The 72,089-nt window shown below is 34.6% G+C and overlaps 1 protein-coding gene across 1 annotated transcript; it reads left to right on the plus strand.

Annotated features, from left to right (window-relative positions):
• Positions 1–19,859: 19,859 nt before the first annotated feature.
• LOC134689850 (putative nuclease HARBI1) lies at positions 19,860–23,413 on the plus strand. Its single transcript, XM_063549819.1, has 3 exons — positions 19,860–20,133; positions 21,907–22,121; positions 23,282–23,413. Exons 1-3 carry the CDS (start codon positions 19,860–19,862, stop codon positions 23,411–23,413), a joined length of 621 nt encoding a protein of 206 aa, XP_063405889.1.
• The last annotated feature ends 48,676 nt before the right edge of the window (positions 23,414–72,089 follow it).

Consider the following 72,089-nt stretch of genomic DNA (forward strand, 5'->3'; position numbering starts at 1 on the left):
TATCATATTAGCTGAACATCTTGAAAGAACATAACCTGTTAGTTTTAGTGTAACATAGTACTGTCCTGTTACATAATAAAACGATGCGTATAACAACCAACCAGACACAGCATCTGTTTTGATACCATCTTGTAAATGTCCGTGATAAAGTTTGTGTATGTTGTACATCTCAGTTGTTATTGCTGGTTTGGGTTGTAATTGTGCTGCATATTGACTTAGTTCAGCATAATAGTGTTTACACCAATGATAAATGTAGAATGTTCGGACTGTATTAAAGATTCAATTAACATTAGTGCCTTTAAGCATTGTGATATGTCCGCCGATATAGTATTTAAATTACATATTCTGTAAAAGAGAAAGTCTAACTTAATGAACGAAGATTTACTATCTTTTATAAGTAAATGACAATCTTCATTGTCGTTCGGAAATAAACATTTTGTTAATTCATCAATTCCATCGCATGTTATGCCATCCAATACATTTAGCAGTATTGTATTATTATCTGAATTTACTTTGCCTAAGAACATGTTGTGCTCAGGTATAAAATAGTTCGGACAGTAACACTTCTTAACCCACAATTTCAATTTATTTAGACAATGAGAAAAACAAACAAATAAATTCGATAATTCAAACGTGTCAATATCTACCTCCTCTGAGACCCAGAATAAAGCCGTCTTCAGAAAGTAAGAACATAATAAACCTTCTGCATGTTTGTTTGTGTTAACTAAATGCTTGAGTGCTAATTTCAGGAGACAGTAACATAACAGTTGAGTGAAATTAAACGAACGCACAAGTAGTTTCTCTGCCACAGAGAAAGATAATCTCCATAATACATTGCAATATGGGATGGTTCTTGGTCCAATAGGTACTAGCAAACATCCGCATTGCTTAATCTTGTCAATTGTAGAATTAAGTGGCCATTGCTGTCGATAACGCGATGCCCAAGGTATTCTATTGTAAGGTAGATATCTACTTCGAAGGCAGAAAGCATTATCCACGTTTTGACCTTGATCTAATAAGCACGGGCCGTGTGTTGATAGATGCTGCTGTTGAAGAATTTCTTTTATATTACTAACAAATTTGTTTACTGATAAACATAAACCTTTGCTAGTACTTTCAAAGTATTCATATGTTAAAATGTCATTTTCCCCATCTCCTCCTGCTATCAATCGGAGTCTGGTAAATCCAGGATGATCTGTATCTGTTTCCATTAATAATTTTGTACGTTGTACTGGGTGTTTTATATTCCTTACATCCTGTATTACGTCTACGCCAGAGATGACACTCATGATATCAATGTCACTACCTGGTAAATCGAGTCCTTCTGCTAAACTGCCACTTGATATCTGTGCGTATGGTTTTCGAGCTAGTGCATTAAATATCATATCGTGTATGATAAAAAGTTTTTGTCTATTACGAATGTCTATTTCAGTACCAACTGTTTTCACTAAGTTCTCATATAAATATCTTACCTTCAAATCAATAGCTGTCCAGGACAAGTAATCTATAAAATATAATTTAATTTTTTATTTTTTTTTATTTATTTTTTTGTTTTGTTGTGGAATTAAGGAGCAAACCCTTGTTAAAAATATTCGGAGTGTGTGAACATTAACAAGAGTAACGTAATATCTGAGGTAAGTAAATAGTAGAAACGCCTTAAGGTTTGATAGTTATACTTAATATCACTGAGACAGTTTCTTATTGACTGTAGCAACGATGTCCGCGTTGAGGCAGTTGTAAATTAACTGTTACAACTTTAAAAGGGTTGCGGCAGTCCTATTTTAGCTGTGACAACCTTTTCGGCGTTTAAACAGTCCCTTTATGACTGACGCAATGTGTTAAGAGTTGGGACAGTTAAAAAATAACTGTTACAACCTTAAAATAGTTGTATCAGTTATTTTTTAACTGTATCAACCTTTTGAAGCGTTGTAACAGTCGATCTATGTTTGAGACAAACACTTTAAGAGAAAATAACTGACACAGTAGAATTTATCGACTGTTACAACTTTAACAGACATAAACAGTCGTACAACAACTGTTACTGGTATGGACAGTTGTTTTTTTGGTCAGTAGTGTATGCTACTGATTAGAAATGGGAACTTGCCACCTACATATGTTGAATGTCGTATGTCCATCCTGTCTGTGTTGATATCTAGGAAAGATCAAGATATGAAAAAGGATTTCTACATTGTTGGTTCGTCGTTTCGTTTGGATAACTGGGATTTAAGATGTTCACTGATTTTTTTATTCGAGTGATAGTGTATCAATGGGAAGCTTAAGTCATCTTTTTTGTCAAAAAAACGAACAAGCGAAGATAAACATATTAGATGGGTCGGCTCAAAAGACCTGTTTTGAATTTCTATTATTATATAAATGCATGATTTAAAGTGAAATTAAGCATAATAAAGTAATTATTTCATTACTTTAGCCAATCAAATTGTGCCCTCTTTCAACCAAACCAACGCAAGGTTTAACACTCTGATTTATCAAACATTTAAGTCTGCAAATAGCATGTTCGACATTAAATCATCACTATTGTATAACGGTAAGCATATATCTTATCCTCTATGATGTAAAAGGTAAGTCCGTGTCATTGAGTTGATTTGTTGTGCATCATTTTGATGGCACAGGAAACCGCTGTGTACAAGTTTTATGTGTTTTTTTAGTTATCAGTCGAAACTTGTTTTATATCGATCTGATGATTTAAGCCACTTTCAACTGATCTTTACAGTGTGTTTTAATGTTTTGTTGTAAAACCACTGTTATGACAGGGTTGTATGCTCACAAACACGTACAACCCCGCAACATTTTGTATGTGGCTGTCCCAATTCGGTAGCCTGTAGTTCAGTACGTAGGTGTCGATGTTTCATGTCTGTCATATTTGTTTTGTGTTTTTTGTTTATAGTTTAGTTATAAACTAGGCCGTTAGTTTTCTTACTTGAATTGTTTCATATTTTTCATGTCAAGCATTATAGACGAATATACGGTATAGGTACATTTATTTCTCATTGTTGCGTATTATGTTTAAATTAAGTTTATTTTGTAAAATTAGGTAGATAGTTGTCTCATTTACAATTAAACCTCATGTCGTTTTTTTACTGGGTGTGAATATAGTGCATATGTCTGTGTATGGAATAAAACTGTTCCATGTGACTCACTTTGCGGGCGAAATTTTGCATGAGATGACCCTTATGCTACGGTGATTTCAATGACGAAAATACTGGTACTATACCATCAATTGTATGTGGCATAGTGAATGAAAAAAACATCTCACAACAAAGACAAAATCAAATAACACCAATTGAATAAATTTCATAGCCACAAAATTACCCTCAAAGACAATTACTTTTAGATATCCTAGTAAATGATTCAAATATTTTTGTTAAAATATCGCGATTTCATAATAACAAAATGAATGATTAGAAGTTCCTATTCATAATAAGTAGTGAAACGTTGTTCTCTGAACTGCAAAACAAGTGGACTCATCAGTGACGCTCGAATCCAAAAAAGTTAAAAAGGCCAAATAAATTACGAAGTTGAAGAGCATTGAGGACCAAAATTCCCAAAAGTTTTGCCAAATACAGATAAGGTAATCTATGCCTGAGGTAGAAAAGCCTTAGTATTTCAAAAAATTAAAAAATTGTAAACAGTTAATTTAAAAATATAACCATATCAATGACAATTCGTGTCAGCACAAAAAGTGCTGACTACTTGGCTTGTGATACCCTCGGGGAAATAAATCTTCACCAGCAGTGGCGTCGACCGTTGTATATGTTTTATAACTTGATATTTAAATCATAAAACCTACCCAGGCGTGAAGTTGAATTGTAAAACAAATAAGGTTAACGATAACAATATAAGGCCGTGTTCACATTGACCTAAATTAGGTGTTGTGTTAGTGTAACTCACACGTAAACTAAACACAATTGCGTTCCCATTGATAAAACTCAATGTTTACATGTAGTTTAAATCATGTTTTATCTACACACAGTCGATAGTCAATGTAGGCCTTGTTTAGGTTAAGTGTACACAAAACTAGGCATTAAGGACATTAGTTGTATCGTGTATATATTTAAGGAGGAAACTATTTTTGAGTAAAATTGATATTTTTGATAATTATTAGTATAGTTCTTTACAGAAATTAAATTGTTGTCTTAATTTTACAGATATTTTTTTTGTTAAATTTTTTTAACGTACTTTATTAACCCCTGATCAAGACTCTAAGCAGCATCATTGCCGACCCTATAATTGACTTTCGGGGGGGGGGGGGCTATTATAGTAGAAAACAAAACATAAAGGCAGGGGAGTTGGGTGGTGGTGGGCCGTGGATTTGTTTTAAAAAAAAATGTTTCCAGTTTTTGGCCATGATTTTTTTTTGTTTCTTTCACCCTCAGTTGCCACTTTATACAATGCTAAATTTGATTTCGACTTGTCATCAAATTTTTTCGTGAAAAGATCTATAGCCCACGCCCCCTACCCCTCGCCCCCCCCCCCCCCCCCCCCGCTCCCCCTCCAAAAAAATGAAATAAATAGTTGCTGCCTAATTCATTTGAAAAGGTCTTCCCGAATCGACTTGACGTACACAGAAATATTCGCGACTGGTCTTTTCTCAAACAACGATTCACGCATAAATGCATGACTAAAAAAAGTGTGAGGTAAATGATATGTTTGTCTAGTATCTCAGATCCATAAAATAACACTTGAAATAAAATAAAAACGTTACCCTATTCCTTAACCAAATACTCCTTGGAGAAGAAATACCATTTGAAACAAACAGAAAAGATAAAAATGTAGTGATCCCTAATATCTTTTTTTCGGCTGTAGCGGCACGCTGCTGCAGCTAACGTTTTTTGATGCGTAATCGAGACATCACTAGTTTATTCAAACTACTACAAATTATAAAAATGGCTTTCATAAAGTAGCAACATCTTAAATCAAAAAAGGGGGACAGTTATTTTTTTTATCTGAGTCAGATTTTTTTCCCGCGCGTACGTTTTTATTCCGGTTTTTGTTCGATGCTGGTGAACAAATACTTTTTTCAGTATTAACCACTATAATGTATGGGGAAACTCTTGATTCAGAATATTTTTTTTATCATCTGTATGACCAGATTTTTTTTTATCAAATTGGGGATCGGAATATTTCCATCCCCCCTTTTGAAGTCAAATGATCGTTCTCTAACCGCTAGTAAAAATGTCCGAAAACTTTGAATTCAGTTCTCCTTATTTAACATTTAAATGACATATAGTTTACAAGTGTGAACAAATCTTGTGTACAGGTAGCTAAACAAGGTGTATAGATGTGAACAAATGTAAAACCAGTGTATATTACGGTAAACTAATTGTAAACATGTTTACTGTACACGGCGTTTGGTGTGAACACGGCCTTATACAGTCACATACTTTAAATTTGCTAATAAAAGATATTTGAATCATCCACAACATATGAGTCGAATTCATTACTGATACCGATAATAATAAGTTTAGAAATTAGCAGGCAATCCTTTTTTCTAATGTGAAGCAAGTTCACGTTCTTGGGTGCGCTCGACCTTAGTGAATTGATACGAGTTTTGTTTTGAACAGTTGTTAGTGACTTTTTGTAAACGATAAACGTTAGGCTAGCACATCAAAGTGAGTAAACTATTTTTTTTAATAAAAATCTCTTTATCATCAACTCTGTAGATTAGAACTATATTTACCACAAAGTCCCGATTTTCTGAACGAAGTTTCCCCTGTAAATATATGCAATATATGGCAAATCTCTATTATATCTGTGCTGTTTCGATTTTACTGCACTTCGAAAATTCCGTAATGAACATGGCTACAGAAGGACTCATAAATCTTAAATTCACAACTGACGGAAGTGCTGATGGTTTAAATGTCGAGTGTTTAGATATGAACGAGTATTCATAAATTAAAAACTACCATGCAAAATTAAACAATAACACATAAATATCTGTAGATACGACAATGTATCAGAAACGGATACGATACGTCTTCAACTGTCCCACTTCTGATAGTAACACAATGTACTAGTAACATATTAAGATATATTGGGTTAAAGCCAAACTCGAACCTCATATGGAATTTACTGACCCCATACATATCGTATAAGGTCATTAGCACACTGTGTGACGAATTTATCTTCACATATGGCATTTTAACTTTTGTCTTGTTTCTTAATTTATATAAAATAAAACTCATTTAAACAACTACCGTTGTAAATAAAGTCACACTTATAACAATATTATTACCTTGGCAATATTTACTGATCTCTAAGTATTCCATATATTCGTCGGATGTTTTGTCAGGATACCTTAGGTTCAGTATATATTGTTCTTGTGATTTCCTTCTGTCTTAACACGCTTTATACATTCGTTCAAACTGTCTGATTGTCAGCCCGAAAACGTCATTTGAGATAAATATCCCTCCGTCTTCAGATCGCTCAACTGATGGTGTGTATCTGCGTCTCCCACGATAAGGAAAATGTTTGACCCAGTATTTTTCCAAGTAAGTAATTTTTCTCAATCCACGTACATTTTGAGCGTCATCCTTTTTGTCGTGTCTCGAGTTTCTGTTCATGATTGGGTGTAAATTATAAATTTAGTCTATATTACATATCTTCAAAAAGGAGTATACAACAGTATAAATAAGATAAGAAAAGTGTTTTGAAAGTTCAATATACAAATGTACACGTTTAAAATGTTAGTTATGTTCATTCCTGTCGAAACAGGTACTAATACAAAAACCTGTATCCAATTTGTGTTTGAATATTATTTTAAAAACAAATGACAATTAGATCAAATCAAACAGAAGTTTCCTTGTAAAGCACACGTTTTTAATATTTACAGTTTTTAAATGTCGCTGTAATACAAATCTCCTATTATTATCGCTACAGTTCACTTCTATATGGAAATATTCAATCTAAACAGCGAAGTTGCCAATGCATGTAAACCGTTTAAATAAAGACATGAATGAATACTATTGAAATATTTTCCAATTGTAAAACATATTTTGATTAAAAAAACTCTGTGATAGAAAAACAAACAGACTTTACTCTCGTCATAATGTTGTTCATACGGTGTACGTTTATATAATTGAATAGATACAAATAGAGAGGAGAGGTTGATATTAAACGCATAGAGACGACGAACAACAGTTACTGAATAATTAACAACGGACAACAGCTATCAAAAGAGAATTACCATTTCATATATGATAAAAAAAAAATAACATTACTGTATCAGATTACTGTAAAGAACGCATATTTATTATTTCATCGCCTTGTTTTTAGTTGTAGTTATTTGTTTTTTGTATGTTTTTTTTTTTGTTTTTGGGGGGAGAAAGGGGGGCAGATTTAGCACTATTATTAATTGTATGTTATCTTTTTTCCTAATGAATTATTAATTTAAAAACGTTATTCTCTTGAATGTTTCGAAAATCTTTTTTTTTTAAATAGACCTGTTGCTGTCTTCCGTCTAAAGTCTCACAATTTATTTTGCCATATATACTTTCCCAATGTATTGCTTCGATCAAATTGAATTGAATCATGAAAGTCCACACGTTCTGTTTCAGACTTTACATGAATGCTTCAGAAAAGATCAATCCCATCTAGATAATTTACAACGAAAATTGACCTTCCAACTTAAATGAATAAATAAATGGAAAATGTGTCCATGGGACACAAATGATCCCCACCACTTGCATATAATGTTAAACAAGGACATAAATAAAGAACAGTTTAAGTGACTTTATCCAAATGTGCACCTGATTTTAGATTTGTGGTAATCATCATAGTGTTTATCTTTTAGGAAATTTGATTGAAACAAAGTTATTGCCATTGTGTATTCCATTTCCAAAGGGCATAACTCGAGAATAGTAAAAGGGACGCCACCAAAATTCGAAATCTGTGATTTTTGGTACTTATCATTGTGCTTAAGAACAACATACATTTGGTAAAAGTAAACTAATCAGACAGGAATTCCCACTTTCGATATAAAAGTAACCACAGTCACTATTTGACTGTTTAAAGGTCGCTGTAATTTAAATCTCCCATTCTTATCGCTACAGTTCACTTCTATATGGAAATATTCAATCTAAACAGTGAAGTTGCCAATGCATGTAAACCGTTTAAATAAAGAATACTACTGAAATATTTTCCAATTGTTAAAGTATTTAGATTGAATAAACTTAGCGATATTAAAACATACATAGTATACTCTCGTCATAATGTTGTTCACACGGTGTACGCTTTATATAAATGAATAGGTAAAAATAATGGGAAAGAGAAATACCATTTCATTTTTGATGAAGATAAACCCAATTTCTGTATTCCATTACTGTTCATAATAAATATTTGTTATTCCATCTCTTTCCCGTTTGGGTGGTTATGTTTGTTGTTTTTGTTGGAGGGAGGGGGATAAATTTAGCACCATTATCAATTTTATCGTCTTTTCTGATACTCAATCTGAAAACGTAATGCTTGTTCATGTTTCATGAGTTTTTCAAATGTATGACTAAATAAGTCAATACCCAAATACAAAACTGATGCTGTCAAGATATGACAATATGTTTCCGTCTACACTGTTACGTTTGATTTTGATCTCGTATAATATCCCGTTTTTTATTACCTGAGGGCTTGATATTTTTGTAATACCTTTTTAAAAATATCATTTCAGTAATACATGTATAAGGTATGAAAGTAAAATATAGTTGTTTGCAATATAAACTATGTTCATTTTGTGGAAAATATTTAACGGTAAATTTGTTTTGCTAGTATTTTAAAAAAATGGACGTTTCGATTGAATCTAACATAAATTCGACTTTTCGTTTTCCAAATTGACCAAATCGGTCCATAAGGTATTTAAATGTTCGTTGTAATATACAAAAAATCATATCATTTTCGCTATGTTATACGCATATTGTTAGATAATGAATCATACAAATGAATTAAGATATATAAATAAAAACGCAATCAGATTTGAATCGTCTTGAATCTCATTCGTACTGTTTACTCTTTGCAAAAACGTATTCGTAAATATTAAAATTACCACGATAATGGACAACTGACATCAACATGTAAAAAAAGAATGAAGGACGAAAAAAGCAGTCCATATAAAATATCATTGTAGTATTTTGAAGAATCTGTTTTAGCGGACCACGGAAGTTGGGGACGTGCATGACCGATATCCTCAAATAACATTGCTACGTAGAAGCAGCCATTTTTGTTTACATGTTTACTGCTTTGAAAGACGACGATGTAAATGATTTTCAAAGATTGATTTTAATTAGTCAAACTGAACAATTAAAAATAAAGCTAATGCACTTCACAATTTAAGCTTGAAAATCCTCTAGACTAGACTTTAATGTGTTTGTTTTTTAAAGTTGCGGTTCACTAACGGTGATAGTTCTGTCGTTATCAAGGCTTGTGTTTGTTTTACTAGATTATACATTTTTTAACTAGGTTAATTAATGCTATGAAAGGGTCGTCAGAGCCAATTATATATTTTATTCGTTCACAATATTGACTAAAATAAGTGTCATAAAGGGATTTTACTGTGCCTTATTTTGGAAGTGATTTTTTAAAAGCTCGCCAGGTACTTTCAATCGTTTTTGTATGTGCACCTGTTTCCGGGTCTACAAAATTTAGAGAATGGTTGACTTTTAAATGTTCAAATCCTAGATAATCATATGCTTTCCAAAAGTCGCTGATAATTGTCGTATCTGGTTTTATTTTGTCTTTAATTAATAAAGCAATGTTTTGTTCGTCTGATTTTCTACTGTGGCAAAAACATTTCTTTGCTTGCTATTTCGATACATCTAAACACCCACTGACCTTCTACTCGACACCCTTTATGGAATTTGATTCTTCCAAATTTTACTTTCTAGTTCCAAAAATACTATGCAAACTTCACGGCAATAATTGTTCCAATCTACGATTGTTTGTTAACAAATAGAAAGTTCATGTTTAACAAATGTTTGGTCTATTTTGTAAATTCAGAGGTAAGTGATGAATGTATTTTTCCAAACTTAAATTATGTCCTTGCAACCAGGATCCGTTTCTGATGGGAATATTTTTATTGATTTTTTGTTGCTGCACTTCAGATAAACGAACTGTATTTTGTTAATCCGAAATGTCCATGGCTCCAGTTTTTTCATACCTCTTCAAATAAAACAATTAATCATATAGAAAAACACAACTGAATGATTTTTTCAACACTTTCACAAATACTTTAACAATTTCTTTAACTTGATCGGCATTTCCGTATTCATTTTAATGTTTGTAAACACAGCTGATGTTACGTGATGGTTGACTTTGACGTTTCTTATTACATGCATATCCGTGACTTAGAGGTCACAAATAATGGTATTTTTATCACTTGATATACCTACCTGAGTAACGGAAGCGTGGATATTGTATGCACTTACAAAGACGTATTTGTGCTAGATTTTGTAATTTTCATTTACAAAAAAGTTTAAAACAAAACTTTACCTAGGGACTTTGATTTTGACCTTAACTTTTGGGTTGGTTTTTTTTCAATTTTCGTTTGAACTTTTTGACCCGACCAATACTTATATACTGGTATTTATTATAGTTTCAAGTACTTTATATGGGGTCCGCTAATGTAGAAGAACTAAAGTATTCAAGAATATTGCCAAATGTATGTTTACCCTTGTTACAGGAGCCTTAACGTAGTCAAGCTTCAAATTGTAAATATTTTCAAATATAAGTGATTCTGTTTGTAAGAATTTTACATTAATTATCCTGATCGTGTTGATCAATCATCTAAAACAGAAGAAATATCAGCGTATGTATCTCTATATAATATTTTTATAAAACATCAATGTGAGGCTTGTAAAGTTAGGCAATATAATTAAACTATGATAATCCTTAATTCGCTATTAATCAGAACCATTATACTGTCCCTGATCAAAAGTTAAAGTGAAGGTTTAAAAAATGAACAGCGTGCTAATATTTTCAATGAATTTCAGCAATGATCGACTCAGAAGAATAACCGACATAATTAGGTAATACCATTTATAATGCCATTACTAACACAATTCTATATTAACATTAAAATATTGTGATTGTTTGAAAATACATCTAATAACACTATTATAAACTTAATCACGATTTTTTTTATGAATATACATGTGAGGTCATTTCAGTGTTGCGTTGATACATTTGGGCACATAGTTAATAATTTTATTATGCTGTATATGTGAACTGTCGGAAATTAATTTTAGGTGTTTGTTATTTTTCTGTTGTTAAAACATGTCAACATGTACTATTAAACTATTTATTTTAATATTTCTGTCCTGATTACTCTTGTATTTATGTTGCTGTCTTCATGCCTCGTTATGTTTATGTTTATGTTAAAGAAAGTTGTGTAAAATCTCCTTTTTTTATCAAGACTTATAAATTCTGTTATTTTACGATATCATTTAAAATTACATTTTCATAGTGATATCTCAATGAATACTCACTGTATTATCAAGGATTCCAATGATGTATTTATCAAGTGATATTTCTGTGGATACTTCTAGTAATATATTTATCGTATGATCACTACTGGACGAAAAAACAACTGTCCATACCAGTAACAGTCGTTTCACGACTGTCTTAATCTGTAAAAGACCAGCAATGACTGTCAAATCTGTCATATTTCGTTGCAAAAGTTCATTTATGTTTGTCCAAACTTTTCTACGGGTTGTGAAAGTCAAAAAATGCTACCATCAGTCATTTCAGAACTGTTGCAGTGGTTTAAGGTGTTGTCACAGTCAAAATCTATTTATTACAGTCTTTCTAATAGTTGTGGCAGTTGCATAATGTCCGTCCCAACCTTTTAATAGTTGGGACAGTTAAAATGTGTTTGTGTCAACTTTTCAGACGTTGATGCAGTCAAAAAATGTTTGTCTCAACGTTTTTAGAGTTGGGGCAGTCGTTAAATGTTTGTTACAACTTTCTAAAGGTTGGCACAGTCATTAAATGTTTATAACAACATATGCAAGGTTGACACAGTCGTTAAATGTTTCAAACAAACACTTCATAGGTTGAGACAGTCGGTAAATGTTTTAATACAAATATCTTAGCGTAACTGTAGTCGCCCATCAGTGTAAAAAAAATCACGTCTCACCAGGTTCTCAAGATTTAATTTTGTTGTGAAATAGTCCATTACTTATACTATTATCGTCTATTGTGCGATTGTAAACTTGTGTTGCTGTTTATTCATTTATTTTGCGATCGTTGTTTGTCTTTTTTCGGTTTCTATTTATTGCCGTAGCATTGTCCGTTCATTTTAGACTGTCATGTGCGTCTGACAGTAAACGATTTACCCTCTTTAATTTTCTGTCGGCAAAAAAACGTTAAGCGGAAGAAGGGATCCCGTAGACCGCCCTACGTCACGGTTAATGAATTATGCATATTCTATTTATGGGCTACTTTTAAACGATTCGGAAAATACTAATTTCTTAACATGTAAAACTATCTAAAAAGAACCGATGGGTCATGTAAAATCATTAAGTTTCATGGAGAGTGGTAAAGGGTTCTTTTCGTGGAACGTGATCGCGTTTTTTTATTTCACGTTCAACGTGTTTTTACTTTTTTATTTTACGTTCAGTCGTGCAAAACAGCTTGCTGTTCAACATGTTCTGCTTATGTAATTTGTATACGTGCTTCGTGATTCAAATATCGGAGAGAAGATGTGGTATGATTGCCAATGAGACAACTATCCACAAAAGACCAAAATGACACAAAAATTAACAACTATAGGTCACCGCAAGGCCTTCAAGAATGAGCAAAGCTCATACCGCATAGTCAGCTATAAAAGGCCCTGATAAGACAATGTAAAACAATTCAAACGAGAAAACTAACGGCCTTAATTGTGAAAAAAATGAACGAAAAACAAATATGTAACACATGAGCAAACGACAACCACTGAATTACAGGCTCCTGACTTAAGACAGGAACATACATAAATAATGTGGCGGGTTTAAACATGTTATCGGTATCCCAACCCTCCCCCTAACCTGGGACAGTGATAAGACAGTTCAACATAAGAACGAACTATAAAAATCAGTTGAAAATTTTAAAGGCTTTAAATGCTTATTTTGCGTGCTCAGTATTTAAAAAAAAAAAGAACACTAGACAGGGATCGTCAACATGGTCAAGAACGAAATTGATTTAATTTTGTTTCCGTGATAAGAAATGACAAGGCGGTAACGCCAATGATGTTGTTCCTTTATTTGCATTTTAAAAGTTAAGAATATCTTTATATACTTTTTTAAAAGCTGTAAATTATTTATATCATAAATGTGTACACACTAAATAGGGAATAAAAAGTAAAACAGAGAGTTCATATATACAAGAGGACAGTGACTCAGTCACAAAAGGTACACCTTGAAGTCTTTATTTTTCGTGCAACGTTAATGACAGAAAATATTTCACGTTCAACGTGAATTGGTGTCTTAAATAGAAAAATGTTCCGCATTACAGTAGCATATATCATTGTGCCCTCATTAAGAAAATACATATTCCTTTTTAAGATATATATGATAAAGAAACATTGATGTAGGCAAATTGAAAAAAAACATGTGGCTTACACGTTCTTAGACACCATAAATTCCCTTTACGGGGTGTGAGGGGGTGGTGGTAGTGGGGACGGGGGTGGGGTGGCGGTGCTGATCTTCGTTTCCCCTGTTAATTGTTTATAATGAAGCTACATGTTCTATAAGGGCGTTCTACAGGATCTTCTTGGCGGTCTATATGATCCCCTGTTGTCTGAACCATATATTTCCACTATGGAACGTTCTACAGGATCAACTGGGCAGTCTATAGAGTCCTCTTTTGTCTGAACATTATATATACATTTTAGAAAGTTCTAGTGGATACCCTATTGTTTGTTTTTGATGTATCTACTAGAGGACTTTCTACAGGATCCCTTGGTCGGTCTGTGTGATCCCCTGCTTTCTCAACATTATGTATCTACTACAAGACGTTCTACAGTTTCCCCTGTTAGTTGTTTTTCAAGTATATACTATAGGGCGTTCTACAGGATTCCTTGGTCAGTCTACGAGATCCCCTGTTTTCACAACATAATATATCTACTATAAGACGTTCTATAGGATCCGCTATTGTTTGTTAATCAAGTACTAGTATATACTAAAGGGCGTTCTACAGGATCCCCTGGGCGGTCTTCAGAATCCCTTGTTGTCTGAACATTATATATCTTCTTAAGGACGTTCTATAAGACCCCTTGTTGATTGTTTTTCATGTTTATACTATAGGACGTTATACATGATCCCCTGTTGTCTTTACATTATGTATCTACTATAGGAAATTATATAGGATCCCCTATATTGTTGGTTTATTATTTATATACTAAAGGGCGTTCTACCGGATCCCCTGGACAATCTACAGGATGCCCTGTTGATTGTTTTATGTTTATACTATAAAGCGTTCTACAGGATCCACTGGGCGGTCTACAAGATCCCCGTTGGTTTAAAAATATATATCTATTATAAGACGTTTTAAAGTATCCCCTGTTGTTTGTTTTTTATTTATAAACTAAAGGGCGTTCTACAGGATCCCCTGTTGTCGTTTCATTATATATCTACTATAGGACGTTCTCTTGGATCCCCTATACTGTTTGTTTATTATTTATATACTTAAGGGCGTTCTACCGGATCCCCTGGGCGGTCTTCAGAATCCCTTGTTGTCTGAACATTATATATCTACTAAAGGACGTTATATAAGACTGTTTTTTATGTTTATTCTATAGGGCGTTCTACAGGATCCCCTAGGCGGTCTATAGGATGCCCTGTTGTCTCAACATTATATATCTACTATAGGACGTTCTCTAGGATCCCCTATACTGTTTGTTTATTATTTATATACTAAAGAGCGTTCTACCGTATCCCCTGGGCGGTCTTCAGGATCCCTTGTTGTCTGAACATTATATATCTACTAAAGGACGTTATATAAGACCCCCTGTTGATTGTTTTTTTATGTTTATACTATAGGGCGTTCTACATGATCCACTGGGCGGTCTACAGGATCCCCTGTTTTCTCAACATAATATATCATAATAGGAAATTCTATAGGATCCCCTATATTGTTTGTTTATTATTAATATACTAAAGGGAGTTTTGCCGGATCCCCTGGGCGGTCTTCATGGTCCCTTGTTGTCTGAACATTATATATCTACTATAGGACGTTATATAAGACCCCCCCTGATGATTGTGTGTCATGTTCATACTATAGGGCGTTCTACAGGATCCCCTGGGCGGTCTTCATAATCCCTTGTTGTCTGAACATTACATATCTACTAAAGGACGATATATAAGACCCCCTATAGATTGTTTTCATGTTTATACTATAGGTCGTTCTACAGGATCCCCTGGGCGGTCTACAGGATCCCCTGTTGTCTTTACATTATATATCTACTATAGGACGTTCTATAGGATCCCCTTTATTGTTTGTTTATTATTAATATACTAAAGGGAGTTCTACCGGATCCCCTGGGCGGTCTTCATGGTCCCTTGTTGTCTGAACATTATATATCTACTATAGGACGTTATATAAGACCCCCTGATGATTGTTTTTCATGTTCAAACTATAGGGCGTTCTACAGGATCCCCTGGGCGGTCTTCATAATCCCTTGTTGTCTGAACATTACATATCTACTAAAGGACGATATATAAGACCCCCTATTGATTGTTTTCATGTTTATACTATAGGTCGTTCTACAGGATCCCCTGGGCGGTCTACAGGATCCCCTGTTGTCTTTACATTATATATCTACTATAGGACGTTCTATAGGATCCCCTATTTTGTTTGTTTATCATTTATATACTAAAGGGCGTACTACCGGGCCCCCTAGGCGGGATGCCCTGTTGATTGTTTTTTATGTTTATACTATAGGGCGTTCTACAGGATTAACTGGGCGGTCTACAGGACCTCGTTTGTTTAAAAATATATGTCTACTATAAGTCGTTCTAAAGTATCCCCTGTTGGTTTTTTTTCATTTATATACTAAAGGGCGTTCTACAGGCTCCCCTGTTTTCATAACATAATATATCTACTATAACTTATTCGACGTTCTATAGGATCCCGTATTGTTTGTTTATCATGTATATACAAAAGGGCGTTCTACAGGATCCCTAGGGGGTCTTCAGAATATCCTGTTGTCTTTACTTTATATTTGTATTAAATGACGTTCTATAAGATTGTTTTTCATGTTTATACTATAGGGCGTTCTACAGGATCCCCTGGGCGGTCTACAGGATCCCCTGTTGTCTTTACATTATATATCTACTGTAGGACGTTCTGTAGGATCCCCTTTATTGTTTGTTTATTATTAATATACTAAAGGGCGTTCTACCGGATCCCATGGGCGGTCTACAGGATGCCCTGTTGATTGTTTTTTATGTTTATACTATAGGGCGTTCTACAGGATCCACTGGGCGGTCTACATTATCCCCCTTTGTTTATAGATATTGTCTACTATAAGACGTTCTAAAGTATCCCCTGTTGTTTGTTTATTATTTATATACTAAAGAGCGTTCTACAGGATTTCCTGGGCGATCTACAGCATCCCCTGTTTTCTCAACATAATATATCTATTATAGGACGTTCTCTAGGATCCCTTATATTGTTTGTTTATTATTTATATACTAAAGGGCGTTCTACCGGATCCCCTGTGCGGTCTTCGGGATCCCTTGTTGTCTGAACATTATATATCTACTAAAGGACGTTATATAAGACCCCCTGATGATTGTTTTTCATGTTTATACTATAGGGCGTTCTACAGGATCCCCTGGGCGGTCTACAGGATCCCCTGTTGTCTTTACATTATATATCTACTATAGGACGTTCTATAGGATCCTTGGGTCTTCCTTAAGGACACCCTGTTGTTTGTTCACCATGTATTTTCTAGAGGCTGTTCGATATAATCCAAAGGTCGTTCTAAGGGAGCCCCTGTTGTTTGTTCATCATGTATCTATTAGAGGGCATTATATATGATCCCCGGGACTGTCTATAGGATCCGTTGGTTGTTAATCATGTATCTACTAGAATACGTTCTATATAATCCCCTGTTGGATCTATAGGATCACTTCTTGTTTAATAATCGTGTAGCTGCTATACGGTGTTATATATGATCCCGGGGCGGTCTATAGGATCCCCTGGTTACTTTTTCATTATGTTTCCAGTAAAAGGCGTTCTATATGATCCTCTTGACCGCTTATAAGTTCCCCTGTTCGTTGTGCATCATTTATCTATAACAGAGCGTTTAGATGATCCCCTGGGCGGTATATAGGATCCCTTATTGTTTAATATTTGTGTATCTGCTAGATGTATCCACTATTTAGGATCCCCTATAGTTGAATAATCGTGTATCTGCTCTAGGGCGTTCTTTAAGATCCCCGTGTCGGTCCATAGAATCTAGGTTGGTTAATAGGAGTCATGTTGTTTGTTCATAATGCATCTATTGGAGGGCGTTCTACATGATCCCCTGGGCGGTCTATAGGATTCCCTGTGGTTTAATAATTGTAATAATAATAATAATAATCGTGCATCTGCTATAGGGCGTTCTTTAAGATCCCCGAGTCGGTCCATATAATCTAGGTTGGTTTATAGGAGCCATGTTGTTTGTTTATAATGTATCTATTGGAGGGCGTTCTACATGATCCCCTGGGTGGTCTATAGGATTCCCTGTGGTTTAATAATTGTGTATCTGCTATAGGGTGTTCTATAGGATCCCGTTGTTTGGTAATCATGTATCTACTAGGGAGCGTTATATGGGATCCCCTGTTGGGTCTATAGGATCACCTGTTGTGCAATATTCGTGTATTTGCTATAGGGCGTTACATAGGATCCCCTGTTTGTTGTTCATGTATCTATAACAGGATGTTTTATACGATACCCTTGGCGGTTTATAGGATCCCCGGGTCGGTCTTAGGATCCCCTCTTGTTTAATAATCGTGCATCTGCTATAGGACGTTCTTTGTTATCCCTTTCAAAGGGGGCATATTGTTATTGTTCGTTTCTTTTTTTTTCACTTCGTTTATAATATATCTTCTTAAGTGTATAATATATCTTATTGAATTCATAAGATATCTTATAAAGTATATAAGCTTTCTTTTAAAGTTAATAAGATATCTTATAAAGAGTAAATTATATAAAATGTCTTATATATTATATATTATATTAGATATCTTTTATATTATATTATATATCTTTTATATTATATTAGATAACTCATATATTATATATGAGAGAGAAATTTTATATATCATTTGAAAAATCTGATATATTATATGAGCTATCTTAAAGTTAGAATAAATAGTAAAACGGCTTGCCATATATGCTCATTGAATCTATTATCATTAATAAACAGTACATCATCAATATATCGGAAAGGGATATTAAAAGACGGGTCAATTTCTGTTGTCCTGTCTGTACAAATCCATACGAAAACAAATAGAATTGCAATTTCGAGCAAAGGCGGATGTCATACTGTTCTCAAGTTGCCAGACGACCTTTCCATTGCCTGGTTACCGCCAGCAATTTTGAAATAAAATGTATACTAAAAAACACAACTACCTACTGTTACTAAGGATCATACAAATTGTTTATATTGAGTATCATAGTTCTATGCTCAGGAATACAAGAACTATATACAAAAAACATAAAAAAAAAATCGAGACCATCTTGGACCATCCCCTTATTAAAACGCACACCTTTATATAATGGTTTACATTATGCCACAATTGAATAAAAATGAATGTGTCTATCCTTTTCCGAGAACTTGTCGGGACAATAAAATTATGGGGAAAAAGAAAAGAAAAAGAAAAAAAAACAACCAATAACAATATGCTCCCTCGACCTTTGAAAGGGATAACATAGAACGCTTTGTAGCAGATACAAAGTTATTAAACAATAAGGGATCATATAGACAGATCCGGGTATCCTATAGAACGCACTATAGAATATGCGCGATTATTAAACAAAAGGGGATCATATAGACCGCCAAGGTACAAACAATAGCGGATCCTATAGACAGACCCGGCGATCCTATAGAACGCACTATAGAATATGCACGATTATTAAACAAAAGGTGATCCTATAGACCGCCCAGGGGATCGTATAGAACAACCTGTTATAGATATATGATGAATAACCAACAGGGGACCCTATAGACAGTCCAGGGGGACGTATAGAACAACCTGTTATAGATACATTATGAACAAACAACTGGGGATCCTACAGACCGCCCCGGGGATATTTTAGAACGCCCTATAGCAGAAACACAATTATTAGACCACAAGGGATCACAAAGAACGCCCAAGGGAGCATATATAACGCCCTCTAATAGATACATGATGATAAAACTACAGGGGTCTGTTGTTCGACTTGTCGTTAGCACTAACACTGCGTTAAATTTGCCTAATCATGTGATTAAATTTAATCGAGTGATTAGTTTGTTGTTCAACTTGTGATTAACTTTAATCACTTGATTAAATTGTAATTAAACTAAAACACCTATAATTGCTGCGTTAAATATTAATAACCTCATTAAATTCAAAATGGTGGATGATGTCCAAAGGAATTTAAGACCTTTGCCTAGAAAAGAAAGAGTTTTTAGGGGCCAAGACCCTCTACAAATGAATTTTTCTGATGAGCAGTTACGCCAAAGATTTAGGTTTGGAAGGGAAAGCATAGAGTTCATTTCAGACTAGCTTAGAGATGACCTACAAAGTGCAACTGCAAGGTGCACAGCACTGAGTGTTGAGGAGCAGGTTATGATGTGTCTTCGTTTTTTTGCCAGTGGTTCACATCTTCACGTTATAGGTGACACTATGGGCCATGACAAAGCTACTGTGTCCCGGGTGTTAACTAAATTTACTGATGCATTAATTGCAAAGAGGGACCAGTTCATCAAATGGCCATGTACGCCGGATAAGTTGAGTGAAGCTAAAAATGGTTTCTTTGAAAAAGCAGGCTTCCCCAATGGTATTGGCTGTGTAGTTGGAACACATGTACGAATTCAAGCCCCCGCAGATGATGAACCAAGCTTTGTTAATCGGAAAGGCTTTCACAGTGTGAATGTGCAAGGGATTTGTGACCATAATTGTAAGTATTTAAAGGAATTGAACTGCGTTCCGTCTATCTTCATCAGTGAACTTTGTCTTGTTTGAACACATCCGGTACTTCACTTTTCTATTTATAGGAGTCATTTATGTAGTCAAGGTCGTTTAAAACCCCCCTGGTCGTTTCTTGTTATCAGTTAAAAGCGAGGTTACTCTAACTTGCTTTATGGCTAACAGCGATCGGAGCAGATTCGTTTTTTCTTAGGGACTGGTTATTTTCTTTCAATTTGGTTTCGGGGATTGGGTGGGAGGAAACAGTGGAATTATTCTGGGTTTTTTTCATGACCAATGAGGGCAAATAAATCCTAGACCCCCTTTTAAAGACACTAAAATAAGTATAAGATTTTACTTGGTAACAAGTACCTGCCAATTACTCTACCAGTTAAACATGTATACCAAAATAACGTAACATAGTAAATTATGATTTATGAAATAACCAACTACAGAGAAATTATAATCAAGCCAGTTTCTCTAATTCTTTGTCAAATTTTTAATTCCTGTTCTTTGATAGTTGCTGGAGGCCTTCAACATGCGTTAACAGAATCACTTAAATACCGTAAAGCAATGTTAAGATGGTCCTTAGTGTCGACTTAGAAGTACTTGTACTTACATTATAAAACAGCATTGTCACTATATGTACATCTAGTCATAAAAACATCACCAAAGTCTACGAACATGACATGACAAGAACAGACAGACAGATTCAGTTTTACTGATTATGAGATTTATATGTACGATGTTTGCTTTCTCCTACATACCGGACTACTTTTAATGTTGTCTCCGTAAAATCTAAAAGTCTAAAATTACAATGAATCTATGTTTTTGTTTTGAGACACGAATATTCTTAAAAAATAGGTAAAAGTTAATTGCATTTCAGTGCAAGAAAGAGTCAGAGAAACGCTCATACTGCATGATTTTGCGTATTTTTCACAGAGTTTCTGGGGGTCTTGAGTGGCTCCCTGACCCCTCGCCAAAAATATATTTGCCTCACTATTAAAAGAACCTAGTTATGGCTCTGACTAAGTCCATATATTAGAATACTCGTAGTTACTGAAAGCTATAAAAAAAAAAGAAGATGTGGTATGACTGCAAATGAGACAATCATTATCCACGAGAGACCGAAATGACACAAACAATTAAAAACTATATAGGTCACCGTAGCAGTACAAGTGGACGTAGCCAGTTACTTATACATCCCAACAACAAAAAGACACCAAGTACAATTATGAGAGTACTCGCAGTTACCGACATCTTGTTCAAAGCCACTATCAATTAATTATAAAAAAAATTGCATCTAAGAATAAATTTCCAAGTCCCCCTTTCTTCTGTTCCAATGATTCATACAAAAAAAGAAGATGTGGTATGATGGCCATTTGCAAATGAGACAACTCTCCACAAGGAACCAAACTTTGAAGACTTGTCCAGATCTGGCCGCTATATTTTTCAAAAATATTTTTTGATATCAATTGATGAATATGAAATTTCGGAGATGTGGTACAGTTGCCATTGAGGCAAGAACATATATATCAATGAATCGACAGGACAAATTGTGAAAGAAAAATCAAATCAAATCATAAGAATATAATAAGTACTTATTTGGATCAAAAACCATCAAGAATGGTCTATGAATTGTTGTTTAGATATATAATAAGTACATGTATATCATTCATATTTCAAATTTTATGTCTCTTTACAAATGTAAGTGCAAACTGGCCAGGGTCATGTCATGACGCCCATGTATTTAAAACATCTGCAGTTGGAATTCATCTGCAGAATCAGTATACCAGTATCGAGCAAGGTGCTGTATTAGGAGACAGTGGTTACCCATGTCGTCCATTTCTGCTAACACCATTTAGGCAACCAATAGAACAGAAAGAACAAAACTTTAATAAAGCTCATATATCAACAAGATGCACAATTGAGAGAACATTTGGAATTTGGAAACAAAAATTTCGACTTCTAAAAACTGGTGTAAGCATAACGAACAAATACTGTTCATATAAGTTATCATTTCAATTAAGTATAGAGGACATGAATACATGTTTTGCAAATTAATAACATGGATGGACAATTCAACCAGCAAAATTTAGAAAGCTTCTTTTATTGAATTTACTCTTTATAAGCAACTCCAAAAATTTTCACGTCATTATTTATATGACTGTTTGTTTGCTTAAAGTACGATAAGCAAACATTTCCTAGATATTTAGGTATTCTAATTCTGTGTCGTGTGTCTCCCTTGTTGTCCTCATACCTTCTTATTTTTATAAAACATGCATATTCATCTCAATTATTTACGAAAGTATATCAGGAATACTTCTTGTTTTATTATTGCAAAGTATATAAGAATGTTCTTTTGTTTGTTTCAGGGTTAATTCTACCGTCCCATAAACTCTTGTCATCCAGTTTTTTTTTTATGTTAAGCAAACGTTCTGTTCTTTCCTCCGTTGATAGATGTACCATCATGGAGTGGATTATAGTGTTAAGAAGTATATTTACCAAGTTGTATTTTCACATATTGAATGGAAGGATTGTGAGGTTTTGGCTACCAAATTCAAGAACTTTAAATCACTACAAAAAAAAATGCTCAAAACGCATCTACAATTTTTGCATTTTGGGGTTATTCTTAGAGGTTCTCATTTGAGTCATTCCTATCTCTGTGCTAACAGTTTGAAATAAGAAAACATGACGTTTAGACATTAGACCGTTGGTTTTCCCGTTTGAATGGTTTTACACTAGTAATTTTGGGGCCCTTTATAGCTTGTTGTTCGGTGTGAGCCAAGACTCCGTGTTGAAGGCCGTACTTTAACCTATAATGGTTTACGTTTTAAATTGTTATTTGGATGGAGAGTTGTCTCATTGGCACTCACACCACATCTTCCTATATCTATATATGAGCAAATGATTGGGTTTAAAATTATACGGACTAGAAACACTTTCAAGGAGTCAAAGGCATGTAAATACTGGGCAGATGACCTATACGTTTCACATATCATTAAGTATATAAGAACCATGAGCTTCTTGATGAATGTTCCACATTCTGTTGAATTCATGAGACTACAATTTTAAAGAAAGGTTTCAAACCATTCAATTTCCATGTCTCTATTCTAAAACTTAACATGTTTTAATTACAGATTAGAATGAGACCAGACCGAGCATGTAAATTTATTGTAGCGTGTGCGATTCTACACAATATAGCCATTATGCTGAAAGAACCGATTATAGCTAATAATGATATTCCAGAGGAACAACCAATGATTCAATAAAATTGAGAATGGAAATGGGGAATGTGTCAAAGAGACAACAACCATACATTGGACAACAAGATGGTCGAGGAATAAGGAACCACTATGCAACAAATTTTTTCTCATAATAAAAAAAATAGTTCAGAATAACTTTCATACAAATTTTGTTTTAAACTTTCCTTATCATGATACTAGTAATCACCCTTCAGTTGTACATACATATATTGTAAATTCTGAAATTATTGAATGTATTTATTAAAGGGGGACAGTCATTGTCCTTTCTGGAAATCTTTTAAGTGATAAACATGTTTTTAAAGTACACAGAACAGTAACAATTAAAAAATATAAATCAATTGCTTTTAAAAAGCAATTGTAAACGGTCTTTCCCCCTTTGAAATTGATTATATGGGGGGGGGGGGGGGTTTGTTCGTTTGTTTGTTTGTTTCGGTATGGGGTCTATATTATTGTGTTACCGGAGAAGTTTCATGTTTAGTTTGGAAAGTTTTTATTTTATTTTAGGTACAGCGCGCGCGCCAGATTGAGGAGACACCACGTGACTTGGGTTTATATTAACAAAAACTTAGTCTTTTTATTTCTTTTTAGGTGGGGACGTTAAACAGACAACATCTATAGAGATGGAATGTACACAATGTAATTTCTTTTGTCATTGTAGGAAATTGACATTTTGTTCACAGTTCACCAGCAGTGCATGATTTGGATTTAATTGATCCGGTGTAACTTTAAAACACGTATAAGGATTATTTTCTGAAAATGTACATTTTTCAGCACAAGTTTTGTAACAGATAAGTTTTTCAATCCAGGAGCGGACATTTTTATTGTAGGATTTCACTGAGATTTACGGACCTAGCAAGCGATTTTTACGGCATTGCCATTTTTTTTCTCTAGGAAAAGCTTTGAGAGATATCTGCACCAAATTTTTTTATAAACTTTTAGTACATGTATGCCCTGCTGACTGCAAATTTTGAGGTCGATTGTACTTGTAGTTTCAGAGTACATGTGGATTTTTTTTCAGAAGTGACGCAAGAACAATATTAAATTTCAATGTTTCATGAAACATGATTGATTGATCATGATTGATTGATTGATTGATTGATTGATTGATTGATTGATTGATTGATTGATTGATTGATTGATTGATTGATTAGTTGGTTGGTTGGTTGGTTGGTTGGTTAAACGGTTAAACACGTTGGATAGGGTCAATTGAAACAGCCAAAAAAGAAACAAAGATCTTGGACCCTATATTAAGCACATGAGACTGAAACATGATTGATTGATCATGATCATGATTGATTGATTGATTGATTGATTAATTGATTGATTAGTTGGTTGGTTGGTTAAACGGTTAAACACGTTGGATAGGGTCAATTGAAACGGCGAAAAAGAAACAAAGATCTTGGACCCTATATTAAGCACATGAGACTGAAACATGATTGATTGATCATGATCATGATTGATTGATTGATTGATTGATTGATTGATTGATTGATTGATTAATTGATTGATTGATTAGTTGGTTGGTTGGTTGGTTGCTTGGTTGGTTGGTTAAACGGTTAAACACGTTGGATAGGGTCAATTGAAACAGCGGAAAAGAAACAAAGATTGATTGATTGATTGATTGATTGATCATGATCATTATTGGTTGATTAATCATGATCATGATTGATTGGTTGGTTGGTTGGTTGGCAAACACACATAAAACTCTTCAAGTAGTGCCCCAAATCACATATGTACATGACCTTGACCTTTGACCTTGTAACCTTTGTCAAGGTCATTGCTTCACAATGTCATTTCAAAAGACCCTATGGGTCAAGGTCATTTGGTTTAAGAGTTTTGTCTTATAATGGCTTTATATAAACCACCAATGGGGATTATGTCCCTTACACAATGGTAAAACCAAAACAGTCGAAATGTAACAAAGTTGCCCCTTGAGGTACCAAACATTTTTCACTATGTAAATTTTCTGTATCTATAACCATTCCAAAGTTATAGGGAAATCAAAGACCAATAAAAATCTAAAATACGACCTTGACCTTTGACCTTGACCTTATTTTAATTTTTTTGGACCAAGGATCTAAAATCAAAATACCCTAGGTCTCTATCACTTATGGTTTTCCAGTTTAAAATACATTTCATAATTTCAAAAACAAAAGGGGAAATAACTCTCATATGGAATCTCCATACGGCTTCGGTCAAAATAAAACAGAACATTCTGAGGATGTAACGCGCCATTTGGAAAAATAAATTTGTCAGTTTCTTATACGGTTGTGAAGATTAAGCGATAACAAGAAAAACAGTGTTCGGGGAGATAACTCTTATATGGGAAAGTGTTCGGTTAAGCAGGGTTAGTCTCAAAAGCGCATAAACTGTTCGATATCATATTTCATTTATCTAAGCGACATCTTGCGAAACAAAAAAACAGCGAAGGAAAAAAAAGTTGGCGGAAGAAAAAAAATAATAATAATAATAATAATTAAAAACCAATTGTTCAGAGAACCATTGATGGTCTTTCCACCAGTTAAGTCCTTTTTTATATGAAATATTAGAATTTGGTTTTTAAATATCAATTTTAGCGTCAAATGTCAGCTTATTGAACGCTTATTCCAAAAATATATGGTTTCTATACAAAAAGATATAAATAAGGGAAATCATTTTTTACTTCCGGTTTAAAATATGTTACTTCCGGTAATTTTTTATTGTTTACTTGACACTGATTCCAAAAATATATGGTTCTATATACTTTTTCATTAATAAAGTACAAAATATAGCTACTTCCGGTTTGCAAAAGGTCACTACCGGTTGTCTTTTTTTCTAGATCACATTGCTTGCAACCTAATTTATAAAGTCCCAAGTCTTGATCATGTATACATATGAGGTAAAAGCAAAGGTCAAAATCTAGAACGTTACATTTACCTATGACCTTGAGCTCAATTTTGAGGTCATCAACCAAGGACCTCAAATCAAAAGACTTTAGGCCTCTACTATATATAGTTAATGAGTTGTATTACCTTACAACTAATATTAGATATAAAAGGGGGCAAAACTGGCATCAAATGTCTACGTACTCTTTCGACTAAAATCTACGTGTTACCACATGTCGCGACTAACAATTTAGTAAAAATAATTTGTCGATAAGTTATACGGCTTTTGAAAATAAGTGAAAATAAGCCAAAATCAAAATTTATAATATGACCTTGACCTTTGACCTTGACCTTATTTTCATTTTTTTGGACCAAGGACCTCAAATCAAAAGACCCTAGGTCTCTATCTCTTATGGTTAACCAGTTAGAAATGCAAATTCTTATATCAAACATAAAAGGGGGGATAACTCTCATATGGAATCTATATAAGGCTTCGGTCAAAATTAAACAGAACATCCTGAGGATATAACGAGCAATTTGGAAAAATAAATTTGTCGGTTTCTTATACGGTTGCGAATATTAAGCGATCACAAGAAAAACAGTGTTCGGGGAGATAACTCTTACATTGAAAAGATTTTGGTTACGCGGTGTCAGTTTCAAAAGCGTATTAATTGCTCGATATCATATACCATATATCTAAGCGACATCTTGCGAAACAAAAAAATTGCGAAGGAACAAAAAGTTGGCGGAAGAAAAAAAATAATAATAATTAAAAACCAATTGTTCAGAGAACCATTGATGGTCTTTCCACCAGTAGGGATCTTTTTTTATATGAAAATATTAAAATTTGGTTTTAAATGTCAATTGAACCGTCAAATGACAGCTTATTGAACGTTGATTCCAAAAATGTATGGTTTCTATGGAAAAGATATAGATAAGGGAGATAATTGTTAACTTCCGGTTCAAACGACGTAATTTCCAGTATAGTTTGATAGTTTAATTGACACTGATTCCAAAAAATATATGGTTCTATATACTTTTACATTTATTTAGAACAAAAAATAGCTACTTCCGGTAAACAAAAGGTCACTTCCGATTGGCTTTTACAATGTCACATTGCTTGCAACCTATTGCAAAAAGTCCCATGTCTTTATCATGTATACATATGAGGTAAAAGCAAAGGTCAAAATCTAGAACGTTAATTTTGCCAATGACCTTGAGCTCAATTTCAAGGTCATCAACCAAGGACCTCAAATCAAAAGACTTTAGTCCTCTACTTTATATTGTTTTTGAGTTATATTACCATACATATGATATTAGATATAAAAAGGGGGAAAACTCACGTCAAATGTCTACGTACCCTTTCGACTAAAATTAATGTGTTACTACATGTCGTAACTAACAATTTTATGAAAATATTTTGTCAATATCTTATATGATTTCTGAAAATAAGAGATAACAAGCCAAAATCAAAATTTTGATCATGACCTTGACCTTTGACCTTGACCTCATTTTCAATTTTTTGGACCAAGGACCTCAAAACAAAAGACCCTAGGCATCTTACACTTATGGTTTTCCAGGTAAAAATGCATATCACTTATATCAAATATAAAAGGGGAAATAACTCTCATATGGAGTCTCCAGAAAGCTTCGGTCAAAATAAATCAAATCATCCTGAGGATATAACGAGCAATTTGGTAAAATAAATTTGTCGGTTTCTTATACGGTTGCGAATATTAAGCGATCACAAGAAAAACAGTGTTCGGGGAGATAACTCTTACATTGAAAAGATTTTGGTTACGCGGTGTCAGTTTCAAAAGCGTATTAATTGCTCGATATCATATACCATATATCTAAGTGACATCTTGCGAAACAAAAAAATTGCGAAGGAACAAAAAGTTGGCGGAAGAAAAAAAATAATAATTAAACTGTCAATTGTTCTTGAACAATTGAGAGGTCTTTCCTTTTGCAATGTAAAATACATGTTCAAATAGACGTAGAATGTATTGGAAAGCTTTAAAACACACTGAAAATCCTTTAAATAAGGTTAAAAACACTAAATTCGCTATCTTGGACATGACCTTGACCTTTGACCTTTTGACCTTTGTCAAGGTCATTAGTCCCCAATGTCATTGCTGAAGACCCCATGGGTCTAGGACCTTCGGTTATGTAGTAAATGCTGATTTTGTCTTTTCAGAAACGTAAAAGAGGCTTTATGCCCCTTAAAAAAATGTCAAATCTCTGCGGTCAAAATGTAACAAAGTTGCGCCGTAATGACCCAAACATTTTCCACTATTTAAAATTTCTGTAAGTATAATGGTTTCTGAGATTATCCCATAACAAGGTGTTAGGTCAAAGGTCAAGGTCAACATACAAATTTGACCTTGAGGTATTTTTCAAAGATACATGAATTGATGATGATTGGTGAAGATCCTAGGTGTCTACGACTTACGGTTTCTGAGTTTTGGTGGCCAACCGACACCGGTTAATTTTCATAGGGGCATAACCCTACCAATGAGTCGTTGAACCTTTTCGATCCAAATGTAACGAAGAACCGGGGTCTGGTCCTGAACAAATTTCACCCTTTGTTTTTTTTCTACCTATTACGGTTACGGTGTTGGAACGATAACAAGGTTTTTTGGTTTCGGAGGGATTACTCCGAACCGACAAAATATTTCGACTAACAGGGTGAGTTCCAGATAGGTATTCATGACACCGATACAAAGTGTGAACATGAAAGCGACACGTCTTACGGTTAACGCGGCTAAATTTGTCAAAGTTTGGCGGAAAAAGAATAATAATAATAATTAAACTGTCAATTGTTCTTGAACAATTGAGAGGTCTTTCCTTTTGTAATGTAAAATAAATGTTCAAATAGACATAGAATGTATTGAAAAGCTTTAAAACACACTGAAAATCCTTTAAATAAGGTTAAAAACACTAAATTCGCTATATGGGATATGACCTTGACCTTTGACCTTTTGACCTTTGTCAAGGTCATTAATCCCCAATGTCATTGCCGAAGAGCCCATGGGTCTAGGACCTTTGGTTATATAGCAAAAGCTGATTTTGTCTTTCCAAAAACATAAAACAGGTATAATGCCCCTTAAAAAAAGGTCAAATCTCTTCGGTCAAAATGTAACAAAGTTGCGCCGTAATGACCCAAACATTTTCCACTATTCAAAACTTCTGTAAGTATTATGGTTTCTGGAATTATCCCATAACAAGATGATAGGTCAAAGGTCAAGGTCAACATACAAATTTGACCTTGAGGTATTTTTCAAAGATACATGAATTGATGATGAAGGGTGAAGATCCTAGGTGTCTACGACTTACGGTTTCTGAGTTTTGGTGGTCAACCGACACCGGTTAATTTTCATAGGGGCATAACCCTACCAATGAGTCGTTGAATTCTTTCGATCCAAATGTAACGAAGAACTGGGGTCTGGTCCTGAACAAATTTCACCCTTTGTTTTTTTTCTACCTATTATGGTTACGGTGTTGGAACGATAACAAGGTTTTTTGGTTTCGGAGGGATTACTCCGAACCGACAAAATATTTCGACTCACAGGGTGAGTTCCGGATAGGTATTCATGACACCAATACAAAGTGTGAATATGAAAGCGACACGTCTTACAGTTAACGCGGCTTAATTTGTCAAAGTTTGGCGGAAAAAGAATAATAATAATAATAATAATAATAATAATAATAATAATTAAACTGTCAATTGTTCTTGAACAATTGAGAGGTCTTTCCTTTTGGATTGTAAAATACATGTTCCAACAGACGTAGAATGTATTGAAAAGGTCAAGGTCAACCTTAAAAAGCTCAAAAACACACTAAAAATCCTTTATGTAAGGTTAAAAACACTAAATTCGCTATCTGGGACATGACCTTGACCTTTGACCTTTTGACCTTTGTCAAGGTCATTAGTCCCAAATGTCATTGTTGAAGACCCTATGGGTCTAGGACCTTTGGTTATATAGAAAAAACTGATTTTGTCTTTTCAGAAACCTACATGTAGAACAGGCTTTATGCCCCTTAAAAAAAGGTCAAATCTCTTCGGTCAAAATGTAACAAAGTTGCGCCTCAATGACCCAAACATTTTCCACTATTTAAAACTTCTGTAAGTATAATGGTTGCTGAGATTATCCCATAACAAGGTGGTAGGTCAAAGGTCAAGGTCAACATACACATTTGACCTTGAAATATTTTTCAAGGTCACATGAATTGATGATGAAAGGTGAAGCTCCTAGGTGTCTACGACTTACGGTTTCTGAGTTTTGGTGGTCCACCGACACCGGTTAATTTTCATAGGGGCATAACCCTACCAATGAGTCGTTGAATCTTTTCGATCCAAATGTAACGAAGAACCGGGGTCTGGTCCTGAACAAATTTCACCCTTTGTTTTTTTTCTACCTATTATGGTTACGGTGTTGGAACGATAACAAGGTTTTTGGGTTTCGGAGGGATTACTCCGAACCGACAAAATATTTCGACTCACAGGGTGAGTTCTGGATAGGTATTCATGACACCGATACAAAGTGTGAACATGAAAGCGACACGTCTTACGGTTACGGAGGCTAACTTCCTCAAAGTTTGGCGGAACAAAAAGAATAATAATAATAATAATAATAATAATAATAATAATCAGAAGAAATACAGTAAGGTCTTTCCCTTTAGTAAAAGGAAAGACCTTAATAATAATAAACAGAAGAAATACAGTAAGGTCTTTCCCTTTTGTAAAAGGAAAGACCTTAATTAAACTGTCAATTGTTCTTGAACAATTGAGAGGTCTTTCCTTTTGTAATGTAAAATACATGTCCCAATAGACGTAGAATGTATTGAAAAGCTTTAAAACACACTGAAAATCCTTTAAATAAGGTTAAAAACACTAAATTCGCTATATGGAACATGACCTTGACCTTTGACCTTTTGACCTTTGTCAAGGTCATTAGTCCCAAATGTTATTGCCGAAGACCCCATGGGTCTAGGACCTTTGGTTATAAAGTAAAAGCTGATTTTGTCTTTCCAGAAACCTAAAACAGGTGTTATGCCCCTTAAAAAAATGTCAAATCTCTTCGGTCAAAATGTAACAAAGTTGCGCTGTAATGACCCAAACATTTTCCACTATTTAAAACTTTTGTAAGTATAATAGTTGCTGAGATTATCCCATAACAAGGTGGTAGGTCAAAGGTCAAGGTCAACATACACATTTGACCTTGAGGTATTTTTTAAAGATACATGAATTGATGATGAATGGTGAAGATCCTAGGTGTCTACGACTTACGGTTTCTGAGTTTTGGTGGTCAACCGACACCGGTTAATTTTCATAGGGGCATAACCCTACCAATGAGTAGTTGAATCTTTTCGATCCAAATGTAACGAAGAACCGGGGTCTGGTCCTGAAGAAATTTCACCCTTTGTTTTTTCTCTACCTTTTACGGTTACGGTGTTGGAACGATAACAAGGTTTTTTGGTTTCGGAGGGATAACTCCGAACCGACAAAATTTTTCGACTAACAGGGTGAGTTCCGGATAGGTATTCATGACACGAATACAAAGTGTGAATATGAAAGCGACACGTCTTACGGTTACGGAGGCTAACTTCGTCAAAGTTTGGCGGAAAAAGAATAATAATAATAATTAAACTGTCAATTGTTCTTGAACAATTGAGAGGTCTTTCCTTTTTTAATGTAAAATACATGTTCCAACAGGCGAAGAATGTATTGAAAAGGTCAAGGTCAACCTTAAAAAGCTCGAAAACACACTAAAAATCCTTTAAATAAGGTTAAAAACACTAAATTCGCTATCTGGGACATGACCTTGACCTCTGACCTTTTGACCTTTGTCAAGGTCATTGGTCCCCAATGCCATTACTGAAGACCTTAAGGGTCTAGGACCTTTGGTTATATAGTAAAAGCTGATTTTGTCTTTTCAAAAACCTAAAACAGGGGTTATGCCCCTTATAGAAAGGTCAAATCTCTTTGGTCAAAATGTAACAAAGTTGCGCCATAATGACCCAAACATTTTCCACCATTTGAAACTTCTGTAAGTATAATGGTTTCTGAGATTATCCCATAACAAGGTGTTAGGTCAAAGGTCAAGGTCAACATACAAATTTGACCTTGAGGTATTTTTTAAAGATACATGAAATGATGATGATTGGTGAAGATCCTATGTGTCTACGACTTACGGTTTCTGAGTTTTGGTGTTCCACCGACACCGGTTAATTTTCATAGGGGCATAACCCTACCAATGAGTCGTTGAATCTTTTCGATCCAAATGTAACGAAGAACCGAGGTCTGGTCCTGAACAAATTTCACCCTTTGTTTTTTTTCTACCTATTATGGTTACGGTGTTGGAACGATAACAAGGTTTTTTGGTTTCGGAGGGATTACTCCAAACCGACAAAATATTTCGACTAACAGGGTGAGTTCCAGATTGGTATTCATGACACCGATACAAAGTGTGAACATGAAAGCCACACGTCTTACGGTTTAGGCTGCTAACTTCATCAAAGTTTGGCGGAAGAATAATAATAATAATTAAACTGTCAATTGTTCTTGAACAATTGAGAGGTCTTTCCTTTTGTAATGTAAAATAAATGTTCAAATAGACGTAGAATGTATTGAAAAGCTTTAAAACACACTGAAAATCCTTAAAATAAGGTTAAAAACACTAAATTCGTTATATGGGACATGACCTTGACCTTTGACATTTTGACCTTTGTCAAGGTCATCAGTCCCCAATGTCATTGCCGAAGACCCCATGGGTCTAGGACCTTTGGTTATATAGTAAAAGCTGGTTTTGTCTTTTCAGAAACCTAAAACAGGCTTTATGCCCCTTAAAAAAAGGTCAAATTTCTTCGGTCAAAATGTAACAAAGTTGCGTCGTAATGACCCAAACATTTTCCACTATTCAAAACTTCTGTAAGTATTATGGTTTCTGAGATTATCCCATAACAAGGTGATAGTTCAAAGGTCAAGGTCAACATACAAATTTGACCTTGAGGTATTTTTCAAAGATACATGAATTGATGATGAATGGTGAAGATCCTAGGTGTCTACGACTTACGGTTTCTGAGTTTTGGTGGTCAACCGACACCGGTTACTTTTCATAGGGGCATAACCCTACCAATGAGTCGTTGAATCTTTTCGATCCAAATGTAACGAAGAACCGGGGTCTGGTCCTGAACAAATTTCACCCTCTGTTTTTTCTCTACCTTTTACGGTTATGGTGTTGGAACGATAACAAGGTTTTTTGGTTTCGGAGGGATAACTCCGAACCGACAAAATTTTTCGACTAACAGGGTGAGTTCCGGATAGGTATTCATGACACCGATACAAAGTATGAATATGAAAGCGACACGTCTTACGGTTAACGCGGCTAAATTTGTCAAAGTTTAACGGAAGAATAATAATAATAATTAAACTGTCAATTGTTCTTGAACAATTGAGAGGTCTTTCCTTTTGTAATGTAAAATACACGTTCCAACAGACGTAGAATGTATTGAAAAGGTCAAGGTCAACCTTAAAAAGCTCAAAAACACACTAAAAATGCTTTATATAAGGTTAAAAATACTAAATTCGCTATCTGGGACATGACCTTGACCTTTGACCTTTGACCTTTGTCAAGGTCATCAGTCCCCAATGCCATTACTGAAGACCCCAAGGGTCTAGGACCTTTGGTTATATAGTAAAAGCTGATTTTGTCTTTTCAGAAACCTAAAACAGGGGTTATGCCCCTTATAGAAAGGTCAAATCTCTTTGGTCAAAATGTAACAAAGTTGCGCCATAATGACTCAAACATTTTCCACTATTTAAAACTTCTGTAAGTATAATGGTTTCTGAGATTATCCCATAACAAGGTGTTAGGTCAAAGGTCAAGGTCAACATACAAATTTGACCTTGAGGTTTTTTTCAAAGATACATGAATTGATGATGATTGGTGAAGATCCTAGGTCTCTACGACTTACGGTTTCTGAGTTTTGGTGGTCCACCGACACCGGTTAATTTTCATAGGGGCATAACCCTACCAATGAGTCGTTGAATCTTTTCGATCCAAATGTAACGAAGAACCGGGGTCTGGTCCTGAACAAATTTCACCCTTTGTTTTTTTTCTACCTATTACGGTTACGGTGTTGGAACGATAACAAGGTTTTTGGGTTTCGGAGGGATTACTCCGAACCGACAAAATATTTCGACTCACAGGGTGAGTTCAGGATAGGTATTCATGACACCGATACAATGTGTGAATATGAAAGCGACACGTCTTACGGTTAACGCGGATAAATTTGTCAAAGTTTGGCGGAAGAATAATAATAATAATTAAACTGTCAATTGTTCTTGAACAATTGATAGGTCTTTCCTTTTGTAATGTAAAATGCATGTTCCATCAGACGTAGAATGTATTGAAAAGGTCAAGGTTAACCTTCAAAAGTTCGAAAACACACTAAAAATCCCTTATATAAGGTTAAAAACACTAAATTCGCTATCTGGGACATGACCTTGACCTTTGACCTTTTGACCTCTGTCAAGGTCATTACTTCCCAATGCCAGTACTGAAGACCCCAAGGGTCTAGGACCTTTGGTTATGTAGTAAAAGCTGATTTTGTCTTTTCAGAAACCTAAAACAGGCTTTATGCCCCTTAAAAATAGGTTAAATCTCTTCGGTTAAAATGTAACAAAGTTGCGCCGTAATGACCCAAACATTTTCCACTATTTAAAACATCTGTAAGTATAATGGTTGCTGAGATTATCCCATAACAAGGTGTTAGGTCAAAGGTCAAGGTCAACATACAAATTTGACCTTGAGGTATTTTTCAAAGATACATGAATTGATGATGATTGGTGAAGATCCTAGGTGTCTACGACTTACGGTTTCTGAGTTTTGGTGGCCAACCGACACCGGTTAATTTTTATAGGGGCATAACCCTACCAATGAGTCGTTGAATCTTTTCGATCCAAATGTAACGAAGAACCGGGGTCTGGTCCTGAACAAATTTCACCCTTTATTTTTTTTCTACCTATTACGGTTACGGTGTTGGAACGATAACAAGGTTTTTGGGTTTCGGAGGGATTACTCCGAACCGACAAAATATTTCGACTCACAGGGTGAGTTCCAGATAGGTATTTATTACACCGATACAAAGTGTGAACATGAAAGCGACACGTCTTACGGTTACGGAGGCTAACTTCGTCAAAGTTTGGCGGAACAAAAAGAATAATAATAATAATAATAATCAGAAGAAATACAGTAAGGTCTTTCCCTTTAGTAAAAGGAAAGACCTTAATTAAACTGTCAATTGTTCTTGAACAATTGAGAGGTCTTTCCTTTTGCAATGTAAAATACATGCTCAAATAGACGTAGAATGTATTGAAAAGCTTTAAAACACACTGAAAATCCTTTAAATAAGGTTAAAAACACTAAATTCGCTATCTTGGACATGACCTTGACCTTTGACCTTTTGACCTTTGTCAAGGTCATTAGTTCCCAATGTCATTGCTGAAGACCCCATGGGTCTAGGACCTTTGGTTATGTAGTAAAAGCTGATTTTGTCTTTTCAGAAGCGTAAAAGAGGCTTTATGCCCCTTAAAAAAAGGTCAAATCTCTGCGGTCAAAATGTAACAAAGTTGCGCCGTAATGACCCAAACATTTTCCACTATTTAAAATTTCTGTAAGTATAATGGTTTCTGGGATTATCCCATAACAAGGTGTTAGGTCAAAGGTCAAGGTCAACATACAAATTTGACCTTGAGGTATTTTTCAAAGATACATGAATTGATGATGATTGGTGAAGATCCTAGGTGTCTACGACTTACGGTTTCTGAGTTTTAGTGGCCAACCGACACCGGTTAATTTTCATAGGGGCATAACCCTTCCAATGAGTCGTTGAATCTTTTCGATCAAAATGTAACGAAGAACTGGGGTCTGGTCCTGAACAAATTTCACCCTTCATTTTTTTTCTACCTATTACGGTTACGGTGTTGGAACGATAACAAGGTTTTTGGGTTTCGGAGGGATTACTCCGAACCGACAAAATATTTCGACTAACAGGGTGAGTTCCAGATAGGTATTCATGACACCGATACAAAGTGTGAACATGAAAGCGACACGTCTTACGGTTTAGGCTGCTAACTTCGTCAAAGTTTGGCGGAAAAAGAATAATAATAATTAAACTGTCAATTGTTCTTGAACAATTGAGAGGTCTTTCCTTTTTTAATGTAAAATACATGTTCCAACAGACGTAGAATGTATTTAAAAGGTCAAAGTCAACCTTAAAAAGCTCGAAAACACACTAAAAATCCTTTAAATAAGGTTAAAAACACTAAATTCGCTATCTGGGACATGACCTTGACCTTTGACCTTTTGACCTTTGTCAAGGTCATTGGTCCCCAATGCCATTACTGAAGACCCGAAGGGTCTAGGACCTTTGGTTATATAGTAAAAGCTGATTTTGTCTTTTCAAAAACCTAAAACAGGGGTTATGCCCCTTATAGAAAGGTCAAATCTCTTTGGTCAAAATGTAACAAAGTTGCGCCGTAATGACCCAAACATTTTCCACTATTTAAAACTTCTGTAAGTCTAATGGTTTCTGAGATTATCCCATAACAAGGTGTTAGGTCAAAGGTCAAGGTCAAAATACAAATTTGACCTTGAGGTTTTTTTCAAAGATACATGAATTGATGATGATTGGTGAAGATCCTCGGTGTCTACGACTTACGGTTTCTGAGTTTTGGTGGCCAACCGACACCGGTTAATTTTCATAGGGGCATAACCCTATCAATGAGTCGTTGAATCTTTTTGATCCAAATGTAACGAAGAACCGGGGTCTGTTCCTGAACAAATTTCACCCTTTGTTTTTTTTCTTCCTATTATTGTTACGGTGTTGGAACAATAACAAGGTTTTTTGGTTTCGGAGGGATTACTCCGAACCGACAAAATATTTCGACTAACAGGGTGAGTTCCAGATAGGTATTCATGACATCGATACAAAGTGTAAACATGAAAGCGACACGTCTTACGGTTTAGGCTGCTAACTTCGTCAAAGTTTGGCGGAAGAATAATAATAATAATAATAATAAACAGAAGAAATACAGTAAGGTCTTTCCCTTTAGTAAAAGGAAAGACCTTAATAAACAGAAGAAATACAGTAAGGTCTTTCCCTTTTGTAAAAGGAAAGACCTTAATTAAACTGTCAATTGTTCTTGAACAATTGAGAGGTCTTTCCTTTTGTAATGTAAAATACATGTTCCAACAGATGTAGAATGTATTGAAAAGGTCAAGGTCAACCATAAAAAGCTCGAAAACACACTAAAAATCCTTTATATAAGGTTAAAAACACTCAATTCGCACTCTAGGACATAACCTTGACCTTTGACCTTTTGACCTTTGGCAAGGTCATTAGTCCCCAATGCCATTACTGAAGACCCCAAGGGTCTAGGACCTTTGGTTATATAGAAAAAGCTGATTTTGTGTTTTCAGAAACCTAAAACAGGCTTTATGCCCCTTAAAAAAAGGTCAAATCTCTTCGTTCAAAATGTAACAAAGTTGTGCGGTAATAACCCAAACATTTTCCACTATTTAAAACTTCTGTAAGTAGAATGGTTGCTGAGATTATTCCATAACAAGGTGTAAGGTCAAAGGTCAAGGTCAACATACAAATTTGAACTTGAGATATTTTTCGAAGATACATGAATTGATGATGAATGGTGAAGATCCTAGGTCTCTACGACTTACGGTTTCTGAGTTTTGGTGGTCCACCGACACCGGTTAATTTTCATAGGGGCATAACCCTACCAATGAGTCGTTGAATCTTTTCGATCCAAATGTAACGAAGAACCGGGGTCTGGTCCTGAAAAAATTTCACCCTTTGTTTTTTTTCTACCTATTATGGTTACGGTGTTGGAACGATAACAAGGTTTTTTGGTTTCGGAGGGATTACTCCGAACCGACAAAATATTTCGACTAACAGGGTGAGTTCCAGATAGGTATTCATGACACCGATACAAAGCGTGAACTTGAAAGCGACACGTCTTACGGTTTAGGCTGCTAACTTCGTCAAAGTTTGGCGGAAGAATAATAATAATAATAATAAATATAAATCAATTGCTTTCAAAAAGCAATTGTAAACGGTCTTTCCCCCTTTGAAACATAGATTGGTTGGGGGGGGGGGGGGGGGGGTGTTCGTTGTTTGTTTTGTTTGTTTGTTTGTTTGTTTGTTTGTTTGTTTTGTTTGATTGTTTGTTTGTTTCTGTAAGGGGTCTAGTATTGTGTTACCGGAGAAGTTTCATGTTTAGTTTGGAAAGTTTTTATTTTATTTTAGGTCCAGCGCGCGCGCCAGATTGAGGAGACACCACGTGACGCGTGTTTATATTAAGAAAAACTTAGTCTTTTTATTTCTCTTTAGGTCGGGACGTTGGACAGACAACATCTATAGAGATCGAATGTACACAATGTAATTTCTTTGGTCATTATAGGAAATTGACATTTTGATCACAGTTCACCAGCAGTGCATGATTTGGATTTAATTGATCCAGTGTAACTTTAAAACACGTTTAAGGATTATTTTCTTAAAATGTATATTTTTCAGCACCAGTTTGTAACAGATAAGTTTTTCAATCCAGGAGCGGACATTTTTATTGTAGGATTTCATTGAGAATTACGGACCTAGCAAGCGATTTTTACGGCATTGCCATTCTTTTTCTCTAGGAAAAGTCTTGAGAGATATCGGCACCACGTTGTTTTATGAACCTTTAGTACATGTATGCCCTGCTGACTGTAAATTTTGGGATCGATTGGACTTGTAGTTTCAGAGTTTAAGTGATAACAAGGAGGTGGATTTTTTTTTCAGAAGAGATGTAAGAACAATATAATAGGGAAAAAACTGGAGTTGTCGTTCGTTTAACGTTGATAGGATAGATAGCACACAAACTACATTCAGTTGTAAGTGGAGGGTAAAAAATGGGGGGGGGGGCAAAAGGGGGTCTCGGGGATTTTTTTTTTTTTTTTTTTTGTATTAACGGAACAGAATGGTTAAAAAGGTCTTTTTACAATATAAATCAATTGCTTTCAAAAAGCAATTGTAAACGGTCTTTCCCCCTTTGAAACATAGATTGGTTGGGGGGGGGGGGGGGTGTTCGTTGTTTGTTTTGTTTGTTTGTTTGTTTGTTTGTTTGTTTGTTTTGTTTGATTGTTTGTTTGTTTCTGTAAGGGGTCTAGTATTGTGTTACCGGAGAAGTTTCATGTTTAGTTTGGAAAGTTTTTATTTTATTTTAGGTCCAGCGCGCGCGCCAGATTGAGGAGACACCACGTGACGCGTGTTTATATTAAGAAAAACTTAGTCTTTTTATTTCTCTTTAGGTCGGGACGTTGGACAGACAACATCTATAGAGATCGAATGTACACAATGTAATTTCTTTGGTCATTATAGGAAATTGACATTTTGATCACAGTTCACCAGCAGTGCATGATTTGGATTTAATTGATCCAGTGTAACTTTAAAACACGTTTAAGGATTATTTTCTTAAAATGTATATTTTTCAGCACCAGTTTGTAACAGATAAGTTTTTCAATCCAGGAGCGGACATTTTTATTGTAGGATTTCATTGAGAATTACGGACCTAGCAAGCGATTTTTACGGCATTGCCATTCTTTTTCTCTAGGAAAAGTCTTGAGAGATATCGGCACCACGTTGTTTTATGAACCTTTAGTACATGTATGCCCTGCTGACTGTAAATTTTGGGATCGATTGGACTTGTAGTTTCAGAGTTTAAGTGATAACAAGGAGGTGGATTTTTTTTTCAGAAGAGATGTAAGAACAATATTAAACTGTCAATTGTTCTTGAACAATTGAGAGGTCTTTCCTTTTTTAATGTAAAATACATGTTCCAACAGACGTAGAATGTATTGAAAAGGTCAAGGTCAACCTTAAAAAGCTCGAAAACACACTAAAAATCCTTTAAATAAGGTTAAAAACACTAAATTCGCTATCTGGGACATGACCTTGACCTTTGACCTTTTGACCTTTGTCAAGGTCATTGGTCCCCAATACCATTACTGAAGACCCCAAGGGTCTAGGACCTTTGGTTATATAGTAAAAGCTGATTTTGTCTTTTCAAAAACCTAAAACAGGGGTTATGCCCCTTATAGAAAGGTCAAATCTCTTTGGTCAAAATGTAACAAAGTTGCGCCATAATAACCCAAACATTTTCCACCATTTAAAACTTCTGTAAGTATAATGGTTTCTGAGATTATCCCATAACAAGGTGTTAGGTCAAAGGTCAAGGTCAACATACAAATTTGACCTTGAGGTATTTTTTAAAGATACATGAAATGATGATGATTGGTGAAGATCCTATGTGTGTACGACTTACGGTTTCTGAGTTTTGGTGGCCAACCGACACCGGTTAATTTTCATAGGGGCATAACCCTACCAATGAGTCGTTGAACTTTTTCGATCCAAATGTAACGAAGAACCGGGGTCTGGTCCTGAACGAATTTCACCCTTCATTTTTTTTCTACCTATTACCGTTACGGTGTTGGAACGATAACAAGGTTTTTGGGTTTCGGAGGGATTACTCCGAACCGACAAAATATTTCGACTCACAGGGTGAGTTCCGGATAGGTATTCATGACACCGATACAAAGTGTGAACATGAAAGCGACACGTCTTACGGTTACGGAGGGAAATTTTGTCAAAGTTTGGCGGAACAAGAAGAATAATAATAATAATAATCAGAAGAAATACAGTAAGGTCTTTCCCTTTAGTAAAAGGAAAGACCTTAATAATAATAATAATAATAATAATAATAATAAACAGAAGAAATACAGTAAGGTCTTTCCCTTTTGTAAAAGGAAAGACCTTAATAAACAAAAGAAATACAGTAAGGTCTTTCCCTTTTGTAAAAGGAAAGACCTTAATAATAATTAAACCGTCAATTGTTCTTGAACAATTGAGAGGTCTTTCCTTTTTTAATGTAAAATACATGTTCCAACAGACGTAGAATGTATTGAAAAGGTCAAGGTCAACCTTAAAAAGCTCGAAAACACACTAAAAATCCTTTAAATAAGGTTAAAAACACTGAATTCGCTATCTGGGACATGACCTTGACCTTTGACCTTTTGACCTTTGTCAAGGTCATTGGTCCCCAATGCCATTACTGAAGACCTTAAGGGTCTATGACCTTTGGTTATATAGTAAAAGCTGATTTTGTCTTTTCAAAAACCTAAAACAGGGGTTATGCCCCTTATAGAAAGGTCAAATCTCTTTGGTCAAAATGTAACAAAGTTGCGCCATAATGACCCAAACATTTTCCACCATTTAAAATTTCTGTAAGTATAATGGTTTCTGAGATTATCCCATAACAAGGTGTTAGGTCAAAGGTCAAGGTCAACATACAAATTTGACCTTGAGGTATTTTTTTTAGATACATGAAATGAAGATGATTGGTGAAGATCCTATGTGTCTACGACGTACGGTTTCTGAGTTTTGATGGCCAACCGACACCGGTTAATTTTCATAGGGGCATAACCCTACCAATGAGTCGTTGAATCTTTTCGATCCAAATGTAACGAAGAACCGGGGTCTGGTCCTGAACAAATTTCACCCTTCATTTTTTTTCTACCTATTACGGTTACGGTGTTGGAACGATAACAAGGTTTTTGGGTTTCGGAGGGATTACTCCGAACCGACAAAATATTTCGACTCACAGGGTGAGTTCCAAGTAGGTATTCATGACACTGATACAAAGTGTGAACATGAAAGCGACACGTCTTACGGTTACGGAGGCTAACTTGGCGGAACAAAAAGAATAATAATTAAACTGTCAATTGTTCTTGAACAATTGAGAGGTCTTTCCTTTTTTAATGTAAAATACATGTTCCAACAGACGTAGAATGTATTGAAAAGGTCAAGGTCAACCTTAAAAAGCTCGAAAACACACTAAAAATCCTTTAAATAAGGTTAAAAACACTAAATTCGCTATCTGGGACATGACCTTTGACCTTTTGACCTTTGTCAAGGTCATTGGTCCCCAATGCCATTACTGAAGACCCCAAGGGTCTAGGACCTTTGGTTATATAGTAAAAGCTGATTTTGTCTTTTCAAAAACCTAAAACAGGCTTTATGCCCCTTAAAAAAAGGTCAAATCTCTTCGGTCAAAATGTAACAAAGTTGCGCGGTAATGACCCGAAAATTTTCCACTATTTAAAACTTCTGTAAGTATAATGGTTGCTGAGATTATCCCATAACAAGGTGTTAGGTCAAAGGTCAAGGTCAACATACAAATTTGACCTTGAGATATTTTTCAAAGATACATGAAATGATGATGAATGGTGAAGATCCTAGGTCTCTACAACTTACGGTTTCTGAGTTTTGGTGGTCCACCGACACCGGTTAATTTTCATAGGGGCATAACCCTACCAATGAGTCGTTGAATCTTTTCGATCCAAATGTAACGAAGAACCAAGGTCTGGTCCTGAACAAATTTCACCCTTTGTTTTTTTTCTACCTATTACGGTTACGGTGTTGGAACGATAACAAGGTTTCTTGGTTTCGGAGGGATTACTCCGAACCGACAAAATATTTCGACTAACAGGGTGAGTTCCAGATAGGTATTCATGACACTGATACAAAGTGTGAACATCAAAGCGACACGTCTTACGGTTTAGGCTGCTAACTTCGTCAAAGTTTGGCGGAAGAATAATAATAATAAATATAAATCAATTGCTTTCAAAAAGCAATTGTAAACGGTCTTTCCCCCTTTGAAACAGATTGATTGGGGGGGGGGGGGGGTGTTTGTTTGTTTGTTTTGTTTGTTTGTTTGTTTGTTTGTTTGTTTGTTTGTTTGTTTGTTTGTTTCTGTAAGGGGTCTAGTATTGTGTTACCGGAGAAGTTTCATGTTTAGTTTGGAAAGTTTTTATTTTATTTTAGGTCCAGCGCGCGCGCCAGATTGAGGAGACACCACGTGACGCGTGTTTATATTAAGAAAAACTTAGACTTTTTATTTCTCTTTAGGTCGGGACGTTGGACAGACAACATCTATAGAGATGGAATGTACACAATGTAATTTCTTTGGTCATTATAGGAAATTGACATTTTGATCACAGTTCACCAGCAGTGCATGATTTGGATTTAATTGATCCGGTGCAACTTTAAAACACGTTTAAGGATTATTTTCTTAAAATGTATATTTTTCAGCACCAGTTTGTAACAGATAAGTTTTTCAATCCAGGAGCGGACATTTTTATTGTAGGATTTCATTGAGAATTACGGACCTAGCAAGCGATTTTTACGGCATTGCCATTCTTTTTCTCTAGGAAAAGTCTTGAGAGATATCGGCACCACGTTGTTTTATGAACCTTTAGTACATGTATGCCCTGCTGACTGTAAATTTTGGGATCGATTGGACTTGTAGTTTCAGAGTTTAAGTGATAACAAGGTGGTGGATTTTTTTTTTCAGAAGAGATGTAAGAACAATATAATAGGGAAAAAACTGGAGTTGTCGTTCGTTTAACGTTGATAGGATAGATAGCACACAAACTACATTCAGTTGTAAGTGGAGGGTAAAAAAAATGGGGGGGGGGGGGCAAAAGGGGGTCTCGGGGATTTTTTGTTTTTTGTTTTTTGTATTAACGGAACAGAATGGTTAAAAAGGCCTTTTTACAATATAAATCAATTGCTTTCAAAAAGCAATTGTAAACGGTCTTTCCCCCTTTGAAACAGATTGATTGGGGGGGGGGGGTGTTTGTTTGTTTGTTTTGTTTGTTTGTTTGTTTGTTTGTTTGTTTGTTTGTTTGTTTGTTTGTTTCTGTAAGGGGTCTAGTATTGTGTTACCGGAGAAGTTTCATGTTTAGTTTGGAAAGTTTTTATTTTATTTTAGGTCCAGCGCGCGCGCCAGATTGAGGAGACACCACGTGACGCGTGTTTATATTAAGAAAAACTTAGACTTTTTATTTCTCTTTAGGTCGGGACGTTGGACAGACAACATCTATAGAGATGGAATGTACACAATGTAATTTCTTTGGTCATTATAGGAAATTGACATTTTGATCACAGTTCACCAGCAGTGCATGATTTGGATTTAATTGATCCGGTGCAACTTTAAAACACGTTTAAGGATTATTTTCTTAAAATGTATATTTTTCAGCACCAGTTTGTAACAGATAAGTTTTTCAATCCAGGAGCGGACATTTTTATTGTAGGATTTCATTGAGAATTACGGACCTAGCAAGCGATTTTTACGGCATTGCCATTCTTTTTCTCTAGGAAAAGTCTTGAGAGATATCGGCACCACGTTGTTTTATGAACCTTTAGTACATGTATGCCCTGCTGACTGTAAATTTTGGGATCGATTGGACTTGTAGTTTCAGAGTTTAAGTGATAACAAGGTGGTGGATTTTTTTTTTCAGAAGAGATGTAAGAACAATATTAAACTGTCAATTGTTCTTGAACAATTGAGAGGTCTTTCCTTTTGAAATGTAAAATAAATGTTCAAATAGACATAGAATGTATTGAAAAGCTTTAAAACACACTGAAAATCCTTTAAATAAGGTTAAAAACACTAAATTCGCTATATGGGATATGACCTTGACCTTTGACCTTTTGACCTTTGTCAAGGTCATTAATCCCCAATGTCATTGCCGAAGAGCCCGTGGGTCTAGGACCTTTGGTTATATAGTAAAAGCTGATTTTGTCTTTCCAAAAACCTAAAACAGGTATAATGCCCCTTAAAAAAAGGTCAAATCTCTTCGGTCAAAATGTAACAAAGTTGCGCCGTAATGACCCAAACATTTTCCACTATTCAAAACTTCTGTAAGTATTATGGTTTCTGAGATTATCCCATAACAAGGTGATAGGTCAAAGGTCAAGGTCAACATACAAATTTGACCTTGAGGTATTTTTCAAAGATACATGAATTGAAGATGAATGGTGAAGATCCTAGGTGTCTACGACTTACGGTTTCTGAGTTTTGGTGGTCAACCGACACCGGTTAATTTTCATAGGGGCATAACCCTACCAATGAGTCGTTGAATCTTTTCGATCCAAATGTAACGAAGAACCGGGGTCTGGTCCTGAACAAATTTCACCCTTTGTTTTTTCTCTACCTTTTACGGTTACGGTGTTGGAACGATAACAAGGTTTTTTGGTTTCGGAGGGATAACTCCGAACCGACAAAATTTTTCGACTAACAGGGTGAGTTCCGGATAGGTATTCATAACACAAATACAAAGTGTGAATATGAAAGCGACACGTCTTACGGTTACGGAGGCTAACTTCGTCAAAGTTTGGCGGAAAAAGAATAATAATAATAAACAGAAGAAATACAGTAAGGTCTTTCCCTTTTGTAAAAGGAAAGACCTTAATAATAATAATAATAATAATAATAATAATCAGAAGAAATACAGTAAGGTCTTTCCCTTTAGTAAAAGGAAAGACCTTAATAAACAGAAGAAATACAGTAAGGTCTTTCCCTTTTGTAAAAGGAAAGACCTTAATAATAAACAGAAGAAATACAGTAAGGTCTTTCCCTTTTGTAAAAGGAAAGACCTTAATTAAACTGTCAATTGTTCTTGAACAATTGAGAGGTCTTTCCTTTTGTAATGTAAGATACATGTTCAAATAGACGTAGAATGTATTGAAAAGCTTTAAAACACACTGAAAAACCTTTAAATAAGGTTAAAAACACCAAATTCGCTATATGGGACATGACCTTGACCTTTGACCTTTTGACCTTTGTCAAGGTCATTAGTCCCCAATGTCATTGCCGAAGACCCCATGGGTCTAGGACCTTTGGTTATATAGTAAAAGATGATTTTGTCTTTCCAGAAACCTAAAACAGGTGTTATGCCCCTTAAAAAAAGGTCAAATCTCTTCGGTCAAAATGTAACAAAGTTGTGCCGTAATGACCCAAACATTTTCCACTATTTAAAACTTCTGTAAGTATAATGGTTTCTGAGATTATCCCATAACAAGGTGTTAGGTCAAAGGTCAAGGTCAACATACAAATTTGACCTTGAGGTATTTTTCAAAGATACATAAATTGATGATGATTGGTGAAGATCCTAGGTGTCTACGACTTACGGTTTCTGAGTTTTGGTGGTCAACCGACACCGGTTAATTTTCATAGGGGCATAACCCTACCAATGAGTCGTTGAATCTTTTCGATCCAAATGTAACGAAGAACCGGGGTCTGGTCCTGAACAAATTTCACCCTTAGTTATTTTTCTACCTATTATGGTTACGGTGTTGGAACGATAACAAGGTTTTTTGGTTACGGAGGGATTACTCCGAACCGACAAAATATTTCGACTAACAGGGTGAGTTCCAGATAGGTATTCATGACACCGATACAAAGTGTGAACATGAAAGCGACACGTCTTACGGTTTAGGCTGCTAACTTCGTCAAAGTTTGGCGGAAGAATAATAATAATAATTAAACTGTCAATTGTTCTTGAACAATTGAGAGGTCTTTCCTTTGGTAATGTAAAATACATGTTCAAATAGACGTAGAATGTATTGAAAAGCTTTATTACACACTAAAAACCCTTTCAATAAGGTCAAAAACACATAATCCGCTATTTGGGACATGACCTTGACCTTTGACCTGTTGACCTTTATCAATGTCAATAGTCCCCAATGTCCTGAACATTTTGCACTATTTACTATTTCTGTAAGTATAATAGTTTTTGAGATATCCAATAAAAAGTGAAAGGTCAAAGGTCAAGGTCAACCTTAAAAAGCTTTAAAACACACTAAAAAATCTTTTATATAAGGTTTAAAACACTAAATTCGCTATCTGGGACATGACCTTGACCTTTGACCTTTTGACCTTTGTCAAGGTCATTAGTCCCCAATGTTATTGCTGAAGACCCCATGTGTCTAGGACCTTTGGTTATATAGTAAAACCTGATTTTGTCTTACCAGAAACCTAAAACAGGGGTTATGCCCCTTAAAAAAAGGTCAAATCTCTTCGGTCAAAATGTAACAAAGTTGCGTCGTAATGACACAAACATTTTCCACTATTTAAAACTTCTGTAAGTATAATGGTTTCTGAGATTATCCCATAACAAGGTGTTAGGCCAAAGGTCAAGGTCAACATACAAATTTGACCTTGAGGTATTTTACAAAGATACATCAATTGATGATGAATGGTGAAGATCCTAGGTGTCTACGACTTACGGTTTCTGAGTTTTGGTGGTCAACCGACACCGGTTAATTTTCATAGGGGCATAACCCTACCAATGAGTCGTTGAATCTTTTCGCTCCAAATGTAACGAAGAACCGGGGTCTGGTCCTGAACAAATTTCACCCTTTGTTTTTTTTCTACCTATTATGGTTACGGTGTTGGAACGATAACAAGGTTTTTTGGTTTCGGAGGGATTACTCCGAACCGACAAAATATTTCGACTAACAGGGTGAGTTCCAGATAGGTATTCATGACACCGATACAAAGTGTGAACATGAAAGCCACACGTCTTACGGTTTAGGCTGCTAACTTCGTCAAAGTTTGGCGGAAGAATAATAATAATAATAATAATAAACAGAAGAAATACAGTAAGGTCTTTCCCTTTTGTAAAAGGAAAGACCTTAATTAAACTGTCAATTGTTCTTGAACAATTGAGAGGTCTTTCCTTTTGTAATGTAAAATACATGTTCCAATAGACGTAGAATGTATTGAAAAGCTTTATTACACACTAAAAACCCTTTCAATAAGGTCAAAACACATAATCCGCTATTTGGGACATGGCCTTGACCTTTGACCTGTTGACCTTTATCAAGGTCAATAGTTCCCAATGTCCTGAACATTTTGCACTGTTTACTATATCTGTAAGTATAATAGTTTTTGAGATATCCAATAAAAAGTGAAAGGTCAAAGGTCAAGGTCAACCTTAAAAAAGCTTTAAAACACACTTAAAATCCTGTATATAAGGTTTAAAACACTAATTCGCTATCTGGGACATGACCTTGACCTTTGACCTTTTGACCTTTGTCAAGGTCATTAGTCCCCAATGTCATTGCTGAAGACCCCATGGGTCTAGGACCTTTGGTTATATAGTAAAACCTGATTTTGTCTTACCAGAAACCTAAAACAGGGCTTATGCCCCTTAAAAAAAGGTCAAATCTCTTCGGTCAAAATGTAACAAAGTTACGCCGTACTGACCCAAACATTTTCCACTATTTAAAACTTCTGTAAGTATAATAGTTGCTGAGATTATCCCATAACAAGGTGTTAGGTCAAAGGTCAAGGTCAACATACACATTTGACCTTGAGGTATTTTACAAAGATACATGAATTGATGATGAATGGTGAAGATCCTAGGTGTCTACGACTTACGGTTTCTGAGTTTTGGTGGTCAACCGACACCGGTTAATTTTCATAGGGGCATAACCCTACTAATGAGTCGTTGAATCTTTGCGATCCAAATGTAACGAAGAACCAGAGTCTGGTCCTGAACAAATTCCACCCTTTGTTTTTTTTCTACCTATTACGGTTAAGGTGTTGGAACGATAACAAGGTTTTTGGGTTTCGGAGGGATTACTCCGAACCGACAAAATATTTCGACTAACAGGGTGAGTTTCAGATAGATATTTATGACACCGATACAAAGTGTGAACATGAAAGCGACACGTCTTACGGTTAAGGCTGCTAACTTCGTCAAAGTTTGGCGGAAGAATAATAATAATAATAATAATAAACAGAAGAAATACAGTAAGGTCTTTCCCTTTTGTAAAAGGAAAGACCTTAATAATATTAATCAGAAGAAATACAGTAAGGTCTTTCCCTTTAGTAAAAGGAAAGACCTTAATAAACAGAAGAAATACAGTAAGGTCTTTCCCTTTTGTAAAAGGAAAGACCTTAATAATCAGAAGAAAACCAATAGGTCTTTCCACGGAAAAGTGGAAAGACCTAATAATCAGAAGAAAACCAATAGGTCTTTCCACGGAAAAGTGGAAAGACCTAATAATAATCAGAACAAAAACAATAGGTCTTTCATCCGAAAGGTGAAAGACCTAAATAACAACATTAAAACAAAAAGCGTTTTTTTAAGAATCTTCAAAACAAGATGACATGGCGGCAAGGTATGCAACCTGAGAACCAGTAAGTGTTGGTGGAATGTTATCATCTTCATTCAATTTTCTGAACAGTTGTATTTGAAGAGCAACCTTTTGTGACTGTTTTTTCTCCTTTTCTGTCTGCTCTTTTACCAGCCGGCGCTGTTCTGAGTAAAGTTCCATCTGCTCTTTTCACACTTTGACCTGCATTTGGAAAACATCTTCTTGTGTCACACGTCTTCTTTTCTTAATATTATTAACACTGTGAACAGATATATTTTCTGCTGTCGACTCACTCCTTGCAGTTACAGGTCTACTAGCCGGTAGCTCAAAATTAGTATTTAAAGGCAGGATGTTCGTTACCAATATCCGTGGAGACAAAGGTACTCTTGTAGGTGTTACAGCATTCACATCTGGTTGTTCAAAATAGCATTTTCAATCTCAGCATCGTCGTCAGATTCCTCATTTGCTGAAAATATAAATGAGTTGTACATTTTGTCCCCAGAATGTTACATAAAAAAGTTAGTATTTATAAAAAAAAAACATTCATTTTCATGAAAGATTGATTTTTCCAATAGATATAATCATTTTTTGTTTTCACTGAAATAAGAAACAAACTGAGAATTGTTATTTGGATGGAGAGTTGTCTCATTGGCACCAAATCCTTGTTGGCACTCACCCCACATCTTCCTATATCTATGCAATTGTTTTTTTTCTAACTTTTTTCAATGTCATTGTTTTTTCAATCTCAGTTTGTTTTTCGAATGTCATCTTCCAAAGGAAATGATGTTTACTCCTATTAACAGACTTAAACTGTTTTGGCATTGGGTACGATTTGACTGAGGTACGAGTTGTCGTAAACCCAGTATAACCGACTGGTTGCCTCACGTTCGCAGAATTTAGTTACCAGGCAAAGACACATTTATTAGATGCTATTTTTAGCAACGTATCAAAGGGAAATTCCCAGAAAGGGAGAGCAGACGATAGTCGGAGAAACTCAGAAAGTCGGTATCATACATTTTTACGAGGAAATGTAAACTTAAAAAGATATCAGAGGTTGCTTTTAATATAATAAATAAAATAGGAACACAAACATACCTGCAGGATAGCATTCAAAGCTTGCAGTTTCAATTCCTCCATGAATACCGGAAAAACTTGTTGTATCCTGCAGCATGTTTACAACCCTTTCTACACTTGAGGATGGTTTCTTTGGGGCTGGGCCTCCACCAGTTTTGTTGATTTCCCTCCTATGGTCTGTGAATACTGACTTGGCTTTTACTGTTAAGTTTCTCCACTTGTCCCTCACCTCCTTCTGAGTCCTGTTGGCAACACCAAGAGCATTAATTTTGTTGGTAATGTTATTTCATACTCTGTTTTTTTTCCAGGTTTGTGGTACTGGTGCTATGTTTTTCTTTTATAGCAGCATAATTTTTTTCCACCTCTGTTTGCAGGATGTTTTCCTCCAACTGAGAAAAGTTAGTTTTCCTCAGTCTTGGCAGTTTTTTTGGGTTTGCGTTCTCCATTTTGTATCAGCAGTTGGCAGGAAGTTTAGGTGCTTGCTCAAGTGCTATTAGGGCAAATTTGCATTATGGGAGTTAATCTTAGCTTAATCAAGTGATTAACAGTTAATGCAGTGATTAGTTAATGCAATGATTAAAATATACTCAGCAACAGATTTTAATCATTGCGTTAGCTAATCAAATAATTAAGTATTTAACGATGCGTTAGAGTAAATCATTTGATTAGCTTAACGACAAGTCGAACAACAGACCCCAGGGCTCCTACAAACCGACCCTGGGATATTATGGAACACTCTCTAGAAGAAACATGTTTAACAAACAACAGAGGATCCTATGGACCGACCCGGGGATCCCAAAGAATTCCCTATAGCAGATGCGCAATTATTAAACAATACGGGGTCCTGTAGACAACTCAGGGGATCCTATAGAACAATCTGTTATAGATTCATGATTAACAACCAACAGGGGATCCTATAGACCGCCCCGGGGAACCTATAGAATGCACTATATAATATGCGCGATTATTAAACAAAAGGACACAGAACGCCCCGGGGAACCTATAGAACGCCTTATAGCAGATACACGATTATAACACAACAGGTGATCCTATAGACCCAACAGGGGATCCCATAGAACGCTCTCTAATAGATTAAGCTAGTGAATACATGATAACCAAACAATGGGATCCTATAGAACGCCCTTAACAGATAAACAACTATTAAACCGCAGAGGATCATATCGACCGCCCATGGGAGCATATATATGACGCCTCTAATATATACATGAAAAACAAACAACAGTCTAACATATAGAACGTCCCATAATAGATATAAAATATTCAGACAAGAGGGGATCCCATAGAGTGTCCTTTAGTAGATATATAATGTTCAGACAACAGGGGATCCTGTAGACCGCCCGTATCAATGAAAGTGTTTCTATCGAGAAAAATAATTGTAAGATTATTAACCTAGAAAAATCATTTGCTTGTTAATAGCGATGTTTATACAGCTTACTGGTCAATCAGTTCAAGAACTTGTGTTGAGTCGCGGTCAAACACACTTCCTCAAAAGTCTTTTGGAACAGGTTTTTTGTACGAATCATTAACATGCTAATGAAGATCATAAAGTACTTATCTGCAAGAGCGTTACATGGAATATGAAAAAGTCATATGAAGGAGTACTGAATACGTGATGTCTGAGGAATGGGAAAGCGACAATAGGAAAGTTAATATCATCATGTTTGTCTTGATTCTGGTTTTAAAATCCTCCGTTGGTACTAATAACTATTGTAAGTTCAAATTATAAAGGAAACATTCTTTTTTTCCTGTCCTGCCTTCGCAACATGAAGCAGGCATTCATTACTTGTAAAAGATGAAAGTACCAGAGGGACAGTCAAACTCATAAATCGGAAATCAAGTGACAACTCCCGGCTAAAAATGAAAAAGAAAAACAGACAAATACTAGAACACATGATACAACATAAAAACCTAAAGGATAAGCAACAAGCAACCCGCGAAAACCTAGGAATGATCTTAGGTGCTCGGAAAGGATAAGCAGATCCTGCTCCACATGTTGCACCCGTCGTAATGCTTATGTTATAACAAAGCCGGTAAATAGTATAATTTGGTAGGTCACATTAATTGTAACTCATCAATATACCATGTATACCATATCTAAAAGGAGTCACACAATTTCAAAGAAACGTCACTTACGGTGAATATAAAATATCAAACTCGTTCAACAATTCGGAAATTTCGGTTCTTTTAATTTTACCTATCCATTTAAGGTTTTAAATATTTCATACAATTATGAAAAGAAAAGTCAAAGATGGATGGCACGTTTTTTCATGGCACACAAGGCTCAAATTAGAGGATTCCAGGTATCTGACACACTTCAAACAAAGTCATCTGCGAACATCTTTAAGATAAAAAAAATATGTATCATATTACAAAAATGAATGTGAGATAATATTTATATATATACAGTCTATGTGTAATCGCCTACCATTGCATATTTACTAAATACAGTACATTTAATAAGAGGTAACTTTATGATAAAAGTCGTCAATTGTTTCAACGATAGCTGAAGTTGTAAAAAGATGATTTTGAAAATAATTACAAATTACAAGTTACAAGTTTTAACCTGGCTTTAATTATGTACTGTTTGGAGAACTAGGGGTTTAATTTTCATTATCAATGGTGACTCACTATTCATGTACACATTTCATTCACCGTTTATCATAACTAAAACAACAGATGCGTGAATTCTGTCACATACGACATTTGATATAAAAAAAAAATCAGGAAAAACTTAACACAAGAAAATTAAGCATTGGCATTTTACTTTGGTTTTCACTTTAATTTCTATATCCAAACATACTTATCTAAAATAGGCATTATTTTTTGAAGTATATATCGTCCTACTTATATACAAAATGTACGAATATTTTCCCAATATATGTACCTGTATATATCGTATTGTTTACGTTAGACACATAGTAATTTTATTTTAGTTTTATAATTCTGAAACCAACACTAATAAATCCATCAACCATTTATTAAACACTAAAATAACGGTAACAACGATCTATAAATAAAAGGAGGCTACGAATGATCTACGTCAAAAAAACAGCTACAAACGGCATGCACATTGAAAATAATGATATACCCCACAAACATGATATAGGTATACCAGGGATGGGCATGATTACTGACAAATGTAATTATAAGCAATCGATTTAATGCAGGATTTTGGTGTAGTCGATTAATGATCGATTACTCTTAATTTTGTATGTAATCGATTGCAATCGATTTCTTTAACAAAAGTAATTACATTAATACCAAAATAACACAAACATTAACACCTATAGGTCACCGTTAGGCCTTCAACAATGAGCAAAGCCCATACCGCATAGTCAGCTATAAAAGGCCCCGATAAGAATGTAAAACAATTCAAACCAGAAAACGAATGGCCTTATCTATGTACAAAAAATGAACGAAAAACAAATATGTAAAGGCAATCTTAGATTAAAGACCTGCACTGTATGTTTATGTTACCAGATGATATTCCTTCAATTAATCTTTGTTCATATCTTTTATATTATGAGTTTTATTTTTCTGAAAAGATTTGATGAAATTTGTTTTCAGTTGTTAAGATATTGATTTTCTTTACTGTCTTTTATTTGACACAAAATATACTTATTTAAGTACATACACGTGATAATTTAGCAGTCGGTTGTGATTAAATGATTAGCTATTTGGAAAGATAAAGGTCATATTTAATTATAACATTATGAAACTAGACACTACTTTAAAAGACATGACAAAACGATACAAAGGATACCAAAGGAATAATCAAACTCATCAGTCGAAAACGAACTGACAAGGCCATTGAAAAAAATGGAAAACGACTACAAAAAAAAACCTATACTTTTTTTTAATTTCAGGCACTGATTGCTGACATTTAAACGTATTAAATGTCGGAGCAATTAGTAGTGTCAGTCTACACATCATTTTAGTATTTTAAACTTCAAAATTGACATTAGTTGAAACAAATTTACAGACATTGCTTATGAGCATGAATTAAAAGAGAAATGGGGTATTGTTCAACTGTAAACAAAAAAGTCCATGCAATATGCGCAAGACATTGAGAACTCAACAGGCTAGTAACTTAACTTAATGTGCATTTCTCAATCCGATTTCTATATCAACGTTTTACTAGGAACAAAACAAAAGCAGACTCGCTTATGGTTAACAATGATATTTATCTGATAAAATTGACAACAGAAATATAAACTGAACGGACACTGAAACATTACCATGACCAAAAATGAAATTCAAATGCGAATTGAAAATATCATCCGTGATTTAGAGATCACGGCATTGGTTATAACACTTAACAGCTTAGATAATCGTTACTTACAAATGCAGTATGTCCATGGTCATCAATTGGTAGAAGAAATTGAATTAACTTATGTATGCAATTGAAGAATATGCCAGAACATGGCTAAAGTGCGAGCTAGATGAATAAAAATGGAGAATCTATCAAAATAGAGAAAAATCTTTTTTATCGTTTGTTTTGAACCGAATTTTAAATCTACGACAAACAATGTGTACACAGCCTTTGAAGATTTAGCAGATATAACAACATTTTTTTTCTACGCTTGAACTACAATTCCTAATGAATTGGTTGACTGATACGATAGGTATATGTCTCAACTTACTAGCAACGTGTTCTTGTAGTTTTAGATATCATGAATATGTAGATTTCTGAATAAATATCAAATATGAACAATTAGTTGTATTTCATGTGTAGCTAAAACAAAATATTTCTTCATGAACTTTACTTTTATATGTTATACTTTATATTCAATTACCCTATAAAATGCTATCAATTTCTAATAAACAACCCTTAAATGAACATTATTTTATCATAGTTTGACTACTTCTACTATTTAGTAGGTCTAAAAATACCAATTTGTTTCAATTTCTAATAATAACCAATTAGTATACAAAAAATACAAAATATATATAATTAAAAAGCAATACACAAAAGTCGTTGACAGAAATCGTGAAAAAAATAACATATGTAGTCCGGTTTCCACGGATCTTTCAATTAAACAACATATTGGGAATACAAGGTACAACTTATATAATGAGAAAGGTCAGATGCTACCGATATAAGAGTACTTTCAGGTACTTAAAGTTTACATTGATCGTGTTTAAATGTTGTATCCTGCTTTATAAACCAAATTGAAAATTAGAATTTGATATCACGTTTTTGATAAGACACTTACAGCCAATTTTAAAACCAAATCTTTGTATTTATTATACGTTTTAGTCATTCATGGTAACGAAATCTCTCATCTAACCATTTACCATTTATTCATAGATTTCATTCATTGAAATCTAAAACGTAACTCTAGAATTGAGATTAGCGAACGAGTTGGAAAATACCGTAATAATTGGTGACAGGAAAATCGCCCACCAACAAAAGGAAAATAAACAATAAGGATCTAATATCGTCTCTTTTGTTCTAGTTTTATGCTTTGATTTTTCAGTGTGAAACTTAAATTGCAAATTCTAAAAAAATAAAATGTTTTACTGTTATTACAATACATTTATTTGAAGTAAGTTCGTTTGTGTAATTTTCCGTACAGTATTATTAAGATAATTCTTGAATATGTAAAGCAAAACATATAATCAGGATAACAGTTAAAACGTACTCAAAATCCCACATAACTTTAAGGTGAATTAAAAAAGAGAAGTCGACAAAAAAAGACAAAACTTACCGTTCACCTATAAGTGTTTGTCAGATTTACAAGAAGATGTAATTTAGTCAATTCTCAACTGAGTTTGGGCATACACTGTAATGCATTACAATCAAAGGGGGCTATTGTTGAACATTTTAATACTCACAATCTGCCAATGAACTTTATATAGCACGTACATTACTGTTCTTATGGATAAAATGTACAGCTTTAATCATCTCCTCATAGTTCCAATAATTATATTAGAAGTCCATATCAATAACGAAATTGAAAAGCTTAATGATTTAAAATGTCGATAAGATACGCAAAATACGATATTGATAATAAATGCCTGGGGTAGAAACCATAGTGTATCGAAAAAATTAACATTGTATAAAATAATTATTTACAAAAAAATACACAGCCATGACATTTCATTTACACAACTAATAGTTTTGTTTTTCTTTTTTTTTTTTTTTTTTGCTTTTCTTTTTGTTTTAATACTCAGGATATTACATCATTTTTGCAGCACAACTTGACCAAGGTGTCATGGGTCGAACGAGCATTATTTTGGTTATTTGTAATGCCTTCAATTAATGGAAGTTCTTTACATAAGGTATGATACGTGTATACCTGATATCAGAAATTACATCAAACTCATGTCTAACGTTTCGCTTCCATATCCTTTGCATATTGCATATGCTCTCCTCCATGTTCTTAATATGAAATAACATTGTATCATATAACATAGACGACATAACTTTTAAACAATCAATCGATTGTCATGCGTCCGAAACATTTCTCTAGATTCTCTTCATTAGTCAACTTGATGAAATAAGGCCCATATATGCTAGCTTAAAATATTAACACGCGCAGCCGAATTCATGAGAGTATTGTTAAAACATTTATAAGAGCCACCAAAGACCCCTTCATTCGCTTCAGTGATTCATTAGCATATCGTACCATTGAATAAATATGTGTTCACATGATTCTCGGCACATATGGAGAGTCATTGAAAAATTAATATAAATATCTTGATATTTTATTTTTATTTTTAAAATTCATATTCAGTCTTTGGTTGTACTGTGTGTTCAATCCCAAGAAATGTACACCATTCATTATAAATCTGACCAAAACGGACTATTCAGTGTGAGGCTTTTTGACAAACATGTGTCTTAATTTTGGTTTAATGGGACTGCAGCCTTATGATTTCTCAGCAACGCAATTGATTCCGTTTAGATCCATATATCAAATGAAAGTAGGCCAGCGACCTTACAATGCATTATAACAATTGGTCACCGTGCGGCCTTCAGCAATGAGCAAAAACCATAGTCAGCTAAAAAATGCTCTGAATTGAAAAATGTAAAACCATTCAAACGAGAAAACTAACGACCTGGTTTATGTACAAAACAATGAACACAAAAAATAAATAAACACAGCAACAAACGACAACCACTGAATAATGTCGGGTTTAAACATGTAAGCTGGCGCTAAATCATCTTTTTACTTAGAACAATGGTGTAACAGTACAACATGAGAACTAATAATAAAAAAATTGTCGAAAAGGGAATTTTTCATCAAATCGATACAACTCAGATAAACACAAACCCGGACGTAAACGTTAATGTATTCATCCCAACAACAAAAATACACCCAGTATAGATATGAGAGTACTCGCAGTTACTGACAGCTAATTCAAAGCCAATATAAACTAATAAAAACGTCATGTATCTAAGACTACAAATAACAATCAGTACACATCCAACATCCAATGGATTTAGTGAAACGACGTCTTAAACATTCAAACACGACATTGTGCAATTCCAAGTCCCAGGTAACGACATATGTGGAACCATGAATATACATAACAATATAACAATACTTTTTAGTTGGTTTTAATTAACTGATAAACAAATCAATATTCATACCAAATAAAAACAAATATCACAGATTTAAATTCAGTGCTGAATTGTTAACCTTTTTAACCAAATTTTATTTGAAAAGATCGATAAGTTTACCGGAGTCATATCTAAATTTTCGAGCTTGGTAAATACATTTCCGTCAAATTTAAAGGATGTGCTATCCCGTTTGAAATATTTTTTCTACAGAAACAGCCAAACTACCAAACAATACCATTGTCAAATGTATCTATGAAATACTTAAGTAAGTTTTTAAATAAGTGTCCCTTATTGCAGTTTATTTGCATTGCCTAAATGCTGTATCTTAATGTTTTATATCTTTTTACAGAAACGATTACTCTGCCAGCAAAATATGTGTTTATAAATTTATCATTTGATGTTCTTGACGTAAATCTATGAACGCGTGACGTCGGTCATATAAAATGAACACACATATATTAACTCGGTTATTTAATCAATGTCTTGGTGATCTGAATAGACGATATATTTTCTTAATGATATATCTATTCTAATTTTATAATATCAAAAATAATTTCGTCTAGAAAAAAATCATGGCATTGATCATCAGTAATGTAACTGTTTCGACGGCCAGTCAAAACCTAACAAATGTAACTGTTAATGCAACGAAATCGGAATACAATAACTCCACAGCTAGAGACAGCATTCAAAACCCTGATAATACTTATTTACTGGAAGCAAATGGATACATTTCGTTCATTCTCACATCAACTAGCATTTTCATATGTTTACTTGTAATCATTTTTGCATTTAAGAAAAACGAAAAAGAATATTTCAAATGGAAAACATCTCAACGCTTTATTGTTGTCACGGCAGCTTGCGATATCATGTTTTACGGAGTACAGCTTGCATTTGCAACAGACGTAACGATATCTGGATTTGTGCCTTCACCCAGTACTTGTTCAATTTATGCTGTTGCTTTACTAGAGGTTGCATACGCTCAGTGTAATTTGAGCATGATCATTGCAACTACAGCTTGCTTTTGTATTCTACAACGAGGGAATTTAAATTTTGGGAAATATGATTGGAAGATGTTTTTGGGCATGTTTTCATACCAAACTATATTATTGATTATAGCTGCTTTCAATGGAGGAACGGAGTTTAATGGTATATAGTAAGTGGATTAAATATCAAACTAGTATTTACATCTTTAATAATTACACATTATAAAACAACGATTTACAATCTTACATATGAAGTAAGGTATTATATCTTAATTCTGTCTACTTTTTCTCTGTTTTTACTATATGGTTGTCGTGTCCACGTGCATTTATAAATATTCCTCAATTAAAAAAAAACATGGTTCGACTTATTCGACTAATAAAATTTATTACACATCTTTACATATATTTTTACCCGTCAGGATAACAAGCCAATGCGTTGTCAGTTTATTTTCGACTTATGAGTTTGAATGTTCCTCTTGGTATCCTTCGTTTCTCTCTATGTATCGGTACAAATGCCGTCTGCAACAAAAACTGTTAACTGTTTACAACAAAATAGTCAAATCAATATTTTCGTCATAAGGGTGCATGACAATGAAGTAACAATTACAGCAGCACTGCTTTAGGTTGTCTGAGATTACAGAATTGTATTTGTCATTTCAATATTGACCTTTAGGGAACCTTTACTTATTGTGACATACCAGAAAGGGAAAATATACAATTACAGAAAAAGTTGAAAGGTGAATTATTTTGTTACTGATTTGAATGCTTGTTGTGTTTTTCGAAAGCGAGTTTGGGGTCTGATTTTAATAGTCGTATGATAATGAACCGTCAGTAGATCTGTTGAACGAGGCTATCTTATATACACATTCTTACAATACATTGCAAATCACTGACTCGAAAACTATAGGCGAAACACAACGTAACCAAGTACAAATTCTTGCCATGATCGGTATCATCTTGAATATTTGGTTGGTATTTATTTGTTTATTAGATGGTAGACTTTAGTGCAAATTGACATACTCGAGGATGACCATTTTGTAAGATTTTTTCTTTCGGGAGTAAATAATAAAACAACGATTGTTAACTGATTTCAGCAAAAATAAATGAATTAATAACACATGTTGTTTAAACTTCGTTTATTGAGTATCACCCCAAGTTTTAGGTTTCGTGTTGCTTAGTCTTTACTTTTCTATGTTGTGTCATCTATACTATTATTTGTTTGTTTGTCTTTTTTTTATTTTTGGCCATGGCGTTGTCAGTTTGTTTTCGATCTATGAGGTTGACTGTCCCTCTAATATCTTTCGTCCCTCTTTACGTATTATTGTCTGAGTGAGACAGATTTTGAAGGCTTTTAGAAATTTTGTTAAATAACAAATACAAAATTTTAAAAGATTTTTTTTTTAATTCTTTGAACCTTCATCTGTTCCTGAAACATGACGAAAAGCACTAACAAGAACAATTATCATAGATTTGTCATATGTGTTGATACTTAACTTTAAAATTTAAAAATGTTGTAACTTTCCCCGAATGACCCTAATACTCAATGGTATTGTCAATTAAAGTTATATAATCACTTTCAAAACTCGCCTGGAGTTTTAAGTCCTCGTTGTTCTTTTTTGCATTTTTAATTGTTATGACTCTAGCGTCAATGATGAGTCTTTTGTAGACAAAAATTCGTCTTGCGTAGAAATATTTAGGCCTGGTATTTAAGAGGAATCTATTCTTTACATTATTTTCTTTTAATTTTGTCCTTTTTTATTCCTCATGTATTATTCAATCGCAAAATATTTTTTTTAATTTACATTGCAGCTGTGGACTAAAAGAAGGTACAGGAGTACTGTGGAACTTTGTGTTGATCTTCGTTTTTCTTGCCATTACTCTTATAGTACTATCTGTTCTGTACTTCCTGATCTGGTACAAAATTTATACAGAAGGCAACAAAATAAAGAAAACCCTAGGAAACCAAAGCATGTCATCAAAACATATTATTGTGGCTACTAGAAATATGTCCTTTTTCATTCTTGCGTTCATTTTGCGCTTTACAGCACCTGCCGTTCATGGATTATGGGTATTTATCGACGAACAACCACCAAAACTAATGTATCAGATCGTCACTTTTGCTACTTGTATTGGTGGGATTTTCAACGGAATTATTTATCTGACGATCCGTCGGGAACATTTATAACTATCAAGATATACAGCGAGGGGATCACAGTATCATCCCAACATATCATTCCTCTTTTAAGCACACTTAACATATATCTAGGTTGTAAATGCGAGCATGTATATCAAAAATAGATGTCCATCGTACTTTCATAAACATATTGAACAAAACAATCGCAAAGCCTCATCATTTAAGGTAGATTCATGGTATACCGCCATCTTGGATTGTACAATCCCAGTACAAAATTGGTCTAGTTTTTTGCCCAAATATGCAAATTTTGGGACAGATTTGCAATTTATTGGTTAGACTGTTTAAGTATATTTTAGATTGAAAAAGTATGTGCACCCTTTGTATTTGATGAGATTTTATCATTAGTTATAATAAAGCTTCTGTAAAATTATTTGGTTGTTTCTTGGCTGCGCACGATGTTTCCACAACAGAAATAATGATAGAAAACATCATAAATTCTGTATTTTTCATCGTTTTTGTGAAAACCGTACATATTAAGACGTAATTATGACGTCATCACATAAGAATCTTAATGTTTTTCAATTATATTTCTTGACCCTATACATTTCGAAACACTATGTGCAATTTGAAAAGGAAATCAAGCATTTTATTTTCTTGGGCCAAAACCAGGCCTTAATGCCCCTACTCCTTTGTTTCATGAATTTATTTCAATCGTACATTACATGTATCAATCTCTTCGTCTGTTGAAACCTTTCGGATTTCTTCTTTTGTTTTGAAAGGGTACGATAAAAACTTAATTGTTAGCTTTAATTATGATTGATAAACCTATTTAAACCTTTCATAATCAAGTTCTTCTTCTGTTGAATCCTTTCAGATTTTTCATCAACACCGTGTTGTTTTTATAAAGGATTGATGCATCTTTTTTGTTTTAAAAGGAAAGTAACTCCTTACTAACCCCATATGATAACTAATAATGTATGATAACTAACCCTATATGTTGTAGGACATCCTATATCAAACATACATAGTTACCACGTGTGGTCTTTAACCAATCGCTTCTCTATAAATGTACAGGAGGTAAGATAAATATATACATGTTTTTCAATATCGAATACTGGTTGTTAACATCTAAACAGAATACTATATTGAATGTAGTAATGCTAATTTAGATAATATACTATTTTTTGTTGTATTATAATTTCTCTTTAACAATTGGTTTAAACTTGAAAAGTAGCACAAATTGGTGTAAATTTAGGTGATTTAAAATCTAGAATGGAAATGAAGAATGTGACAAAGAGACAACAGCCGGACAAAAGATAAGAAAACAGCAGAACTTTTATTATGTACAAAAAGAGGCTTGTAATAATTTTCAATCATTAACAGACTAGTAATCCATTAACAAGACACTGAGAACTCCTCATACAACTAACAGAACTAGATGTGCATATCTCAATCCGCTTAATTACTAGTACTAATAAACGGGAAAAAATCTTTTTTATTGATTTTCATATGTTCAGCAGGAGTATGAACTAAGGGAAAATCAAATATTGTCATGGCCAAAAACAAAACTTAAAAGCGCGACAGTAAAAACATCGCTTAAGATTTACGAAATCAATCAAATAACAGATTAAACCCATATTCCATAATCATTATGGTACATTCATCTGTTTTAGCATTGGCATTCGCCGTGTTACCAAGTTCATTACAATAAGACGGTCTCACACGAGGCTGGTTACTCAAATGATGAGTTCATCGATAAAACTTTCAAAAGTAATCATTCTACACTGACATCAGTGGCTCTCAGTTCATTGCTTCATTATGAAGAACTAATAGCAAGCAATCATGAAAGAAAATTCTGGGAAAGTGTCCCTACGGAACTATATCATGCCTAAGGTACATTTAAAGAAGAAAAAAAATGTGCATAAATAAAAGCAAAATTAGTATACCGCCGTTCGAACGTCATAAATCGATTTAGAGAATAGAAATCCACAAAACTAACAAAACCCAAACACTGGACTCGGTTATAACAAATTCGCATCAGGACAAAGACATATACTGATGTGTTGTCACTTATATCTGAATTTTAGCTATTCTAGAAACAAAATGTCGATACAAAAAATTTGGTATGATTGCTAATGAGACAACACTTCACAAGAGATTAAATGACATTGGAATTAACAACTTCAGGTCACCGCATGGCCTTCAACAATTAACAAAGCCCATACTACATAGTCAACTATAAAAATGCCCCGAAATGACAAATGTAAAACAATTCGAGCGGGAAACCTAACGGCCTAATTCATGTACAAAAAAATGAACAAAAACAAATATGTATAAAAAATAATATGTGGTTTAATTGTCAATGAGACAACTGTCCACAAGAGACCCAAACGACACAGACATTACCAAATATAGGTCACCGTACGGTCTTCAACAATGAGCAAAGCCCATACCGCATAGTCAGCTATAAAAGGCCTTGATAAGACAATGTAAAACAAACGAGAAAACTACCGGCCTTATTTATATAGAAAAAATAAACGAAAAAGAAATGTAGCACATCAACAAACGACAACCAATGAAATACATCAACATAAAGGCTCCAGACTTCGGTCAGGCACATACCTACAGAATTAGGCGGGGTTAAACATGTTAGCGGAATCCAAACCTTTCCCTTAATAGTGGTAAAAAGTTCAACATAAGAACTTTAAAAATCAGTTGAAAAAGGCTTAACTCATCCGATGAATACAAATATAAATACTTCACAGAGTGGACGTGACCGGTTACTTGTATACCCCAACAACAAAAAGAGACTAAGTACTGATCTGAGATTACTTGCAGTTAAACTGACAGCTAGCCTCTAACAACTAATAAAAAATCATGCATCTAACACTAAATTATCAATCACCACACATCTGTAACGGGAGTGAAAGTTGCGATGTTTAGTTCGTATATATATAAAACTATATAGTTTTCCGTCTTGTTTCCTATTTTCCTGGTTCTGAGATATTATTAGTCAGATAATAATTAATTCCTTATATACGTTCTGATGATTTATTAAACTATTGATGTTCATAACACGTTCTCATCTAAAATTAGAAATTCTCATTAACGGTAATTTGTCATAATTCGTACTCAAATAGGTCGAATTATTGCTCATAAGACAATCTTATGCATAAAAGAGAAAAATAAAGGAAAATACACATTTTTTATTTTATCAAGCACTTGAAAATCGTGAATCTGGCATTTTAACACCTGGTATATGCTGAACTGAATTGTAATAAATTAACTTGCATTTCTCAGGCCTTTATGCTAGCATACGTACCTGGTGTATGCTAATGTCTACATTTAATTAACACATTGTATTTCTCAGGTATGTATGCTAGCATACGCACCTGGTGTATGCAGAACAGCAAATATTGAATCAGATGTTGTATTTCACGAGGTCTGTATGATAGCATACGAACCTGGGTGTTTAAAAAAATCCTTTACGTCAGTATAGTTGTGGTTTTACTTTATTCCCGATTTCGAGTTTTTTTTAAACTAAAAGCCTACCGTGAGCCTACCACTGACCTCTTTATTTTCTCCCGTTGGTAAACAGAAAAGCGTTAGTTTGCAAGGCAAACCGGTAAAGCGTTCACTGTTGTAAATCGATAAATGAAAACCAATGATCAAGTTCCATGACTATGATCGCTTTATTGACCTAGAGGTATCTGTTTTGTTTGTAAATTAAAATTACGGAAAAATGAGGCGAGGTTCCAAGTTCGAAGTTGTTGACAAAAATTTATATGACGTCAGGGACCTTCTGACGTAAGGCGAAGGGATATAGACGGATAGCATTGACTTACACAAGTTACTTTACCAGTACATTTAATTAAAATAAAAGCAATTGATTACAAAACAACCTGTTTTGTTCATACTTGGTATTGGTAATGATTAAAAAGTCAAAGAAAAAAGGACTATTTATCTGCGGAGTCACGCACTCCATCTAGATGACGTCATTTAAATTGTAAACAATTTCAATGATCAACAATGAAGGAGTTCCCCTCACGGAGAAGAAAATGGACAAAAATACGCTCTGTTATCTTGATTTGAATAAACCAGAAGCAAAACAGAATGTCGGATATATTTATGGTAAGTAAACCTAGCTGTTTTTGTACATTTTTCACGATTTCATTGAACACCCTCTTTTTTGGAGGTCGGCTTGAACATGTACACATGAACACATGTAGCAGGAGGTAGAATCTAAGGGGGTGCTATGCCAGTGCTTTGTGGGGAAAACTTGATTTATTGAGGGAAACAGTACTGAAGCGTCCATCTCTAAAGAAGTCATGCAGTGCCCTCCCTATCTCATCCCCCTTATGTAACTTCTGCATAGCCATGTCTTATTCTTACAACTTTTAGCCAATTTAGGGAAACAACTGTTCCAGGTATAAAAAAAGGTGGAAGCTGAGCACTCACATGTTAAAACCAGCCACACTATATAGTCTGTATATGCCTGTCCCAAGTCAGGGTCCTGACTGTTGAAGTTGTCATTGGTTCATATTTTTCCGGTTTTTCTTTTTCGTAAATTGTTTTGCTATACATTATTATTTCTTATTTTTCGTGCTGTTGGGTCCCATAGGCGGATACAAAAGGTACCTGTCCCCCTTTTATGGGAAACATTTGGTTGATTATATAGGAACCCCCTCCCCCTTTATGAAAATATCTAATCCGCCACTAGACTGTTTAAATCAATACTGTAACAAGGTAATTTATGAAGATCTTTTTTTAAGATACTTCAGATACTTTATTTCACTAATAGTTGTGATAAAGACCCTTAATGTTACAACAATAGCACTAAGGTTCATCCCTGTATTGTTAATGACCAATAAAACAAGGAGATTTCATTAGCAAACTTTTTATAAATTTACATATTAAAAAAATTTACGTGTTGGGGAGCTATCATTTGATTTTTATTGGGGGGGGGGGGGGCTTGGATGAACAACATTGTCCTGCATTTTTTTAGCTGTAATCTCTGTCCTGCCTTTTTATTATTTTTCACTCTGCTCAGTCCTGCCTTTTTTTTTAGTTTATCCTGATTTTTTTTTACCTAAATTGTCGTCCTGACTTTTTTTTTGCAAGTGTCTCACCCTGCATTTTTTTCACTAAAAACTCCTGTCCTGCCTATTTTTTTCAAACTTCATCCTAGCCCCCCCCCCCCCCTAAAAATAAAATGTTAGCTCCCTTAGTTACAATTTACATGTATACAATGAAAATGAAAACGTAGCATCGACTTCGACCGTTTTTTGTTTAGCTTCTTAGTGGTTTTTTTGAAAAGAAGTAATTCAAACAAATTTATTATACATAAATTTATTGCAAAAGGATTAGAACATAGATATAGGAAGATGTGGTGTGAGTGCCAATGAGACAACTCTCCATCCAAATAACAATTAAAAAAAGTAAACCAGTATAGGTTAAAGTACGGCCTTCAACACGGAGCCTTGGTTCACACCGAACAACAAGCTATAAAGGGCCCCAAAATTACTAGTGTAAACCCATTCAAACGGGAAAACCAACGGTCTAATCTATATAAACAAAACGAGAAACGAGAAACACGTATATATTACATAAACAAACGACAACTACTGTACATCAGATTCCTGACTTAGGACAGGTGCAAACATTTGCAGCGGGATTAAACGTTTAAATGGATCCAAACCTTCTCCCTTTTTCTGAAACAATAGCATAACATCACAACATAGAAAAATTTTCGATAAAATATCAATTGGCAGACTTAACTCAATCAAAAAACGTATGTATGAACAGCACATTTCAAGAGTGTTCAAATTGGAAAAATGAATGTTACTAAGGAAATGACATATCTTCAATCAATCACATGCATGGCGACAATTTCGTTTTTCAAGGGAACGAGTTCAATTCATCCACTATAAAGAACCTTTAGTTCATATAAACTTTTAAATCAGTAATTGTGATTTAAATGTAACCCTTAATGGGTTTTTGTTCTGTGTATTTTGGACAGTCATTATTTTGGATATATCTGGGATCTAATCCTTCTTGTCCGTTTACATAAGGAAATAGCTATTAAATATTTCACCGTATATATATAGGCTCACTACCGTCTATATACTAGTAACGGAGTCTGTTTAAAGTTCACATGTTTAATCATATTAAAGTACATGTATTATATATGATAAATTTAAAAGGTTCACAGCTCAGGTTCACAGTTATAAATTCCAATACAAAACGTTACTTAGTTCCAACTCTATAAAACAACATGTTACTTCATTATAATCTATATCGCAACTTAATTGTTACTTCAAGCTACTACACCAATATACGTGATCAATGCAAAAAGTTTCTTACAAAATCGTGCTATGAACCACTGTCCTTAAATTAGATTAAATCTTGCTTTGATAAACGTCCAAATGTTATTACAATTCTACTGTGCAACTCATGTACCGTACAAACTGTCATATTTAATAATCATGATAAAAGATCATTCAACAAATTAAGTATAAGTGGTACTGACCATCAAATCTTTGATGTAGTTGACCACGCCACATCAATGTTAAATTTGTGAAGTGTAAAATATTTACTCGCATATATATATGAATATAATATGTAGTTTCCATTTCTCGTTTCAGCATTTTTCAAACATTGGCTATACCTTTCATGTTACTATTTATGTGTTGCTTATGAATTTAATTGTAACACTTCTTAGTGACTGGAGAGGTTAAACCAATGCCTTCCTAGAAAAGTATGACACCAATTAACAACACCAGTCTTTTTGCTGTTCCTGCTAATAATGTATGCATGGCTTCACTAGAAAAGGCATCAATTCTTTGGCTTTCCTGGTTGAAGGATTTGTTTTTACAACTCCAGTGTATACACAATTGTTACCATAGTATATAGTTCAACTTGGTTGACCGTTATGGAATAACCGTTTCACAGATGATTGCTGATATGTTTCTCACGTCATAACTACAATCCCCTTCCCTTTTCATGGATTTGGCTTACTGTATAAAGCTAGTTATCGGGTTTGTAAAAACATGAGCAACCCGACGGTGCCACTGTTGGACATGTGGAGCAGTATCTGCTTACCCTTCTGGAGCACCTGAGATCATCCTCAGTTTTTGGTTAGGGTTCGTGTTGCTCAGACTTTGTTTGTTTTCTATGCTGTTTCTTGTGTACTTTAATTTGTATATGCAGACATTTAAGACTGGGGGCAAACCATACACTTACTGAACACCAGTTTGGTTTGACAATACTAGAATGTATGTAAAACTACAATTCAATAAAACATAGATTGGTATACAAGCAATTAAAGCTTGTATGTATCCATGCAAGAAAAATAAGTTTTCACCGTACACCAGTGGTGTATGCAAGAATACCGTGAACTGAAAATGGCAAACAAATATGCAAACTTTTATGTTCCAATGGGTATAGGATTATATGTTGGTATGCCGATAATCAACAAGAGTTTATTGAAAAGCGGGTTGGTATACGGGAATAAACCCCTGAGTGTTGCAGTTAAGAATTTTAAAAAGAGCTTTCTTTCAAATTCAAATGAAGTTGAAGGCTATATATAAGTAATTCCTCACATCCATGTACATCGACCTTTTCATTTCACAATCATAAAAATAAAATTGAGAATGGAAATGGGGAATGTGTCAAAGAGACAACAACCCGACCAAATAAAAAAAAACAACAGCAGAATGTCACCAACAGGTCTTCAATGTAGCGAGAAATTCCTTCAGCCGGCCCCTAAACAAATATATACTAGTTCAGTGATAATGAACGCCATACTAATTTTCAAATTGTACACAAGAAACTAAAATCAAAATAATACAAGACTAACAAAGGCCAGAGGCTCCTGACTTGGGACAGGCGCAAACATGCGGTGGGGTTAAACATGTTTGTGAGATCTCAACCCTCCACCTATACCTCTAACCAATGTAGAAAAGTAAACGCATAACAATACGTAGATATAGGAAGATGTGGTGTGAGTGCCAATGAGACAACTCTCCATCCAAATAACAATTTAAAAATTAAACCATTATAGGTTAAAGTACGGCCTTCAACACGGAGCCTTGGCTCACACCGAACAACAAGCTATAAAGGGCCCCAAAATTACTAGTGTAAAACCATTTAAACGGGAAAACCAATAAAATTCAGTTCAACAGAAGTCCGATTCTGATGTCAGAAGATGTAACCAAAGAAAATAAACAAAATGACAATAATACATAAATAACAACAGACTACTAGCAGTTAACTGACATGCCAGCTCCAGACTTCAATTAAACTGACTGAAAGATTACACATCTCCTTATTTTCTAAGGTAGGTATGCAAACATAATTAAATAAGAAATGTTACAACTCAGTAAATACTTAGCATTCAGGCATACAGACTTGCCAATACAAACATGAATCCAGAATAACATTTTAGAATCCATGCAGGCATACAAGTACCTAGCAGAAAAAAAACCATAAATAAATTTAAAAAATCGGTTTACATATCCCAGGTTCGTATACAGACATACAGACCTTAACTATGCCAAAATAAATATATTAATGTTCTAAATACACCAGATTTGAATGCAGGGATACAGACCTGACAACTACTTATAGTTATATACGCAGAAAGTGAGAGTTTAACATATACCAGGTCGGTATGCTAGCATACAGACCTGACAAATACTAGTATATGCATAGAGTGAGAGTTTAACATACACCAGGTCGGTATGCTAGCATACAGACCTGCAAAAATGCTAGTAAATGTATAGAGTGAGAGTTTAGCATTAACCAGGTCGGTATGCTAGCATACAGACCTGAAATATAAGTATATATGCATAGAGTAAGAGTTTAGCATTAACCAGGTCGGTATGCTGGCAAACAGACCTGACAAATTCTAGTATACACATACAGTGAGGTTTTAGCATACACCAGGGTGGTATGCAGGCATACAGACCTGACAAATACAAGTAAGAGAAAAAAGACTTAATTTAGCATTCTTTTCATTGCAACATCTGAAACAAGATGAGTAAATGCTATGTTATGTATATATTTCAAAACTGACATAAAAGTGTAACAAAAATGCAGAATGAGTTTCTTTTTAATGTTTATTTACTTGAACTATTTCCTTGGTGTTAAAATAATTCATTCTAGCATCCTATAAAAAAAGGTTTATGATAAAATAATGAAATTTTGGTTCGCATTTACAAAGAAAGATCACAGATCATCACAAAAGATGACAAACAAATATTGTAAATGCTATACAGTGAGTTTTTTACGCGAAATATATCAATAATCCTAAATTTTGTAGCCTTTTCACACAAAAATAAGTTAAGTGGCATATGAGAATTTCTAATTTTAGATGAGAACGTGTTTCATACACTTTAAATATAATTCAGTGGTCGACGTTCTTACCATTAATCTTATTGTTTTTCCAAGGGTTTTCCTAGCTGACGTCAGTATAGCGTATTCAATCCGGGCTATCTCGAGACTATGCGCAGTTGTTAGTGTGCCCATGTGAAGACCTGACTGGGCTCGGGACAAAAGAAAGTGTCCTGACAGAAATACAATATAATAGTTAGAACGTCAGCCACTACACTCCCCCTTTATAAAGACCTAATGGGCAACAGCCAATGCATATAAGTTCACAAGAAGGTACAAAATATAATTTAAAAACATGTACTCAACAATTAAAATTAAACACTGGTATTAAAATTAATGTTCATCAATAAAAGAAAATCCAATGTTCTATCGATCTCTTCATACTCAGTTCATCACTATCCAACGTCCTAAGTGTAACCGGTAAGTAAAATCAAATATAGTAATTATTAACACATTTGAAATAAACAGTTAATCATAAATATAAGACACACGACACAAACATGATGAATAACAGGATTCAGAATTATCAATGTACAAATGTTTGACGAAATAAATATGTATATGAATAGTTAATCATGTTTATGTTAGAATTTCCGAGTCCCAGCTTTTGGTTACCTTCTGGTGGGTAGCATCGAACACTAAACTGTCACCTTGTAATCTCGACTTTTAAGTTTGGTGTCATAATACCGCTTTTGTCGACAAAAACTGTTTTGCAAATTTCCGTATGCAAAGTCAAACGAACGCTGCATTGATTCTCGTACCCATTCGATATATATATTTGGACAATTCAGTTCGGGTGTGAATATAGTGTTTCCAGTCATTACGTTGATTGGAAGAGAAATCTCCCTTCCTAGCATTAAGAGATTTGGACTACATTTTGTGCTGTCATGTAGACATGCTCTTTAAGCCGTACACAAGGAAGGAAGATGATCATCCCAATCATTCTTGTTTTCCGACAAACATTGCTAGCAGCATTGCCAAAGCACGGTTGTAGCAATCCACCATTCCGTCCGACTGAGGGTGGTATGGCGTCGTTCTTGATTTTTTTCTATATCGAGAAGCTTACACATTCTTACGAAAAAGTGAGATTCAGATTCTGATCCTCCATTTGCATATACATTTCCCTTCCGATAGTCGGTTCCGTCTTTTAATATCGTAGTCACGTGATACCCGACATCATAGCACCAAGACAGCTAAGTAAACGATATGAATTGCGCGTCAATGAAAGTTACCGAACTGAAAGAATATCTGAGATTTAGGGGGATAGATATAACCACCATGAAAAGGAATGAATTAGTAAGGTTGTGCACTGCTGTTGAAGGGCTAAATCTTCCACTTAACCCAGATATGTGTACGGATCGGGTCACAAACACTGTAGCAGAATTGCTGAAAAGCAACGGGATTGGCAACATGTCTCCTCTACAAAGCTTCACCAAGGACTTTTCCAATATTCCGAATGTGTCACTGTATGATGTTTTAACTATCTGTGGTATAACACTTTAAACTATGATCGTAATAAGTTGAGGTCCTACAAATCTTCTGAAGATTACCGTTTATATGGTTATGAAGAGAGTCTTGAAATGAC

This window comes from Mytilus trossulus, chromosome 11 (assembly GCF_036588685.1).
Source record: "Mytilus trossulus isolate FHL-02 chromosome 11, PNRI_Mtr1.1.1.hap1, whole genome shotgun sequence".
Taxonomy (NCBI): domain Eukaryota; kingdom Metazoa; phylum Mollusca; class Bivalvia; order Mytilida; family Mytilidae; genus Mytilus; species Mytilus trossulus.

Bases quoted from the DNA above. Each gene is read 5' to 3' on its own strand.
- LOC134689850 (XM_063549819.1), top strand. From the start codon at position 19,860: ATGGGCCATGACAAAGCTACTGTGTCCCGGGTGTTAACTAAATTTACT. The intron at 20,134-21,906 runs GTAAGTATTTAA...AAACATCTGCAG, and splicing joins AGGGATTTGTGACCATAATT to TTGGAATTCATCTGCAGAAT. The intron at 22,122-23,281 runs GTAAGCATAACG...TTTTAATTACAG, and splicing joins TTCGACTTCTAAAAACTGGT to ATTAGAATGAGACCAGACCG.